Source organism: Oncorhynchus mykiss, chromosome 23 (genome assembly GCF_013265735.2).
Source record: "Oncorhynchus mykiss isolate Arlee chromosome 23, USDA_OmykA_1.1, whole genome shotgun sequence".
Taxonomy (NCBI): Eukaryota; Metazoa; Chordata; class Actinopteri; order Salmoniformes; family Salmonidae; genus Oncorhynchus; species Oncorhynchus mykiss.
The window spans coordinates 17,645,951-17,706,898 of NC_048587.1; the positions used below are offsets into that span (position 1 = coordinate 17,645,951).

Sequence of the window (60,948 nt, forward strand, 5' to 3'; positions counted from 1 at the left end):
TATGACTGACTATACAATCCAGGGTTACTCCAAGCAGTTTAGTCACCTCAACTTGCTCAATTTCCACATTATTCATTACGAGATGTAGTTGAGGTTTAGTGAATGATTTGTCCCAAATACAATGCTTTTAGTTTTGGAAATATTTAGGATTAACTCCTTGCTACCCATTCCGAAACTAACTGCAGCTCTTTGTTAAGTGTTGCAGTCATTTCAGTTGCGGTAGTAGCTGATGTGTATAGTGTTGAGTCATCTGCATACAGAAACACTGGCGTCTATCAAAACATGTCTTTATTAAAGATTGAAAAAGGTAAGGGGCCTAAACAGCTAATATTTATAAAAATGTAACCACTTTTACTGTAAAATATTTTTATGCAACCATCCATTTCATATATGGGAGACCTTATATGGAAAAACATGGTCGTGCTTTGTTATACCTCGGGTAGGAGAATCTACAAAACTAAAGCCCTTCGAGGATTGTCCATTAGCCTATATCCCGAAGCTAACAGATTGATATTTTGTAGGCAACATTCGGAATAAATGTTTTTTTTTTAAAATGCGTTCATGAACATGAAAGTTCTGATTTCAACATTAAAATAATGAATTGTCTCCAGACCTCGCATTTCATGAGGTTTTCTTCAAAGCGAAAAAAAAATGACAGGTGCTTAAGATCAAACGATTTGGCCGAATCAGAGCCAGCAAATCTGAGGCCATATTACTTTACCAAATGAGATAGCGATGCATTGACAACATACTGGCATGACACCAAGCTCAGGGTCATCAATATAATTAAACGGTGCATTTATCGATCCGGTCAAATCATAAAAACAGTAGGCTATATAGGAATGCAAACAGGCACCTCTCGATACTGGGTTACACACGACATAACCTGCGATAATGTTCCATTCAATGATTTACAGCTGCTGCAAATGATTTATCCAGTTAAAACAAAAATGTAAAATATGTTCTCTGATATCACAGTTAACAATTTAGCTAGCTAAGAAATACCACCGTCGATTTGGTGCTATTATTTACGGTCACGCGATAGCGAATGTCAATAACCATTGTCGAGTTCGATTCTGTGTGGCCCACTTCAAAAGGTTGTATCGACTTCTGTTCACAGATAATGTCTACAAAACGTTAGCTTGTTTACATTATTAGAAACAGACAGTTAAACTTCAACCTTACCTGTTTAGATAGTGTCCGACTGTTACGCCAAATAATCAACAACAACAAAAAAATCAGCGTCAAAAGAGGGTTGAGTCAGATCCGTAATAAACTTTATCCGCTCTTCTCAGGACGGACTCTGCAGTTTGGTCGCAAGGAAGGAAGCTCGTGCACGGGCACAATTCGATTATTCGATCACGTTGCGTAGTCTGGACTCACGAAATGACAGTGAAATAGGTGGCTAGCCATTAAGCAACTACACACTCGCCAACTAACGGTGTATTCTCTCTCAACCCGACATTCAGCAACGATTGTTCCCGGATAAAGTTGATCTCCTACCCTCTTCTTTCGCCATCTTTACCCGCGGGGTACACTGGGTAATCCTTAGGAATCCCCACGTACTGAGCGTCCTGACGTTCAAAATAGGCTATTAAGGGAAAGGACTGACAGGTGGATTTTTTTTACAACTTAATTGCACTAGCTGCAGCACTTTATAGCCTAGTGCATGGGGTTCCCAACCTAGGGGGCGCCAACGTTTCGTGGGGGGGACCTTCCTTGATAAAATAAAAAATAAAAAATGATTACAGTACCAGTCAAAAGTTTGGACACACCTACTCATTCAAGGGTTTTTCTTTATTTGTACTATTTTCTACGTTGTAGAATAATAGTGAAGACATCAACACTATGTAATAACACATATGGAATCATGTAGTAACCACCCAGCTAGCACAGTGGATCTGGGCCGATTCCGGCTGAGAGTCGGGGCACTCCGCTGAGAGTCAGACTCGTCCAACGTCATGTGGCCCGAGTCTGGGCCGCCTTCAGCAGAATTACTTATGGCTATGATGCGGGGATTGAGCTCGGGTCGATTCCGGTGTGAGGTATCTGGCCCAAATGTATTAGTTGGGGCTCGGCCCAATTCTGTTGAGAGTTATCTGGCCCATATGTATTACTTGGGGCTCGGGCCGATTGGGGCTACTCTGGCAGATGATTACACGGGCTGCTTTATATAATTAACATTTAATTATTTATTTTCTCATTGTTTCTGTGATCAAAAAATACAATTAACATTGAAATGACAATCTTTAAGAGTCCTGTGTAGTATTTTTGTGGATGTTTTGTATACATTTATTTACATTTGCATCGGGCTGCTTCTGGGGGGATTCTGGTAAGATGTAAGCAAAATCGTCTGAGTTTCGGTAGACGGAAACGGCCCGATATACTTGGGCTGATTCTGGGCAGTCATTCATTCTGATTCCCGGCCAAGTCCGACACCCGAGTCCGGGCCGATTCAATCAGTTCCTGCCCCCTGGAAGAGGGCCGCTTCTGGGCCGATGCCTCGTTGCTAGCTGGGCAAAAAAAGTGTTATTCATTGTAGAATAATAGTGAAGACATCAACACTATGAAATAACATTTGTTATGAATGTGCTAGCTGGGTGGTTACTACATGATTACATGTGTTATTTCATAGTGTTGATGTCTTCACTATTATTCTACAATGTAGAAAATTCCAAAAATAAAGAAAAATCCTTGAATGAGTAGGTGTGTCCAAACTTTTGACTGGTACTTATATATATATATATATATATATATATATATATATATATATATATATATATATATATTACCGATCTAAAACAACGCATTCATCCGCAATGCTTTAGGTTAGTCAAGCCAGATCAAGAAGCAACTCTGATTCACATGGGGATATATACTGTATGATATATAAGACATTCAAAAGCTGTGCTACAACCTTCTAAAGTCAAGGAGGGAAAGAATTTGATCTATTCATTTTTTGTCAAATAAAATATGTATAATTAAATCAAGAGTTCATATAAATTATTATGATTAAACATTTTTGGTAGCGGAATAAGATTTGTGGATATAATTAATTTTCCTTATCCATTATAATTATTATTATTATTAAATAGCCTACCTAAAATATGTCAAGAGTTTTGTTTAAACTACGTAAAATTGCAGGAAATTAGCTTCAAAACAAACAAAAACATCCTAAGTCCCTCAAATGAAACATAATCAAGCTGGTGGTGCATTCGAGGCTCCTCAATACATTTTCCCTGGCGTGGTGTTATGGTACTAGACACAATATTAGTAAAGGTGCTATCTTTGATATCAATTGAAGTGCATTCATTAAAATGGTAGGCTAAAATGTTTAAATGATAAATGTTTACAGCAAAGTGCCCAATAGTCTACTTCATGTTGTAAAATAAATGAGGGCGGCCCAACATCTGCCAGAAGATACTGACCCTACCATCATGGTCGTTTACACTGAGCTACACTTGAGGTCGGAATGCAATAATGGTTACATTAAGACACTGTGGAGCCGGCAACAGAAATGGAAAACGTACCTCAATGCAGATGTGGGATAACAAACCTGTACTCCAAATTTGACCTTTAGCCACACACTGATACATGTATCGAGAAGATTGAAATACTGCAAGTTTTCCCAGACCACTGCCCTGTCCTCATGTTAACTAGCAGTAGCCACCGCAGCCATTTTGGAATGGCAGTGTCAGCCAATTAGCTTCTTTGTTGTTCAACACAATGTGCCATTCTATAATGGCTGCTGTGGCTACTGCTAGCTAGCATGAGGAGGAAAAGGGCAGTTTTCGGGAAAAGCTAGCATTATTTCAATCTTTTTGATGGAGCAGTGTGGATAAAGGTACATTTTCTGACCCATGTCTTGCACAGGCTCCATGGTGTCTTAACGTAACCATGATTGCATTCCGACCCCAGTGCAGCTCAGTGTAAACAAGCATAACGGTAGGATCGGTATCTTCTGGCAAGCCCAACATAGGCTATTTTTGCTATAGGGATGCTCAGTCAATGAAAACAAACCTGTTCAGATCTGCTAGTGTTCATTCATCGAAAACAATTGATCCAGAGTGGAAGACAAAACAATAATGAATCCTTTTGTTAAAAAGACAGGGTACACAGAGCAAACCCCAAATATTTAAAGTAATACAGCAGGAATGACATCTTTGTTTTTTGTACAAAGTGAGCCAGAAAGCCAGAACAAAGCGTTGGGAGAAAAGAGTACATCAGGTCCTCTGGGCTGTGTTACGGAGAGAGGCTGAGCAGCAGGTGGCAGTCTTAGATCCTAGTTGACACATCTGTGGTTCCATGAGCAAAGCCGGGCACTCCTCAGAGCAAAAAAAATCTGTTCAGTTAACTTAATCAATGATTGCTCACTCCAGGCCCCCCACCTTTTTACACTGACTCAATTGTTACACAGGAATTGGAAATGGCATAGGCTATATTTGGACAAATACAAATCGTTTTTGAGTTATGAATCACATTATGATTATATAGGATTAAAGTAGGTAAATTATATAAGGCCCCACACTTATGCTTTTTCTCAGAAGTAATTGTTGAGAAATGTTTCAAACAATGTTGTCAACCACACCTTCTCATACCCTCCAGTAAGAAAATGTATTAATCTGCATTCATCTCTCAACAGAACAAAACAATGCTCCTGCAGTTATATATCTCTCTATATTCTAATGCGCTAGCTGTGGTTGAAGTTGTTCACCAGCAGGAGGTTGCATACTAATGCTCTACCTGCCTGTCAGAAGAGCAGACAGCTGACCTGAGAACAGAAGGTAGTGAACACATTTCACGCCAGAGGGGTCAGAGTTCACTGGCACAGCACTCCAGCAAGCCTCACATCATGACGGGGAGCTGGCTGGGGAGAGAGTTATTTGCATTTTAGGTGGAGGAGCTGCAAAAAAATCTAATGAATTAAAAGCACAGAGTCAGCATGAATAATTTCCCCCCTACACATGCAAAAACCATCAAACCAGAGCGTAGTAGCCAGTGCGTCTCCTTGTCAAACTTAATCCTCTCAAATCTGCACAGGTGGGGGAGGGGTGCCCTATCTATCCTAGGCCTGAGCAGCAGAGAGAAGCGGATTAGACATTTCAATGACTGTAGTTGCTCTATTGTTTAAGTAGGAATAGTTAAAAGAATTGCATGAAAAGGTCAATCCTTTCACAAAATATAATATGTAATTTGATGGTAGAACATGCCCAAAAACCTTTCACAAAGCTCTGTAAAATAAGTACTGAAAACAAAACTCTGCACACATTTAGCACACTGTTGGTGACACTGCAGCCTGTAATTTTGGTCATTCCATCGTTTGAGTTACAAACATCATAGGAAACCATTGTGTTGGTATAATGCAACCATCATCCAGGCTTTATGTTTTTACTCAAATAACTTTTTGAATACATTGACGGTAAAAGCATATTGTGTGTTAATACACTAAGCCAGGGTTTCGCAAATTCGGTCCCCCCCTGGGTGCACGTTTTGTTTTTTGCCCTAGCACAACACAAGCTGATTCAAATAACCAACTAACTCATCATCAAGCTTTGATGATTTGAATCAGCTGTGTAGTGCATACTTCTAACACCAAAACGTGCACCCAGGGAGGGCCACAGGACCGAGTTTAGGAAACCCTGCAATAAGCTGCTAAAATGGTGGTTCAGTTCTTACATCCACTTTCAATATATTTATCTTTATGTTTAAAAGAGAAAACGAATTCTAATCAAACTTATAATAACCCAACTTAAACTAGGAGCCATTCTGCAATAGGCAATGCTGGTTATTTGTGTTAACTGGATAGGAAGGGTTCTATTAGTATGCCACACATAAAAGTACAAACATTTGTATTCCAATACTCTCATGATGAAAAATGCACAATGTTTTTTTGAAGAGGCAACTTGAACCTCGAGAGCGAGCTATCATTTCCCCTGTTCACACCAGCAGGTTCAGCCCTAGGCTATGTTTGTTTTCCTTGGTTGGAGAGTGTTCTGGGCTGCTGGAAAACCCATTCGTGCCACAGCGGGAAAATCTGCTCCTCTTCCGCTGGTGCGTAGTGTAGCGTGGCAGAGCTTCATGTCACTAATGTGGGCAGAGTGATAGGGCCTGCCAGATCTTCTCCCCCGTTGGCTTCTGATGGAGCGTCATATTGCTCACAAAACCAACATGCCTGTTTCGCTTAAGTGATGGCAAGGCCACTCACTAAACAACTACTTACAATCCTCACTATTTGAAGTGTTATTCACCAACGTAAACTAAGAGGGATTGTTGAATTGCAGTTTCAGAGCTCTCAGACATTACATTTTACTGAAGAGTGATTGAAAGTTGTCCCGAGTATCTCAGTTTGTAGATTACGGTGCTTGCAATGCCAGGGTAGTGGGTTTGATTCCCATGGGGGACAAGTATGAAAATGTATGCAGTAACTACTGTAAATGACTCAAATGTAAATGAAAGTAACTCCTGGACATCTCTAATAGGATTAAATGAGACAACAGTTGTATGCAGCCTTCAAATAAATGAGAGGAAAATCACTATATTGTCTTTATATCTAGCATTACCAGACAGAACCACAAGGGGAGGATAGGTGACAGAGATTCCTCTCCTAAAGATCAATATGCTCATCTGACACAACAATCTAGGCAGTCTACTGATTAAGGCAGTATTTATAATATTGGACACATTGGATGGATGGTAGACATTTAGTGGGAAGAGTTTGGTTCTACAAAAGATGATACCAATTCCAAAATCTACAGTATCTAGGACATTTTTATTGGAGAAATCAGTATTTGGATCTAGTGACATTTAAATATTCAGTGGTGTAAAGTACTTAAGTAATAATACTTTAAAGTACTACTTAAATCGTTTTCGGGGGTATCTGTACTTGACTTGACTATTTATATTTTTTTTCACTTTTACTCCACTACATTGCTGAAGAAAATAATGCAGTTTTTACTCCATACATTTTCCCTGACACCCAAAAGTATTTATTACATTTCGAATGCTTAGCAGGACAGGAAAATTGTCCAATTCACACATTTATCAAGAGAACATCCCTGTTCATCCCTGATCTGGCTCACTAAACACAAATGCTTGTTTTGTAAATGATGTCTGAGTGTTGGAGTGTACCTACCCCTCGCTATAAATTTAAAAAACAATAAAATAGTGCCTTATGGTTTGCTTAATATAAGGAATGTGAAATTATTCATACTTTTACTTTTGACACTTAAGTATATTATAGCAATTACATTTACTTTTGATACCTAAGTATATTTAAAACCAAATACTTTTAAACTTTTACTCAAGTAGTATTTTACTGGGTGACTTTCACTTTTACTTGAGTCATTTTCTATGAAGGTATCTTTACTTTTAATCAGGTATGACAATTGGATATTTTTTCCACCACTGTAAATACGGCAATTAATATGAAAACAACAGCTGACATTTTCACTTGCCGAAAACTGAGGAGTCTTTAAGCATAATGGAGACAAGGAAGTGCTTCGTGTTGCACTTCAGATGTGAACGGTTAATGAAAACGCAGTAAGAGGAAATGTTTAATTGATGAGACCTGTCTCATTATGTTCCTTCATGCCTCTCTTTCAAGTCAGATTTTCTGTCAGACACAACCACTAATTAGAGGTTATCAGCTGAACTCCTAAATAACACTTCTCTGCTTTAATTGCTCAGCCATTGAAAAACATGGTTGTAAATCTCAACGTGAAAATAACAAGCATAGACATGCAGACATACAGACATGCAAACCGCCACTGGCCCCTCTGATTTAAAGGATTTAAAAAAGACCCGCTTTCCACCTTAGCGCTGGAAACAGGGAATGTCAGATGAAAAAAAACAAGTCTAATTATTTCAATGTTTTAAGGGATGGTATATTAGACAGCTTGTGTTTTGTACACTGATAAGCTATTGGATTCTGTACCAGTCCCGAATACACCATTGGAGGCCATTTAAAAGAGAGCATGACTTGGCATTGTATTAAAAAAATGTAGACCTTTGTCATTATGGCTATAACTGTTATGTGTAGCAGAGCTGGGAGATTGCCTGAATTGATGCGATAACAACAAATAGAACGAGAATGATACATTTCTAACATTAATGTGCACCATAGTTTAAAAAATGATCTCCCGAATAGCACAGCGGTCTAAGGCACTGTATCTCAGTACTAGAGATGTCACTACAGACCCTGGTTCGATCCCAGGCTGTATCAGTACCAGCCATGACATGAGTTCTATAGGGCAGCGCACAACTGGCCCAGTGTCGTCCGGGTTAGGGGAGGGTTTGGCCGTGGTAGGCCGTCATTGTAAAATAATAATTTGTTCTTAACTGACTTGCCAAGTTAAATGAACAAATATAAACTACAGGTTTGATGGTTGTAGCCATCAATTGTCTCATTAACAATCACCCAAATTAGCAAATGCATTTCCTTTCAAACTTCACATTTCTCTAGTATAGGCTACTTATCATAATGAACAATATCAGGAAAATGCCTGCGATAAGTGATCGGTATTGCTAATTTTCAGTTTATCATCCCAGCTCTAATGTGAAGCCTACACGAGGCCCTTATTCCCACTACAAGATATGACAGAGTCTGAGGCGGGGCGAAAGAGAGTTCTACTTTTTCATTCACATTAAATAATGGTCTTACCTTTCGTTGTGGCTGGCGTCACATTATTCTTGGTCCACAGCTCAAATTGACAGTAAATATCATAGTAGCTACTAGCCACTAAGCACAAACTATTCAATAATGACAGAAACATTTCTTCTAAACCATATTACACAATTGAATAATGCAACCAAACCATATTACACTCTTCAATAATGCAACAATTCACAAGCATGTGCAGACAATTATATGGCTTAATGTCTCATCTATAGGATGCACTCATTACATTTTAGCTTCAAGACAAAAGCACAGTTGCTAAAAGCACGTTATCCTATAAAAAAATCTGCGATTAACCCTCTCATGCAAATATAAAAGTACAAAAGGCCTACCTTCCAACAAACCAGTCTACATTTGTATCAATATCATGCCAATCATTACATGTGGTAAAAGCAAATTGGGACTGAACCAACTGTTTTATATGGAAGCTCATAACCGCCACCAATTTTGTTAAATAAAATGCCTTGTGATTTGTCAACATGCACAATTATTCTGTGCTTAAGTCTGATCAACTGTAGCCTACTGTAGCAAACCACAGCTGCAGGTAGCCTAGAGAAGCCTATGCACTCTGATCCCATCTGGGCTTCGCCAGTGGAAACGTAACATCATGTTTTTGTAGCCTAAGCAATGTATTTATAACCTAAAACAGGCCCATTTATTTGTGTTCTGAGAAAATGTGAATCTGATCAAATTTGGTTTATATTGAAACTTTGGGTGACTAGGCTACCATGGCCATTTTAATCCAAAGTTATTGACTGGAATTAATCAATCAACACATTAGCAATAACATAATGTATGAGTATCTTTTTAATTACAAATGCAAAGGCCTACATGATGCAACCCTGCATACAGTGAACTCAGCCTTGTTAGTGCGTAGTCAATATAACTATTTGTTCAGCACTTTAGAAATGGACAGCGATAGAATTCAGAACATGGGCCGATGTTACAGTATTCTCCATGTACACCAAGTCAGAACCGTAGAATAAATAGAAGGGGCACATAAGCAGACAATGAAAGCTCTTACAATATTCAATGATGACATTTCTCTTAAACAGGCTATAGGCTAAATATGCACCACCAAGTCAGAACAGTAGGCTAAATTATGAGGGGAAAAGAGACCTAATTATTAGGGCGAGGCACATGGTCTACTAACGGTTTACTACACAACATACACTGATTATTACTTTCTGAACTTTAGTATACATATCTCCATGGCATATTACATAATTTAGGCAACAGCATACATTACATTTTTGGACTCACCTTGCTGTGCTGTGCTCACTTGAACAGGAAAGTGCCGCGGTGATCCTTCATGGGCAAATTTTGTCATCAAAGTCTGGCATTCTCTTAATTTATGGTACTTTCAAGACAACTAAGAATCATGACGTTAGTGATCTTCGTTAGTGATCACGTTAGTCACGTTAGTGATCTTTTTTCCCAAGTTCCCAGGTGTCTTGAACTCACTGAAGTCCGAGATTTCCCAGTTCTGAGTTTCCGGGTGTTTTGTTGGCGGCCGAAGTCATGTGGGATAGACAGCATGGCCAATGTTGAATGTTTGGAAAAGAGATTCTTAAACCCAGACTGGGACCACACATCCACTCCATTGAATAGCAAGCTAGTGATTTCTTTGCAATGCTTGAAGTAAGCCACTGATTCCTTCCGAACCCCTCATTGTTGAATTTGTGATTTCCAACTTGCTGTGTAATGTTGAAGTTCAATTGAAGATGAGCACTGAAACGTTCTATCTATAATTTATTTTCATATGACAAAGAGTGAAAAGGATTTATCAGTAGATTGTCAACTTGATGCATGATGATGACTGCTAGCCTGCTAGCTAAGATTTTGAAAGTATGATGAAAGTTCAAAGTTGCATCAGTCCAATCAAAGCTACTGTAGATATAATGTGAACAACCACAGAAAGCACTGAGCTAGGCTGAAACACCTGCATTTTGGAACTTGTTTTGTGACTGGTACTGTATATTTTTTATATACAGTATCAGTCAAAAGTTTGGACACACCTATTCAACGGTTTTTCTTTATTTTTACTATTTTCTACATTGTACAATAATAGTGAAGACATCAACACTATGAAATAACCAAAAAAGTATTAAACAAATCAAAATATATTTTATATTTGAGAATCTTCAAAGTTGCCACCCTTTGCCTTGATGAAAGCTTTGCACACTCTTGGCATTCACGCAACCAGCTTCATGAGGTGTGCCTTGTTAAAAGTGGAATTTATTTCCTTCCTAATGCATTTGAGCCAATCAGTTGCTTTGTGACAAGGTAGGGGTGGTAAACAGAAGATAGCCCTATTTGGTAAAATACCAAGTCCATGTTATGGCAAGAACAGCTCAAATAAGCAAAGAGAAATGACAGTCCATCATTACTTTAAGACATGAAGGTCAGTCAATCCAGAAAATGTCAAGAACTTGGAACGTTTCTTCAAGTGCAGTGACAAATACCATCAAGCGCTATGACGAAACTGGCTCTCACGAGGATGCCACAGGAAAGGAAGACCCAGAGTTACATCTGCTGCAGAAGATAAGCTAATTGGAGTTACCAGCCTCAGATTGCAGGTCAAATAAATGCTTCACAGAGTTCAAGTAACAGACACATCTCAACAGAAACTGTTCAGAGGAGACTGCATGAATCAAGCCTTCATTGTCGAATTTCTGCAAAAAAAAACACTACTAAAGGACACTAATAAGAAGAAGAGACTTACTTGGGCTAGGAAACACGATAAACAGACATTAGACCTGTGGAAATCTGTCCTTTGGTCTGATGAGTTCAAACTTGAGATTTATGGTTCCAGCCAAGTCTTTGTGAGACGCAGAGTAGGTGAGGGGATGATCTCCACATGTGTAGTTTTCACCGTGAAGCATGGAGGAGGTGTGATGGTGTGGGGGTGCTTTGCTGTGACACTGTCAGTGATTTATTTAGAATTCAAGGCACACTTAACCAGCATGGCTACCACAGCATTCTGCAGTGATACGCCATCCCATCTGGTTTGAGCTTAGTGTGACTATAATTCGTTTTTTCAACAGGACAATGATCCAAAACACACCTCCAGGCTGTGTAAGGGCTATTTGATCAAGGAGAGTGATGGAGTGCTGTATCAGATGACCTGGCCTCTGCAATCACCCTACCTCAACCCAATTGAGATGGTTTGGGATGAGTTGGAGCGCAGAGTGATGGAAAAGTAGCCAACAAGTGCTCAGCATATGTGGGAACCCCTTCAAGACTGTTGTAAAAGCATTCCCCATGAAGCTGGTTGACAGAAGGCAAAGGGTGTGTCACGCCTGCTCCCGCTCTTCCCCACTGGCGCTTGAGGGTGCCAGGCTGCCCTGCATTACGTACTCCAGCCAACATAATTTACGCACACCTGCCTTCCCTCATCACAAGCTTCAGTGATATTGGACTCACCTGGACTCACTCAATCACCTGTTTATTACCTCCCCAATTTTGTCAGTTTCCCAGCTCTGTTCCCCGCTGCTGCATTGTTTGTCATATGTCCGTGTTACCCATGTGCTGAAGCTGTTCCTGTCTTGAAGATATGCCTCTAGTGGTGTGGGGGCTGTGCATTGGCAAAGTGGGTGGGGTTATATCCTTCCTGTTTGGCCCTGTCCGGGGATATCATCGGATGGAGCCACAGTGTCTCCTGACCCCTCCTGTCTCAGCCTCCAGTGTTTATGCTGCAGTAGTTTACAGTGTCAGGGGGGCTAGGATCAGTTTGTTATATCTGGAGTACTTCTCCTGTCTTATCCGGTGTCCTGTGTGAATTTAAGTATGCTCTCTCTAATTCTCTCTTTCTCTCTTTCTTTCTCTCTCTTGGAGGACCTGGGCCCTAGGACCATGCCTCAAGACAACCTGGCATGATGACTCCTTGCTGTTCCCAGTCCACCTGGCCGTGCTGCTGCTCCAGTTTCAACTGTTCTGCCTGCGGCTATGGAATCCTGACCTGTTCACCGGACGTGCTACCTGTCCCAGACCTGCTGTTTTCAAATCTCTAGAGACAGCAGGAGTGGTAGGGATACTCTTAATGATCGGCTATGAAAAGCCAACTGACATTTACTCCTGAGGTGCTGACTTGCTGCACCCTCGACAACTATTATTATTATTTAACCATGCTGGTCATTTATGAACATTTGAACATCTTGGCCATGCTCTGTTATAATCTCCACCCGGCACAGCCAGAAGAGGACTGGCCACCCCTCATAGCCTGGTTCCTCTCTAGGTTTCTTCCTAGGTTTTGGCCTTTCTAGGGAGTTTTTCCTAGCCACCGTGCTTCTACACCTGCATTGCTTGCTGTTTGGGGTTTTAGGCTGGGTTTCTGTACAGCACTTTGATCTGATGTACGAAGGGCTGTATAAATACATTTGATTTGATTTGTTCTATGTCTGTTTCCGAATAAATGTCTGACTCCCTGTACCTGATTCTCCTTTTCGGCATCGGCCCTTACAGAATGCAGCAGCTATCACACGAAGCATCGGGAGTACTGGCGTTCCGGTTGGTGGTGACGTTGGACCTGGGTCGCCACCGATGGAACCGGGGGTGCCTAGCCAGCTCGTCGGTCTTCCACACCCTAGCTGGCTCGAGAGTTTTCCTTGCCCTGGTTGGCTCGGAAGGCGCCCATCCCACGTCGGGCCTCAGCCGGATCGTCAGATCTTGTTCGCCCAGCCGACCCATGAGTTTTCTTGTTTTGTTGGAGACGTCAGGCTTGGATTCCGCCGCCGATGGAACCGGGGGTGCCTAGCCAGCTTCCACGTCCTAGCTGGCTCGAGAGGTTTCCTTGCCTCGTGTTGGCTCGGCAGGTTCCCATCCCACATCATGCTCCGCCGGATCATCGGGCTTTCATGCCGCAGCGGGATCGACAGGCATTCATGCCTCAGCCAGCTCGCCAGGCTCCCACGCCTCTGCCGGTTCGTGGGGAGTTTACCCCCAGCTGGCTTGCCCAGCGCCCATGTCTCGGCCGGCTTGCCCAGGTGGGACACCGGATGGCGCCCCTATAGGGGGGGGGGGGTGGGTACTGTCACGCATGTTCCCGCTCTTCCCCCCTGGCGCTCGAGGGCACCAGGCTGCCCTGCATTACGCACTCCTGCCACCATCAGTTATGCACACCTGCCTTCCCTCGTCATTCGCTTCAGTGATATTGGACTCCCCTGGACTCACTCAATCACCTGTTTATTACCTTCCCTATATTTGTCAGTTCCCCAGCTCTGTTCCCCGCTTCTGCATTGTTTGTCATATGGCCAGGTTACCCATGTGCTGACGCTGTTCCTGTCTTGTTCTATGTCTGTTTCCGAATAAATGTATGAATCCCCGTACCTGCTTCTCCTGTCCAGCGTTGGCCCTTACAGGGTATATTAAATATGCCCTGAATGACTGGTCGCCACTGTGAGGAGTGTTGGCTCAATGAGACAATTCTGTTTACACTGCCCTGCTTCACGGGTGGCAACTGTCAGGCAAGCGTCGTGAGCTACCACCCGAGTTAGCAGTTGAGATGTAGCATGTACGCAAGTTTACATTTGAGTAATATGTGTAGCCGATGGTATTTTTACGAAAAGTGTGGTAAATGGAGAGGGCTAAGAAAAAAAGGAGCTATCTAGAATCTAAAACAGTTCTTCAGATGTCACCATAGGAGAACCCTTTGAAGAACCATTTTTGGTTCCAGGTAGAACCCTTTTAGCTTTCATGCAGAACCCTTTCCACAGAGGGTTCTACATGGAAGCCAAAAGGTTTCTACCTGCAACCAATAAGGGTTCTCATATTGGGACAGCCAAATAACCACTTTTCTAAGAGCGTATGCAAGCCTAGGATGACTAGGTAAATCAAGGAAAGTTCAATTAAATCTGGAAACAACTGACTAGTACCCAGTTCTTCTTCTTCTCTATCCAGGTTAACAGACTGTCTAATCTTACTCTTAACCACTAAAGTTTAATACACTAAATTGTTACTGTGATCATGGCCTTGATGGTCTTGACCTTGATAATACCTTGAAACGTGGAGGAACCTCAACTCAAAACCCATGCCTCCTCAACTCAAAACCCATCTATTGGGCTGGACAGCTCTGGCATGAAGGGAAATGTATCCCCCAGTTCTCTCAGAAACTGTTCACATTTATGTAGGGGTGCATATGTCCACCATTGACACATCGCATACTCACTTTGATACCATTTCTTGATGACCATCATTAGATTTGCATGAAGTTTCTGTTTAGTGATCTTGACGATTCTTCATCTCAACACCATTCTCTTGAGTGTGCCAAAGTGCCATACCCTAAAAAGCCAAAAAGAGGTCACCCCTAAACCCCACAGACAGTGCAATCACATCTTTGATTGCCCTGAGGACACAATCCCCCTTAATAACTCATTATCCTTGCCTCAATTACCCACACTGCGATGGTGGGGGGGAGTAATTAGTAATCATTGCACAACTGTTTGCTTGTTATCAGAACCCACTGCTAATCAGCAATCTGCTCCTAATTTGCCCTTTATTGTCCCGTCTGATTAAGGTTCTGCTGCTGTGAGGCAGCTGGTTTGTGAGGACCCCTGAATTGGGTGTGATGCTCTATTTTTATAAATGACAATGACAAGGACCTTACAGTCCCCTACCACCCCACCCCTGACCTGGTGGGCTGTAGATTATGTCCACGATCCTGGTGTGGGAAGAAAGACAATGCCCAGCCCCAGCCTCACCCCAGCTGCTTTAGAAACAATGTGAAGCCCATCTCCACTCTCTGGAGCAATGGGAGCTATGGCAAGTATGTGCATTAGTTTAGTGAATCCCTCCTGACTTTAACAGCTGCTCTTGTCATTATGGTTTCTACGACACCGTTATTTTAGATTGTCGGCAGTGCTGTTTTCTGTCTAATGCTCATGTTATTGATGGAATAGCACTCTAGGGAGTAGACTACACGGAGTATTGGTGTAGTACAGGCCAGGGTGCTGCATGTGTCACAGTGTGTGTAGTGGTGGAAGATGACAGCGCGGGTAGAAGTGTAATCTCAGGGAAGTTCAGACTTCAAAGGCAGTGTCCCACGTCTGACTTGAAATAGCGACACATTTCATCACCTCCTGCTACCACTGACTGAGCGGGTGCCTCCCCTGCTGCGGAGTGCAGCCGACCCATGAGACAGCGTCAGGAGCCAGAGAACTCTATGTCGGGAAAACACAACTCAAGTCCTACGGCTACGCGACAAATATAAAGGTCTCAAAAGTGTTTACGATGGAATCACATTTTTCACTGAGAGAATATTATTCAATACACACCCCATTCTCCAGCTCTGTTTCATGTGTTTTTAACCTCATGACTTCCGAGATATTTGGTGGTACATATATGCTTTGGGGTTGTGTTTTTCACACGTCAGGTGTTTATAGGAGTGGAGACGGAAATTGGTTTTCTCACTAGAGGATGAAGTGATGGCTAATGCTCAGTGTGTGACGAACACTGACTGAGTCACACCTGCTTCATCGTTCATTGGAGGCAACAATAGACCCTATCATCTAAACTATGATATCATCAGATCAATCAAGAACTGTCTTTGTGTTGGACATGTTTATGTTAAAAGGGATATTTTGTAGTTGTGTGGTGAAGCAGCTATGAGGAATAACTTGGCTGAATGTATTTATTAGGATTCAACATCCTCAATTCATAGTATTATCGTGGTGAGAGATGATCAAGCTGTCTACTGTATATGGTTTTGAGGGACCTGGAGAGTTCACTCGGTTGATGTTCTGTGTATCAACAGTGTCACCCTGCCCTTGTTCCAAACCTTTACCATCTGCATGACTGATACCCAGTCTTACAGGCGATCTTTGCCCCCTCCTTCAGAAGTCGCGTATCAGGTGTCCAGTTATTAAAGGAACTCCTCGTCTGATGGTGACGCAGGCTTCTTGCTGTGGTGTCAATGGGGAGAAAACACGCATGAGAAGCACAGCAGCACCTCTCACCACCCTGTCCACCTTGAAATCTGGCACCTCTTTTAAATAGCTGGAGGGGTATTTATAAAGAGAAACATCAGAGGCCTGACATGTGAACTGGCTGACAAGTGCATCTCCATGAAAAATGGCCTTGGTTTACTGTCTGAGGTAATGGTGGCTGGGCAGGAGGGTGATAGTGGCTCATCCTATACTGTACATGGCTGGAGGAAGGTAATATAATCAAGCAATACTGTATGTCACTTTAAACATACTCGTTTGGTGCTATGCGAAATCAATACCTCAGTCACTACAATACCGTAGACCATCAATTCATAAGCTGATCATAAATTAATATTAGGCTGATGCTATCTGTTCCAGGCCAGGGAACATATGAAAGTTAAACTCATGTCTAAGAGGTGAGTTACAGTACCCGTTATATAGAAGCAACACACTACGACCCTTACTAAAATGGTCTTTGGTATGGTTTTAGAAGGTACATGCCTTGTACTATCATGTCAAACTATGGTGTTCTATGTCACACACTCTCTTTTAGACAGTTCCTGGATCCTCTTCCCAGTCACATTTAAAGCCCTCAGCTCTCTCTTGTTTGAAGTGGCCAGCACTCGGCAGTGTATGAAACCAGACACTTGATGTATATCCTGTCGCTCTCCTGCTCCTTCGCCTATATGAGGTCTAACACATTCTCCAGTCCAATCAGTTTAGTAGGCTATTGTTCCCTGCTATAATGGTAACAGTGAGTTAAGGACAGGGATAGGGGTAACGACTGACTATTGTCATGCCCCAGTCATGGGATTGTACTCTTTATTAGATTATTGACCACCTGTTGTCACAACCTTCCCCTCATAACCTTCCTAACCTAACCAACACAGTGATAATCCCTGATCTACGCTATCAATTAATACGATTTGGAGGGCAAAGACTGAGTAATGAATGGATCAGTCAGTAGGCCTCAGGAGAAACCTGTTTTCACTTCTAAGCAGTGCATTGAATAGTTGTATGGAAAGCTGTCGATAAGCAACACTTCGTAATTGGTTTTCAGCTCGATATACAGTGCCTCGTATAACATTGTAACATAGTCGTCCTTTAGGGTCGGGTCTGATTAGGGGGGGATCACAGCTCCACTATGGATGATAACACAGGAGGGTCATGAGGAGAGAATTAGCCTTTTCCTGAACGATTCTCCTGCGTTTCCTGTGGTGTTGGGGTTTCCCCGGTTGGCCCATCATGACCCCACTAATTCGTGGCAACAGAAGGCTCTCAATGGATGGTCACGTCAGTGTTCAGGGAGGTGTATAGGTTTTTCCATTGGTGCAACTATGGTGGAGAGTCCAAACCAGGTCTCCACCATGCACATCCCCCCTGAATATGCCGATTTGGCTCTCGCCTTCTGTAAGAAGAAGGCGACTCAACTACCACCCCATCGACGGGGGGATTGTGCGATAAATCTCCTGGTAGACGCAGCACTTCCCAGGAGTCACGTGTACCCCCTGTCACAGGAGGAGACGGCAGCTATGGAAACATATGTCACCGAATCTCTGGGACAGGGATACATTCGGCCTTCCACTTCACCTGCCTCCTCAAGTTTTTTTTTGTGAAGAAGAAGGATGGAGGTTTACGCCCGTGCATTGACTATAGAGGTTTAAATCAGATCACGGTGAAGTATAGTTACCCTCTGCCTCTCATAGCCAGTGTGACCGAGTCATTGCATGGGGCGCGCTTCTTCACTAAATTGGATCTCAGGAGTGCTTACAACCTGGTGCGTTCCGGGAGGGGGATGAGTGGAAGACGACATTTAGCACCACCTCTGGGCACTATGAGTACCTCGTCATTTTCAGGGACCTGCACGGGCAGGGTGTAGTGGTGTATATAGATGACATTCTAATATACTGCGCTACACGCACCGAGCATGTGTCTCTGGTGCGCAAGGTGCTTGGTCGACTGTTGGAGCATGACCTGCACATTAAGGCTGAGAAATGTCTGTTCTTCCAGCAGTCCGTCTCCTTCCTAGGGTACCGCCTGTCCGAGTCAGGAGTGGAGATGGAGAATGACCACATTTCAGCCGTGCGTAATTGGCCGACTCCAACCATGGTAAAGGAGGTGCAGCGGTTCTTAGGGTTTGTCGACAACTACAGGTAGCGGCTCCCATTACCTCTTTACTGAAGGGGGGACCGGTGCGACTGCAGTGGTCAGCTGGGGCGGACAGGGCTTTTGGTCACCTGAAGTTTCTGTTTACCTCGACTCTTGTGTTGGCTCATCCTGATCCCTCCTTAGCATTCATAGTAGAGGTGTATGCGTCCGAGGCTGGGATGGGAGCTGTGCTGTCTCAGCGCTTGGGTACGCCACAAAAACTCTGCCCCTGTGCGGGGGACCGAGAGCTGCCTCCACGCTCTGAAGGCGTGGAGGCATTGGCTTGCGGGGGATAAACACCCTTTTCTCATTTGGACTGACCACTGCAATCTGGAGTACATCTGGGTGGCGAGGAGAATGAATCCTCGCCAGGCAAGGTGGGCAATGTTTTTTACCCGTTTTGTGTTCACTCTATCCTACAGACCAGGTTCCCAGAACGCTAAGGCAGACGCACTGTCGCGGATGTATGACACAGAGGAACGGTCCACGGATCCCACTCCCATACTTCCAGCTTCTTGCCTAGTGGCACCAGTGGTATGGGAGGTTGACGCGGACATCGAGCGGGCGTTACGTGCGGAGCCCACTCCCACCCAGTGTCCAGTTGGACGTGAGTCAGTTCTGTCTGATGTTCGTGATCGATTGATCTGTTGGGTTCATACGTCACCTTCTTCTGGTCATCCTGGCATCGGTCGGACAGTGCGCTGTCTTAGCGGGAAGTACTGGTGGCCCACTTTAGCGAATGACGTGAGGGTGTATGTTTCCTCCTGCTTGGTGTGCACCCAGTGCAAGGCACCTAGACAACTGCCCAGAGGGAAATTACAACCACTACCTGTTCCACAACGGCCGTGGTCACGCCTATCAGTGGATTTCGTGACGGATCTCCCTCCGTCACAAGGAAACACCACGATTCTGGTTGTTCTGTTCTGGTGGATCGGTTTTCTAAGTCCTGCCGTCTCATTCCTTTGCCCGGTCTCCCTACGGCCCTACAGACTGCAGAGGCCCTGTTTACACACGTCTTCCGGCACTACGGGGTGCCTGAGGATATGGTGTCTGATCGGGGTTCCCAGTTCACATCAAGGGTCTGGTGGGCGTTCATGGAACGTCTGGGGGTCTCGGTCAGCCTGACCTCAGGGTTTCACCCCGAAAGTAATGGGCAGGTGGAGAGAGTTAACCAGGATGTGGGTAGGTTTCTGCGGTCTTATTGCCAGGACCGGCTGGGGGAGTAGTCGGCTTTCATCCTCTGGCAGAGATGGCCCAAAACTCCCACCGCCACTCCTCCACTAACCTGTCTCCGTTTCAGTGTGTACTAGGTTATCAGCCGGTTCTGGCACCGTGGCATCAGAGCCAGATCGAGGCACCTGCGGTGGATGAATGGTTTCGGCGCTCGGAGGAAACTTGGGACGCTGCCCATGTACGCATGCAACGGGCCATCAGGCGACAGAAGGCGAGCGCCGACCGCCACCGCAGTGAGGCCCCGGTGTATGCACCGGGACCTGCCCTGCCGGAAGCTGGGTCCGCGGTTTGTGGGGCTATTTAAAGTCCTGAGGAGACTGAACGAGGTGAGTTACAGGTTACAGCTTCCCCCTGATTATCGTATTAACCCCTCGTTCCATGTGTCTCTCCTCAGGCCTGTGGTGGCTGGTCCGCTCCAGCAGTCTGAGGTGTGGGAGGTTCCTCCGCCCTCTCTGGACATCGAGGGGGCCCCGGCGTATACTGTGCGAGCCATCATGGACTCAAGGCGTCGGGCGAGGGGCTTTCAGTACCTCATAAAGTTGGAGGGGTACGGTCCGGGGGAGAGATGCTGGGTGCCGGTGGAGGACATACTGGACCCTTCCTTACTGCAGGAATTTCCCCGTCTCCACCCCGATCGCCCTGCGCCTCGTCCTCTGGGTCGTCCCTGAGGCCGGTGTCGGCACGCTGCTGGAGCCGCGCGTCAGGGGGGGGTACTGCCACGACTTCTGCCGAAGTTGGTGTCTCTCCTTGTTCGGGCGGCATTCGGCGGTCGACGTCACCGGCTTTCTAGCTGCTACCGATCCACGTTTATTTTTCCATTTGTTATGTCTTGATTGTACACACCTGGTTCCCATTACGTTATTATTATTTCCCTATTTAACCCTCTGGTTCTCATTATGTTTTTTGCGTGATTTTGCGTGATTGTTCCTTTGTGTTAGTCTTTTGTGTTAGGGCTTGTTCTCCCTGCGTGGATTTATTGGCTGTTTATTTTTCAGAGTAAAGTACGTTATTTTACTCAGTTCTGTGTCCTGCGCCTGACTCCGTCCTCACCTCTGCACAACTGACATTTGACAGCTCAACAATGCACTCACTGCATCATGCTCAAGGCCAGTCTATTATCAATTCATTTCCTTCGTAGAAACAATTAGCCTCTCTGTAAGGAGGACAATTAATGAATGGAAATGGGTCCCTAACCTGCAGTGTTCTCTCTTAGCCTCTCCGGTCTCTGTGATGCCTGAATGGTCTGGAAGGAGCTGTGTGCATCTTTGGTGAAACAATTCTCAGTAATTGCACACCATTGCAATTATGTTAATACTCGCTAGTGGTCATAGAACACAGTTGAAAAAACTGTTGCCCTGCATGAGTGATCAGCCTGTTGGGAGCATCACAGACATTTCCCCTTAATAAGCAAGTTCGAGAAATGGTCTGAAATACCTATTCTGTGTATCATTTAACAATGCCTTAATATTAATAATAGTAGCTAAGATCTTTTAAAAATGTATCCAAGAAATGAAATGACTTTGGACTCACAATAATGTTATGGACGCACAATAACGTTAACCCTCTGCTCAATTTGCAAACCAGTATACAGTGCCTTGCGAAAGTATTCGGCCCCCTTGAACTTTGCGACCTAAAGATATAAAACTGTATTTTTTTGTGAAGAATCAACAACAAGTGGGACACAATCATGAAGTGGAACGACATTTATTGGATATTTCAAACTTTTTTAACAAATCAAAAACTGAAAAATTGGGAGTGCAAAATTATTCAGCCCCCTTAAGTTAATACTTTGTAGCGCCACCTTTTGCTGCGATTACAGCTGTAAGTCGCTTGGGGTATGTCTCTATCAGTTTTGCACATCGAGAGACTGACATTTTTTCCCATTCCTCCTTGCAAAACAGCTCGAGCTCAGTGAGGTTGGATGGAGAGCATTTGTGAACAGCAGTTTTCAGTTCTTTCCACAGATTCTCGATTGGATTCAGGTCTGGACTTTGACTTGGCCATTCTAACACCTGGATATGTTTATTTTTGAACCATTCTATTGTAGATTTTGCTTTATGTTTTGGTTCATTGTCTTGTTGGAAGACAAATCTCCGTCCCAGTCTCAGGTCTTTTGCAGACTCCATCAGGTTTTCTTCCAGAATGGTCCTGTATTTGGCTCCATCCATCTTCCCATCAATTTTAACCATCTTGCCTGTCCCTGCTGAAGAAAAGCAGGCCCAAACCATGATGCTGCCACCACCATGTTTGACAGTGGGGATGGTGTGTTCAGCTGTGTTGCTTTTATGCCAAACATAACGTTTTGCATTGTTGCCAAAAAGTTCAATTTTGGTTTCATCTGACCAGAGCACCTTCTTCCACATGTTTGGTGTGTCTCCCAGGTGGCTTGTGGCAAACTTTAACCGACACTTTTTATGGATATCTTTAAGAAATGGCTTTCTTCTTGCCACTCTTCCATAAAGGCCAGATTTGTGCAATATACGACTGATTGTTGTCCTATGGACAGAGTCTCCCACCTCAGCTGTAGATCTCTGCAGTTCATCCAGAGTGATCATGGGCCTCTTGGTTGCATCTCTGATCAGTCTTCTCCTTGTATGAGCTGAAAGTTTAGAGGGACGGCCAGGTCTTGGTAGATTTGCAGTGGTCTGATACTTCTTCCATTTCAATATTATCGCTTGCACAGTGCTCCTTAGGATGTTTAAAGCTTGGGAAATCTTTTTGTATCCAAATCCGGCTTTAAACTTCTTCACAACAGTATCTCGGACCTGCCTGGTGTGTTCCTTGTTCTTCATGATGCTCTCTGCGCTTTTAACGGACCTCTGAGACTATCACAGTGCATGTGCATTTATACGGAGACTTGATTACACACAGGTGGATTGTATTTATCATCATTAGTCATTTAGGTCAACATTGGATCATTCAGAGATCCTCACTGAACTTCTGGAGAGAGTTTGCTGCACTGAAAGTAAAGGGGCTGAATAATTTTGCACGCCCAATTTTTCAGTTTTTGATTTGTTAATAAAGTTTGAAATATCCAATAAATGTCGTTCCACTTCATGATTGTGTCCCACTTGTTGTTGATTCTTCACAAAAAAATACAGTTTTATATCTTTATGTTTGAAGCCTGAAATGTGTCAAAAGGTCGCAAAGTTCAAGGGGGCCGAATACTTTCGCAAGGCACTGTATATAGTCTCCATTTAAATACAGTTGATATTGGCATGATGCAATCCTGTCCCTGTTGTCTCAGCACCCATCTAATTTAATTTGAATTATGCGTAATAGCGGACTGAGACACACATTGCATGTAGAAAGACCTCTGCCCCGCTGGGGAGCAAGGAGGTCCTGTTGCTCCTCCTGTTTGCACCAGCAGTAACACAGCATGGCGTTTAATTTATTCTTAAAAAAAAAATGTTTTGCCCATTTTCTCCCCAATTTCGTGGTATCCAATTGTTAGTAGTTACTATCTTGTCTCATCGCTACAACTCCCGTACGGGCTCGGGAGAGACGAAGGTCGAAAGCCACGCGTCCTCTGAAACACAACCCAACCAAGCCGCACTGCTTCTTTAACACAGCGCGCAACCAACCCGGAAGCCAGCCGCACCAATGTGTCGGAGGAAACACCGTGCACCTGGCGACCTGGTTAGCGCGCACTGCGCACGGCCTGCCACAGGAGTCGCTGGTGCGCGATGAGACAAGGCTATCCCTACCGGCCAAACCCTCCCTAACCCGGACGACGCTAAGCCAATTGTGCTTCACCCCACGGACCTCCCGGTCGCGGCCGGCTGCGACAGAGCCTGGGCGCGAACCCAGAGTCTCTGGCTCAGCACCGTACAAACCGGCTTATTGGTTTTATCCATGAAGCACTTTTCTTATCACCTCTTGGGCAGGTATTAATAATGCAGCTTGGCGTGTGCTCATTGTGGCGTTGGGGGTGGATTGGGTGTCGACTCCAGACCCCTTATAGTAGATGCCAACAGGGTGCAGTCTGTTCTTCTGTGTGTGTATACATTACTCCCGCTGTGCACTGCCCTAGTGGCTATCTGTCCAGCGTACACAAGTCATCTATATTTGATCATGGCTGAAGACTGCATTGAAAGCTGATGTTATTCACTCTTTAGTCGTTATACAGCCCTAGGGGAGAAACAGCAGTATCGGAGAACAGTGAAAGTGTTTTCCAAACAAAAGGCTGGCAATCTGTGTTTTACATGCCGTAGTTTATCGTGGTTTGAGGTACTTGTGAGACAGTTCTTAGCCAAGTGTGCGTAGTACTGTTTATGACAGGTAAAGAACATTGAAAATCAAAAGACGGGAGAAGTCAAGATCGACCATTATGATTTCAAACACAGCATCAGAATGAGTGGTTCTTGAGTGATAAGACTGGTTTGTTCTAATGATTCAGTTTCATTAATTGGATATAGTGCTGTTCAGTCTTGTTGTCTCAAGGGAGGGTTGTGGGCTCAACTGTTGCAGTCTTAAGAGGCCATCATACAAGGCACTGTTTGTCCTGGGAGAGGAATGGTGCATGTCAAGGTGACAAGGTCAAACACACGATGATCAGACCGTTTGTCTCCTTGTTTGGGGAGCGGTGTCTCCAGTTACCACGCCGACTGCTCTCGGGCCCGTCACTCAGGGCCCCAAATGATCCTCCTTCATTTTCACACACATACTGTATACAACTATGCATGTTCATACACACACACACTGAACACAAGCAAACCTTCACCCTCATCTTCGATACCAGGATCTACTCAACAGCCCAGCAACATGACTGTGTTTACCTCAGACGGTTCCTTAAAATACCATCCAAATAGCTTGCTTAGGCCATATTTTGCACACGTACAGCTTATTGTTCAAATGGCATTCCCACGGCCTCGACCTCACAACACAACCTTGCTTTTAAAGAGATAGTTTGGGATGTTGGCGATGAAGCAGTTTATCTACGCCCCAAGAGTCAGATGAACTTGTGGATATCAAACGATCCTTTTAAACTCAACGTACCACACAGAGAGGCATGCACGCAAAGCATCCTGACACCCAGACCAAAGACACGCAGGCTCTTCAAAAGCCCTCCAACTGGTAATGGTGAAAACTGTAAAGACATAATGCATGAGGCACTTGGGACAAGCGCTTAAGAGGACTTTAGTGCTCATTGGATATCTGAGTTGAATCCATGCAGTCAGGAGATTCTGGGTTTCTACAGCCATGGCATGTAAACATGCCATGTTAAAAAAAAAAAAACGGAATGTTTGTCGGCCATCCAGAGATTGAGGGCGGTTAGATGCCTGCTGGCCCTGCAATATTGTTCCCAAGCCCCAGCTGCTCCCAGGTCAAGGCTGCTGCTGGTGTGGAATGTTTGTGGTTTGCTCCTCCCGCCATTCAGCCCCATTCTCATCCCAAGATAAACAGACAAGCGTTTTGGGGCAGGTGGCTTTAGACAGGGGGGGTGGGCATATCCGTCCCCTCATATTCGGGAGTCATTCAATAGCTCCGCTATCAAGGTCTCTCCATGCTGACAGATAGCCCCTCGCGCCCCGCATTGTGTGCAGATTACAAGTGGTTAAGGGAGAAAGCATCTCACAGCTGCACCGCCTGGTTCAATGTGTTACCTTTCAACCCCCCTTAAATGGGCGGCTATTTCAAAGTCACCACTGGGCATGAGCAAATTTAGCGTTCCTCAGCCAACGTAACAATGAGCCCTGGGATTAGGTTACAACAAACAGGCCACATCCCCTGGGACACCATCCCGCCTCTGCCTCGGGCAGGGGACGGGCAACACATTTGCCAGAATGCAGCAAGGGGACACTGGCACGTCCGGCCCACCTCAAAGTGACAGGAGCGGAGCATCCCAGCAATGGAACGTTAATTCTCGCTCCCTGCTTGTAGCACACAGGGGGACGGAGGGTGTTAATGACCAGAGTGATATCTCCTTTCAAAACAAATATCTGGAAAGAGCAAAGAAGAACGAAAACTGTCCACTCGGACTTGTTGCATCAAAGTTGTTGGCCACTGTGTCTCAAGTGTCTTTCAGACAGTCAGGTGACTACTTCAGGCTGTGCATCTCTCTGAAGAGGACCTTACCTGAGCTCTGTGGGGCAACCGAATGTGAGTTCAGCTGCTCTCTCTCCGTCTTTTCGGTTTCAGCTAACAGAGTGGTGTGGTTGCACCTATCCAGGAGGGTTTACAGAGGGATCGGGACAAAGCAGATAGTCAGATGTCTGGCAGATGAAGAGGGCTTCGGGGCCTCTGTTTTTTTTTGGGGGGGGGGGGGGGGGGGGGTGACCCGTGTAATAAAAATTGATTCCTGACATCAAGGCCAGTAAGACAAGCTTGAGTCTCTCTGTTGAGGTGATACTGAGCAACTTTTCCGTTCCTTGAAGGAACACTGGCTTTGGAAAATGTTCGAGGGTTAAACTAAGGTTTCTGTGTGGTTTGACGCTGACAGAAAAACACTTGCCGGGTGTTTAATGGACAATATAATATCCACACAACCAGCTTAGCTATCTGATATTCCATACAGCCGCCAGAGCAGTCTGACACAGAATCAATCAGAGAACGTGGATGGCAAGAGTTTGAGGACTCTGTGCACTGGAAAGGAAGAGTGGGTGAGTGAGTGAGTGAGTGAGTGAGTGAGTGAGTGAGTGAGTGAGCTACAGGAGAGCGAATGGTGGAGTCAGTGAGTGAGCACTTATCGTCCGTCCCCGGGGACAGAAACTTTCCACCAGCGCAATCCAACAACTTCTGTTCAAAGACCCCGAGAGCTGGTGGCTGCTGTCTGTTTTCTCTCTCTCCTTCTCCTCTCACTTTCTTCCACTTGGAGGGGCAATAAATAGCCACAGGTGTGTGGAACTGCCATCTAATCTGAACTTCATTTAACACGGCCACAAACAAGATATCCGGCAAAGGCGAAAGCTGTGACCCTCCCTCACTCTCTCTCTCTCAGCTCAATGAGGAAGTGAAAAGAGTGTGTGGCCTGGAGAGTCAGGTCTGCACCCAGAGGAGAGGGTGAGGCGTGGAGCAGCCAGAGAGGGTGTGAAGTGGGGTGGACGTGTGTCTCCTTGTTGTCCAGCTAGAGGGGGAGCAGTGGCTTCTCCAGCCTGTCTGCAGCTCACCACACATTAAAATAACCCAACACCCACCAGAGGGAGGCTGCTGCCCAGTGGGTGTGAGAGGACTGGACACACTTCAAGAGAGGAGCCCACCACCAGACTGATAGATTGGAGTGTAAGAGCACACTACGGGAGAGCTTTTCTCTACTTTTACAGAGTGAAGGACTGAGAGGAGTGTATTTGCATAACAAGGTAAGAACTGAAATAATTTCACATAGACTACAAAGACACATTTAATGTAGATCATTGTGTTTTGCTTGCAAAAGTGTCTGTGGGCAAAAGGTTGAGAGCAACCGGCTAAGTATATTAAAGGGAGAGTTCACCCAAATTACAAAATGGCGTGTTGGTTTTCTGTACACAGTCTATGGACAAGGTATGACAACAATCCAAGTTTTGATTACCTGGCCACTGTGTTAAATGCTAACCTTTTAGCATTTGTGACAACAATCCAATGCATGTCAATGGTACTAACAGTTGAAGTCGGAAGTTTACATACACTTACGTTAGAGTCATTAAAACTATTTTTTCAACCACTCCACAAATGTTTTGTTAAAAAACTATAGTTTTGGTAAGTCAGTTAGGACATCTACTTTGTGCATGACACAAGTCATTTTTCCTACAATTGTTTACAGACAGATTATTTAACTTATAATTCACTATCCAGTGGGTCAGAAGTTCCAGTGGGTCAGAAGTTTACATACACTAAGTTTACTGTGCCTTTAAACAGCTTGGACAATTCCAGAAAATGATGTCATGGCTTTAGAAGCTTCTGATAGGCTAATTGACATCATTTGAGTCAATTGGAGGTGTACCTGTGGATGTATTTCAAGGCCTACCTTCAAACTCAGTACCTATTTGCTTGACATCTTGCGAAAATCAAAAGAAATCAGCCAAGACCTCAGAAAAAAATTGTAGGCCTACCATGTTCATCAAAACAAATAATAGTACGCAAGTATAAACACCATGGGACCACGCATACTGCTCAGGAAGGAGACACGTTCTGTCTCCTAGAGATGAACGCACTTTGGTGCGAAAAGTGCAAATCAATCCAAGAACAACAGCAAAGGACCTTGTGAAGATGCTGGAGGACACCGGTACAAAAGTATCTATATCCACAGTAAAATGAGTCCTATATCGACATAACCTGAAAGGCCGCTCAGCATGGAAGAAACCACTGTTCCAAAACAGCCATAAAAAAGCCAGACTATGGTTTGCAACTGCACATGGGGACAAAGATAGTACTTTTTGGAGAAATGTCCTCTGGTCTGATGAAACAAAAATTGACATGTTTGGCCATAATGACCATCCTTAGGTTTGGAGGAAAAAGGGGGATGCTTGCAAGCCGAAGAACACCATCCCAACCGTGAAGCACGGGGGTGGCAGCATCATGTTGTGGGGATGCTTTGCTGCAGGAGGGACTGGTGCACTTCACAAAATAGATGGCATCATGAGGCAGGAGAATTATGTGGATATATTGAAGCAACATCTCAAGACATCAGTTAAAGCTTGGTTGAAAATGGGTCTTCCAAAAGGACAATGACACTTCGAAGGTTGTGACAAAGGACAACAAAGTCAAGGTATTGGAGTGGCCATCACAAAGCCCTGACCTCAATCCTATAGAAAATTTGTGGGCAGAACTGAAAAAGCGCGTGCGAGCAAGGAGGCCTACAAACCTGACTTAGTTACACCAGCTCTGTTAGGAGGAATGGGCCAAAATTCACCCAACTTATTGTGAGAAGCTTGTGGAAGGCTACCCGAAACATTTGACCCAAGTTAAACAATTTAAAGGCAATGTTACCAAATACTAATTGAGTGTATGTAAACTTCTGACCCACTGGGAATGTGATGAAATAAATAAAAGCTTAAATAAATAATTCTCTCTATTGTTATTCTGACATTTCACATTCTTAAAATAAAGTGGTGATCCTAACTGACCTAAGACAGGGATTTTTTACTAGGATTAAATGTCAGGAATGATGAAAAACTGTATTTGGCTAAGGAGTATGTAAACTTCCGACTTCAACTGTATATTAACATGTTTGGCTTCATTGTCCAAATCATCCTAAAATATCTAGAAATGGATTGTGTAACTCAATTAAGTTACTTGAAGATGATTTGGACATGAAGCGCAAAAATGCTAATGTTTCAGGTATTTTACCCTGTTGAGACATGCTTTTGGTTCCTGGGGTCGAGTTATATTTTAAGCTCACTGACTTGCTCTGCTCACTTGGGATTCATTGTCCAGATCGAAAGCCACAGGCAAACAAATGTGGTGTCCATAACAAGGGGACCTCAGTGGCCAGTAAATCAGTTAATAAATACTCCCTAATAAAAATGCAACAAGAGTCTATAATCTGCTTTCACTGGCCCTCATAATGCATTCCCTGGAACCAGACTAGGAGTCGGGGCGACACGGCTTAGTGTAGGCAGGTGTGTGTGTAGCCTACACATGCGCGTGTCTGTTTGGGTGTTTGTGAGTTGCGCTGGTGAGAGAAAGAGTTTGTATTGATGAGAAAGTACTTCATAGTTGTCCGTAGCAGTGGTTCCCTTTTCTGTTCCAGGGACAACCAAATCACATCAAAAGCTCTTTTGAGGACCACCATTCGCGGAGTCTTCTTTTAACATAAAATACTGTATCTTGGTGATCAAATTTAGTACATTTTTCCAGTGAATGTAACAAATTAAAGGCATATTTTTATTTTTATTATAAACAATTTGCATTGTGAAAAATATATAAAACTCCTTATAATACCTACTACCAACTGTTATTATTGTTGGACGATTTTAGTTGATTTATTTTATCAACAAAGAAATGCAGAACACCTGCCAAACCCCCACTGGTTGGTAACCACTGATCAACAGCATACAGGCTCAGTCATTGACTGCATGTCAGACTCCAAGTCTGTAGGACAATACTATTGCAGCTTTATGAAAATGAAGCAGGTGAAAGGTAAGGACAATTCCTGTTCTCACGGATCTTGTTTCAGCCCACTTGCTTTTGATTTAATGCCCTTTAATTAACAGCAACGTAGACATGCAGGGCACATCCACAGAAATCCTGTATCAGGGACACTCATTTGCCAAGGCTCTATCATGTTATTTGCTGGCGGGAACAGTGCAGGGCTGGATATCCTCCATCGTCCTTCACCGTCACACAATCCCATCTCTCTGCTCTACAGATGCTTCCTAGTGATTTGTAGGAGCTGACAGAACCCAAGGCAGGGAGTATGTAACACACTTAGGGGTTGTTATTGGCAATATCAGGCCCAAAGGATTCTCGGGCTCAGTCATTGACTGCATGTCAGACTCCAAGTCTGTAGGACATTACTATTGCAGCTTTATGAAAATGAAGCAGGTGAAAGCGAAATGACTCATCGTGCACCACATGCCCTGTGATGAGGCAATATGCTGAAGAACCTTGTGGAGAATTGCCAGAAAGGCCTCTCTTTCGCACTGCCTCCCAAATGTTAGCAGCATCGGTCCTCTGTTGCCATAGCAGCCATTGACCCCTGTGAAGATCAACCAGTGATCTGGTGGGGTTCCAAGTAACTGGATTATTCACTTCCAGGGCTCATAGCATGTGAGAGGCCTTTCAAGGCACTCCTGTTCTGATAAAAGGAGGATGAGCCACACTGCCCAAACAATAAAGACAGATATTCAGTTCACGCAAGAAGCCTTTCCCTCCCTCAGACGCTGTATTCTCCCTCCAAATCCAAAATAAAGGAAAAAAAGGTGGCAGTGCAGTGACTCATACTATAAAGCTGAGTAGAGTTACCTTTCACAACAGAACCGTGCGTAACAGGGCAGGTCTATGGAGTTAGAAAGGACAAAGGAGAGGCAAACTCTTCATGTTCTGCCTTGTAGAGGAAATTGGCACTTGGGCCAATGGTAGTGCTCCAAGAGCATGTCACAAAGTACAGTATATACAGTTGAAGTCGGAAGTTTACATACACTTAGGTTGGAGTCATTAAAACTTGTTTTTCAACCACTCCACAAATGTCTTGTTAACAAACTATAGTTTTGGCAAGTCGGTTAGGACATCTACTTTGTGCATGATACAAGTCATTTTTCCAACAGTTGTTTACAGACAGATTATTTAACTTATAATTCACTGTATCGCAGTTCCAGTGGGTCAGAAGTTTACATACACTAAGTTGATTGTGCCTTTAAACAGCTTGCAAAATTCCAGAAAATGATGTCATGGCTTTAGAAGCTTCTGAAAGGCTAATTGACACAATTTGAGTCAATTGGAGGTATACCTGTGGATGTATTTCAAGGCCTACCTTCAAACTCAGTGCCTCTTTGCTTGACGTCATTGGAAAATGAAAAGAAATCAGCCAAGACCTCAGAAAAATATTGTATACCTCCACAAGTCTGGTTCATCCTTGGGAGAAATTTCCAAACGCCTGAAAGTACCACGTTCATCTGTACAAACAATAGTACGCAAGTATAAACACCATGGGACCATGCAGCCGTCATACCGCTCACGAAGGAGACACGCTCTGTCTCCTAGAAATGAACGTACATTGGTGCGAAAAGTGCAAATCAATCCAAGAGCAACAGCAAAGGACCTTGTGAAGATGCTGGAGGAAGCTGGTACAAAAGTATCTACATCCACAGTAAAATGAGTCCTATAATCGACATAACCTGAAAGGCCGCTCAGCAAAGAAGAAGCCACTGCTCCAAAACCGCCATAAAAACAGCCATACCACAGTTTGCAACTGCACATGGGGTCAAGATCGTACTTTTTGTAGAAATGTCCTCTGGTCTGATGAAACAAAAATAGAAACATTTGGCCATAATGACCATCCTTATGTTTTGAAGGAACACCATCCCATCCATGAAGCACAGGGATGGCAGCATCATGTTATAGGGGTGCTTTGCTGCAGGAGCGACTGGTGCACTTCACAAAATAGATGGCATCATGAGGTCGGAAAATAAAGTGGATATATTGAAGCAACATCTCACGACATCATGTTAAAGCTTGGTCGCAAATGGGTCTTCCAAATGGACAATGACCCCAAACATACTTCCAAAGTTGTGGCAAAATGGCTTAAGGACAACAAAGCCAAGATATTGGAGTGGCCATCACAAAGCCCTGACCTCAATCCTATAGAACATTTGTGGACAGAACTGAAAAAGCGTGTGTGAGCAAGGAGGCCTACAAACCTGACTTAGTTACACCAGCTCTGTCAGGAGGAATGGGCCAAAATTCACCCAACTTAATGTGGGAAGCTTGTGGAAGGCTACCCGAAACATTTGACCCAAGTTAGACAATTTAAAGGCAATGCTACCAAATACTAATTGAGTGTATGTAAACTTATGACCCACTGGGAATGTGATGAAAGAAATAAAAGCTGAAATAAATAATTCTCTCACATTTCCCATTTTTTAAATAAAGTGGTGATCCTAACGGACCGAAGACAGGGATATTTTACTAGGATTAAATGTCATGAATTGTAAAAAACTGAGATGAAATGTATTTGGCTAAGGTGTATGTAAACTTCCGACTTCAACTGTAACTCCATTAAACATTGATTTGTATTCAGTATTTTTGTTGACATTACTGTTGCTTTTGTAGTGCCTAGAGGATTTAGAGGCCTGACCAATTTCTTTCCATATTCCTGAGCTTGACAATGTGTAACCAGAGCACACCTTGATTGGAATAGCTCTGGGTAGATAGTAAAACTTTAAAAGCCAGAGTAAACCAGAAAGATCATTCATCATGTCTAAAGAACATATGGGAAAATGTATTCAATAAAGTCAAGTATTCTGGCGAAGTCGAGTTACACAACAGGACAATAGCATGTGAAGGTCTATTCCAGTTTTCCCACTGGTGTTCTATCAGCCTAGTCTGAGTGAGAACAATTGTAATTCCAAGACAACTATGGGAAAAGCACACAGACAGTAGACGCTCAACTCTTAACATTTGAACCCTTGATGACGTGAAGGTTCGTACATCTTTCAGTGCTACATTTTGTCCCAGAAATTTGGGCAAAACAATGTGATTTCAGTCCGAATTAAAGCAGGTAACAGCACAATATATTGGACACACATAATGCGTGTGTTTTCCTATCTCAGCTGAGTAGGAATGACAACAAAGTGGCCATATTTTCATTTGGAGGCATTACACTGAGAAAAACAAAACAAATGACAACAAACTTTTGTAATCTCTCTTTTTGTTGTGTGTAATGCATGCAAGTGTTCATTTAGCAATTTTCTAAATTGCAGTCATTGACATCAAATGTGGCTATTCAGAATTGAGGGGGTTTGGCAGGCTTATTAGAGAATAAAAGACTAACAGAAGCCATATACTCTCTGAAGAGAGCTACAGAGTGAATGCAATTACTTTTGTTTTTCATGTGGAGCAGATGCATCATAATCATGCTGTCTGAAAAGAGAGTCACTCAAATGTAGATATCAAATTGCCTGGTCGGATGGGTACAACAATAGGCATGCCATTATCCCAATATAAACACAATGTAGGCAGGCAGCAGAAAGCAGAACAGTTGAGTGCGCTTCTCCATTCATCTGAATTTGGAGTGATATTATTTGTACACGGAGACGGAGCCAGGACGGCACTAACCCACTGAGCACAGATGTCAGTTCAACGTCTAGTTTTGATTTACATTTGGTTGAGTTTTCAACTCACGTGAATGCAACAAAACATTTCATGTTGTCATTGGATTTATGTAAAAAAATTGGGTGAAAAAAAGACAACAATTTCCTTAAGTTGTTGATTTTTTACAAATCCAATGAATTTTCATCATTGCATAGATTTTTTGGGTTGAAATGACGTGGAAACAACGTTGTTTCAACAACTTTTTGCCCAGTGGGAAGGCTGTTTGGGTTGAGTGGAGTGGATGAAATCCATTGATGTGTCACAGGAGCTGTTGTGGGCTCCAGGAGTCAAATTCCATTTACAGCAGATGTGCAAGCTACACACCCAGGGTGACTGGCAAAGCTTTATAATGTGGTTTATTTCATTTATAATCAGGCTTTCAAGGCTTCTTACAAGTGAAATGGTACTACAGCCACTTGTAAAAACATGCGCCTGTAACCATTGTCTCTTAAAAACAATGATTTGCCGTCGTTAGCTGGACTAAACCAGACAGTAAAGTTAACACGAAAGGTGCAACAGAATTCTGATTGACATGGGAGATAAAATACATATTTGGGGTAAATGTTCTTTCACGATATGCAGTAAAACACAAGGACAAAGACACACTGTCAACAGGCAGTCACACATTTACAGTAAACACAAGCAGACGTACACTACGTGCACACACGCACACACACACACACACACACAGGCAGACGTACACGACGTGCACACACACACACACACACACACACACACACACACACACACACACAAAGGTAGACATACAATACTGGCACACACACACACACATCAGCAGAAGGCAGTCATCCAGGCATGTAGGTGCCTGTTTTCTAAGGCACACAGTCGTGATATTGTGGAGATAATCCTCTAAAAAATGATCCTTTTCTTACTATCACCTGCAGTGGAACGTGTGGGCACAGCAACCATCCAACCTCAGGAGCCTGATCTGTCGCTACAGCAACAGGCATCCACTGACTAGCTCCACATTTCTAGGAGGTACAGAATACCAAGAAGCACACACAAGGGAGCTTGCTCGACACTCATCTCAAATGTGTTTCTCTAGTCTAGGAGGTTGAGATTCTGAGAAACAGCGACAGAAATCGATCACTCAATCTATGCTTGTGAGTCCATTGTCGAGTAGAAAGAAAGGTGATTATTAGACGTGATGGCTGTCTAATGGATGTAGACATTAATGGTGCCTGTCTCTTTAAGAGTTGGTCCTTGGCAGGTCTGTGCTGATAAGTGGGGAGGTGGATCCCTGCCTGTCTTTATTCTGCCTCTTCTTTCTCTGACAGGCTTTTTGATCAACAAACTCCTCCGTGCTGCCTGCTCCTGAACGTTCAGCCTGCTCCTGAAAGTGCTGCCTGCTCCTGAACGTGTGTCTGTGTAGCTCTAACATGTGTTTTTTACTGTTTGTGAGAGCACGTGTACCTACTCGCTCTATCCGAGGACTCTTATTCAGTGGTGAGGTGACCACCTTCAGCACAGGTGTGTAACATTCGTACAGTGTGTGTGTGTGTGTGTGTGTCTATACAATTCTAGGTAATTTTAACCTTCTTTAGGCAATATATTGTATCGTTTAGCAAATAAACCAGAATCAGAATTGCTGATTAGGGTTGTGGCATACAGTACATGAAAATGTGTGTGGGCACCTTGGTGAGTTATCTAATCTTGGTTAGATGGTGATTTTATGTTTATGCTAAATTGTGGCCGGCAATTTGCATATTTAAATTACATCTAGTTATCTTCTTGTTGTACTTAAAACTGAATTAAAAACATGTTTGCCACAAACCTACATGGAAAACGCACATTTCAAGTACAGTAATGTAATAAGTAAGATCGCAATGACTGAATGAAACAAAACCAAAAGTGCATCCTTATTTTGATTCGACGCCAATTTTGATTGAATTCGACACAAAGTGGTGGAGAAGTCAATGACTGTTAGCCTTTGAACATCGACCTCGATGGTCTTGTTATGATTCAATTTACCATGTACGCAATATGGTCAACAATTATCAGTGTTGGATTTACAGTCAGTATTCTGAACACTGTGAGGGAGGTTCTTTCTGGATGTTTTATCCTAGACACTCCATTGGTGGTTCAGTGACATAAGGACGTACTCCCAAATAGCACTTCCAATAAAATATTAATTGTGAAGAAAAAATAGGATGGTGACAAGAATATCACAGGAGATCCTGAACTCACACCTCGGTGATTTCACAGACGCACCGTAAAGACAATCAGTCATTTACAGTCACCACAGCGATAGAGCAACATTTACCTAAGAATACTATATAGTGAGAACAGGAGCGGGTGAGGTGAAGTACGGGTAAAGTGTTTTGGATTCCTGTGATCGGAAAAATAGAATTTAATTCAGCAGTTGATCACAAAACATTTATGTTGTAGCCAAAGGAGAAAAAGGGACAGAAGGTAGGTCTTAATCAAGATAGCTGCACTCAAGTATCTACTTCAAGCAGGTAACAGAGTAATCTTGTGGAAGGTCTATTGAAGTCGGACCTGTATCTGATTGATGAAGAGCCAGGCTGAGACGTGCTGCCTGCTGTTAGAATGTGTCCCCTGCTCTAGCTGTGAGCCCACAGGAAATACCCTCACATCTCTCTGCCAGACTCTATCAATATACTGAGAGAGATGGGCCCTATCCAAATCCCTGTGGGGAAACACATAGGGGACATGTAAAATGCATCTTCAGAAAGGAGAGCAAGTGAGAAATGGAAGGATGGAAGGATCTAATTGTCATAGATGTAGATGTTGTGTCAGAAAGGCCAGTACATGTTACATTTGACGTACACTACCGGTCAAAAGTTTTAGGACACCTACTCATTCAAGGGTTTTTCTTTATTTTTTACTATTTTCCACATTGTAGAATAATAGTGAAGACATCAAAACTATGAAATAACACATACAGAATCATGTAGTAACCAAAGAAGTGTTAAACAAATCAAAATATATTTTATATTAGCCACCCTTTTCCTTGATGACTGCTTTGCACACTATTGGTATTCTCTCAACCAGTTTTATGAGGTAGTCACCTGGAATGCATTTCAATTAACAGGTGTGCCTTCTTAAAAGTTAATTTGTGGAATTTATTTTCTTCTTAATGTGTTTGAGCCAATCAGTTGTGTTGTGACAAGGTAGGGGTGGTATACAGAAGATAGCCCTATTTGCTAAAGACCAAGTCAATACTATGGCAAGAACAGCTCAAATAAGCAAAGAGAAATCTGTCATTTCATCAATCTGTCATTTCCATCATTATAAGACTTGAAGGTCGGTCAATACGGAACATTTCTAGAACTTTGAAAAAACCATCAAGTGCTATGATGAAACTGGCTCTCATGAGGAAGGAAGACCCAGAGTTACCTCTGCTGCAGAGGATAAGTTCATTAGAGTTACACTGCCTGTGATTTATTTAGAATTCAAGGCACACTTAACCAGCATGGCTACCACAGCATTCTGCAGCGATACGCCATCCCATCTGGTTTGGGCTTAGTGGGACTATAATTTGTTTTTCAACAGGACAATGACCCAACACACCTCCAGGCTGGGTAAGGGCTATTTTACCAAGAAGGAGAGTGATGGAGTGCTGCATCAGATGACCTGGCCTCCACAATACCCCAACCTCAACCAAATTGAAATGGTTTGGGATGAGTCTGACCACATAGTGAAGGAAAAGCAGCCAACAAGTGCTCAGCATATGTGGGAACTTCTTCAAGACTGTTGGAAAAGCATTCCAGGTGAAGCTGATTGAGAGAATGCCAAGAGTGTGCAAAGCTGTCATCAATGCAAAAGGTGGCAACTTTGAAGAATCTCAAATATAAAATATATTTTGATTTGTTTAACACTTTTTTGGTTACTACATGATTCCATATGTGTTATTTCATCGTTTTGATGTCTTCACTATTATTTTACAATATATAAAATAGTCAAAATACAGAAAAATACTTGAAAGAGTAGGTGTTCTAAAACTTTTGATCGTTAGTTTAGTCGGTGAGATTTTTGTGAGTGTGGGAAACAAATCCATACGATTCAGTTGTTGGGTTTATATTTACATTTATCACATTCTTGTCAAGACTTGAGCCAGAAGAGACAGCGTACTTGATCATTTACATGGAATCCAACGCATCAAAGACAATGGACTGTGGCTATTTAATGTGGCATGGGGAAATAGCCCTCCTATTATGGAATTAAAACTCCTCTTGGGTTTCCAGTTCAAAGCAGGGCCCGGCCTTCCGAGTGGCGCAGCCGTCTAAGGCACTGCACCGCAGCGCTTGAGGCATCACTACAGACCCGGGTTCAGTCCCGGGCTGTGTTGCAGCCGGCCGCGACCGGGAGACCCATGAGGTGGTGCACAATTGTCCCAGCATCATCCGGGTTAGGGGAGGGTTTGGCCCGCCGGGATGTCCTTGTCCCATTGCGCTCTAGCAGCTCCTGTGTTGGGCCGGGTGAACAGTGCGGCTGGCTTCCGGGTTAAGCGAGCAGTGCGTCAAGAAGCAGTGTGGCTTGGCAGGGTCATGTTTCAGAGGAAGTATGGCTCTCAACCTTCGCCTCTCCCGAGTCCGTACAGGAGTTGCAGTGGTGGGCAAGACTGTAACTACCAATTGGATATCACAAAATTGGGGAGAAAAATGGGTAAAAAATTTAACAAAAAATAATAGGGCCCATGTTGGCTCTCATTAGCAGCTCACAAAGTTCCATTGGGCTATAGCGGGAACAGGGAAAGGGCCAGTTGTTGCCCAGCAGCCACATTCACAATGGCAATTCAATGGAATCCCATAATGACAATTGGGAGATTACTGAGAAGTATATGAAAACTACAGCCAATTGTAAGGCTGAAAGGTATAGCTCCCGACCCCTTGCTCTTAGTTTGCTCCATTCCAGGGACAGCTGGAAAGGTCAACTTGCCATTGCATAGAAAAGTGAGAACAGCACCTTCATCTGGATAAGACATTTAGATGGACCTGGATAGGGTCGAGTCGGCTGACTGCCAAGTGGATATCAAAAATGTAAGTTCAAGTGCTGTGTGGCGGCAATGCAAATGTGATATACCGGAGTCACTGCATACTCTAGCCATTTAAATGGTTTAGCAGACTGCTGTAAGCAAAGAGAACACGGTCACATGTCAGATAGGTAACTAATAGCAACGATACAACACGGTTGGAGGAGCAGGTTTATGCAGTAACCTTGGATGCAGTATCACTGCAATAATCTCAAGAAGACATAATGGTAAGTGGGTAGATTCGTATGTTGGGTGGTCAGAGAGAGAGAGAGAGAGAGAGAGGTGGCACTGGAGTGATGTGGCCTTGTTGTAAATGTCCAGTATTAAAGATTCACACAATGTTGTAAATTATTGAGTGAGTGTCAGTTGCCTGTCGAGGTGATCGGGTTTCTTTCAGTTTGATCTTTGGAGGAGTTGGAGGAGTGTTTCAGCACTCCTGACTAACTCTTGACTAACAGCATGCTTCATTTTGATACGGAGTAAGCAAAGCCCCTCTTCTGAGTTGATAGCTGTTTCTCTCCAGGACCAACACTTGTCCTTGAATGCCATCATGTCTGAGCTGATTTATAACTGGGACACCTGGTTAAGTGTCCTTTATCGAAACGATGACAGCAGAATAAGAGTTATGAGCCAAGATGTAATGAACCTGCAGGCCTCCGCGGCGGAATGTCTCACTCCTGTTTTGTAACCTTCGGAGACCCCTTTGTGGCCACAAAGCATGTTCACCTTATGGTAGAGTTGGGAAGATAAACCGACACCGACCATACTGATCACTTTTTGCAGGCATTTTGCTGATATCGTTCATTACGATAAGTAGCCTATACTAGAGAAGTGTCAACTACACTACAGAAATGTGAACTTTGAAAGGAAACAAGTTTGCTAATATGGGTGATTGTTGATGGGACAATTGATGTCTACGACCATCAAACTAGAAGTAGTGGTTTAAAGGATAAACACTGTGGTGCTCATTAATGTTGTAAACGTATCGTTCTATTTGTCGTTATCGCATCAATTCGGACAATTTATTGCGATATGTATTTTTGCCCATATCGCCCAGCTCTACCTTTATGGTAGAGATTTATGTCATGCCAAAGATAGATGTCCCTTCATTCGAGTCCTGTGTATCGGCACAAGGTTAACCTCCTAAAGCCTAAGGAGGAATCTTCTGTGCTCCATTTCAGATCCCCTTTGCACCATGCCTCTGAGAGACTCAGTCACGCTGCTGCTCTGGAGTTGCTGCGTACTACTGCTTGTCCACCAATGCGAGGGTCAAGGTAAGGCATTTGCTGCATGTCAATCGGTGCTCTACATCCTATAGTACATACAGTGGGTTCCGAAAAGGATTGACACCCTTGATGAAGATGAGCAAAAATGACTATGAAATAAATCATTGAAATACTGAGCTATATTGTATGTAATGTTCCTTCTAAGCTGCGCGTGTGCGCGGGGGCGCAGCTCACCGGGGACTGCCATGCAGAAGAAATATCAGTCCACGCAGAGAAGCACGAGATTGAACTCCCCTCAACTCCCCTAAATGTAGCGACGTGTGCACATTTGTACACATGTTCATATCCTTTGCTAGTTAGTGAGTTATTAGCCCAGTTGTAGATCATTTGTTGTCCTCAATGGGGGAGTGATTGTTTCCTACAAGAGCACAAAACGTGTACATTTCTAGACAGCTTTGAAAAGTGAGTCAGGTAAATTATTTGATTTTTGTCTTAAAGGGCAGTGTTGCATTTTGAGACAGACTTGAATAAGCTACGTAGCCAATACATAGAGGGTAGCATAAGTTGACTGATTCTCTGTAATAAGTGTATTTGGAATAATGATACATTTACTTTTTGTGAAGTGGTTTCTAGCATCAAACTACACAACCGTCACCTCCTTGTCTGAAGGACAAGTGGATAAACAGGTTAATATCAAGCCCTGCATGTTTTTTTCAAACGTCTCATGGGCCTACATTGAACATTGGCTGTGTGACATTGGCTGCTACTGTAGGCTGAATGAAAGAACAGCTGTTTCCATGTTAAAATGTTATGTGATGCATTGTTTCCATTGTTTTTGATGGTAGGTCACTCTGGTAGGCCTAGATTCAAATAGTCACAGTAGCCTACCTGACCACTGTTACACTAACTTAAAGCAGATACAACCTCAGTGTTCACAGTAAAGGCGCCCAGAAGTTGCACAGAATATTAGCTCAGTGACAACATTATTTTTGAGAGAACATTGATTGTATGCTAAATCGATTGTCATTTGGCCAAAAAATTACAAAAACATATATCTCAAAAAGATAGGGGTCAAAATGAATCCTGTTTTCAATACCTCACCATGCGAGGGTAACGGCACTGAGCCTTTTTGTAAAATGCTTTATGAGTTTGAGAACACACTAAGAGGGATCTTAGACCATTCCTCCATACAGAATCCTTCCAGATCCTTGATATCCTTCGTCTGGACTGTCCTCTTCAATTCAAACCACGGTTTTCAACGGGTTTGAAGCCTGGGATGACCATTGCAAAATGTTGATTTTGTGGCCAATTAACAATTTCTTTAGTATACAATATAGCTCAGTATTTGAATTAATTATTTTATCCAGTAATTTTTTTGCTCATCTTTATCAAGGATGTGAATAATTTCGGACCCCACGGATTATGTACTCCTAGACAGAGAGCCCTGGCAACTGTGCATGTGAGTGCATCTGATACTGTATGCTGGGTAACTATCAGGTTTAAGCCAAAGGATCAATACGATTTCTGCTGATAAAAGTAAACAAAACTCTGTTAAAAACATACATCAGAAGTAGTTTGATATAGAATTATTAAATACATTATTTACATTTTAAAAAACAAGCACACTTCATAATTTAGAAAAATAAAAACGTTGTGTGCAACAGCGAATGTGAACACTCAATAAAACATTATTTAAAGCATGAAGTACAGAGATTCTTAACTGAATTTCAATTTAAACTTTGAACATTGCTGTCTGTGCATGAAGAATCATGTTCTTGAATCAGTCATAATCTTCCCTCAGTACGGAGCGCAGTATCACAAACAGAGATGCTTTTTCTCTCCTCCCTTCGCTGTGAAATTCCTGTCTGGTTAAAGAATGTGATTCATTTTTGCGTCGCCCCCTGGGGTGAGAAGGGAAGCCGTGATGTGGTAGGAGGCATTGTGACAAAAGGTGTGACACGTGTGTCAGAAGACAGGAATGTCCTCTGTGTTACAGTAGTAGTCAATAGCCATTGGTTTTGCTTTAAGGATAAAGGGTCATAGAGCCTATCCTGGCCTGTCTACCTCTTCAAGCCTCGCCAAGAGCCTCGGGGCCATGGGATAAGGCAGTTGATGCTCCCTGCTCGGCCGTCCTACCTAAATATTTTTCTAGCGGCACAAGCAGCTGGAGTGGATACAGAGATTGAATGATCCTTAATTTCTCAAGGATCTGGTTACAATTCTCTTAGCTCCTTCAGACGCTGGTGCCCCCTCGCACGTCTCTCCTCACCCCCTTCCTCCTTAATCTGGACTTAGGGCACACGTGCGCGTGGGCGGGTGGCCGGCACGCGGCCCGTCTTGGGATCAAAATGGAGGAAACCAAAACCTGTGCTGCGTGTATAACTGGCACCAAAGCGCTTGCTGAGGCATGAGCAGGGGAGGTTGGGGGGGGGGGATAAAGTTTCATGGCCAGGAGTAAATTTAGATCCCTCTGGTTTTAACATGAAGAGACTCCGTGAGGCCCGGTGTGTAAAGTACCCCTCCAGAAGAGCACTGGGCAGCTTGCAGGCCCTGAGGGCCAGACTGGGGAAGAAAACAGCACCTGTCCCCCCATGATTAGATGGTAAATCAGAAGCTCTTAAAGAACACTGCTCCAAACAAAGGACAGTGTGTTTAACAGTTGGTGGTCCAGTCATTATTTCCCATGATTATCTGGTGATACATAAGCTAGTGACAAGGCCCTGGTCCAAAGCCTGGATACATACGATATCACCACCCAGCATTCTATGAATGACAAGTTGACAACTTAATAAGTTACTACAATACTATAGTATACTGCATACACACAGTTGTCATTGTTAATATTCTGGCAATGTTTATACTGTTTAAAAAAAAGTGTTATCTTGCTCAATAATCAATCAGCCAGGGTACTTCTTACTGATTAGTTTAGGACTATTTTCCCTGATTCCAAGTCTCCCGGGATGTTTTCTGTTGCTGATTCTGAGCCCTGGGTCTAGTTGGGGCATGTGTGTCTTCATGGTTCCAGTCTTAGCAGAGCTGGAGGGAACCTACTACAAACAAACAAAGCCCACCACAGGGACAGGGAATGGGGCTGACCAGACAGGCATCCCTGGCAGACAGTGGATGGGACTAGTCTTCTCTGACTTGCTGCAGGGCCAGCAGCAGGAATGATAGGCAGGCGGGAGGGCTGCTGTACTTTCCTGGACCTCTGAGAGCAGGCTGACTTGTCTCATCAGTCTGTCCACACTCTGCAGTGATCAGACGGCTGTTTGTCCGTCTACCCTGGCATGCTCATTCCCTCCCTACGGACATGTGCATGATATGTGCAGTATGGCTACCCAAGCCTTTGGCGCACGCCCATCCTGCATACTCCTTCTCCTCTCTGTCCCTCTCACTCTTCTCCCTCATCCTGATGCTCACTGTGGTCCAACTCAAACTGCAGGCTAGTTCCACTTCCATCCCCTTAAATTCTCAATATGTCTTTCTTCATACCAGATATAACACACTTCACACAGCGCTTCAAGAGCCTTTGAAGTTTACTCTAATAAACCATGCAGAAAAAAGTTGGAAAGAAAAGGGCCTCCATGCAACTTTACCACCAGGGATGAGAAATTACAGAAATATTCTCTCATCTAAACCTGAGGCACTGGCAGCATGGGGTAAATAGCACCTGAAGGATTGTTGATGGTGTGTACTGTGGACATCCTCCATGCCTTTTAATGACGCGGTACAGAACAAGCAAGTGGCTGGATCAGGGCTCAATTAAATTGTTCTTGCTTTGCGTACACAGTAACATTTTAACATATTTATTTCCGGTGGTCATACAGTGCCTTGCGAAAGTATTCGGCCCCCTTGAACTTTGCGACCTTTTGCCACATTTCAGGCTTCAAACTTAAAGATATAAAACTGTATTTTTTTGTGAAGAATCAACAACAAGTGGGACACAATCATGAAGTGGAACGACATTTATTGGATATTTCAAACTTTTTTAACAAATCAAAAACTGAAAAATTGGGCGTGCAAAATTATTCAGCCCCCTTAAGTTAATACTTTGTAGCGCCACCTTTGGCTACGATTACAGCTGTAAGTCGCTTGGGGTATGTCTCTATCAGTTTTGCACATCGAGAGACTGAAATTTTTTCCCATTCCTTCTTGCAAAACAGCTCGAGCTCAGTGAGGTTGGATGGAGAGCATTTGTGAACAGCAGTTTTCAGTTCTTTCCACAGATTCTCGATTGGATTCAGGTCTGGACTTTGACTTGGCCATTCTAACACCTGGATATGTTTATTTTTGAACCATTCCATTGTAGATTCTGCTTTTTGTTTTGGATCATTGTCTTGTTGGAAGAAAAATCTCTGTCCCAGTCTCAGGTCTTTTGCAGACTCCATCAGGTTTTCTTCCAGAATGGTCCTGTATTTGGCTCCATCCATCTTCCCATCAATTTTAACCATCTTCCCTGTCCCTGCTGAAGAAAAGCAGGCCCAAACCATGATGCTGCCACCACCATGTTTGACAGTGGGGATGGTGTGTTCAGCTGTGTTGCTTTTACGCCAAACATAACGTTTTGCATTGTTGCCAAAAAGTTCAATTTTGGTTTCATCTGACCAGAGCACCTTCTTCCACATGTTTGGTGTGTCTCCCAGGTGTCTTGTGGCAAACTTTAAACAACACTTTTTATGGATATCTTTAAGAAATGGCTTTCTTCTTGCCACTCTTCCATAAAGGCCAGATTTGTGCAATATACGACTGATTGTTGTCCTATGGACAGAGTCTCCCACCTCAGCTGTAGATCTCTGCAGTTCATCCAGAGTGATCATGGGCCTCTTGGCTGCATCTCTGATCAGTCTTCTCCTTGTATGAGCTGAAAGTTTAGAGGGACGGCCAGGTCTTGGTAGATTTGCAGTGGTCTGATACTCCTTCCATTTCAATATTATCGCTTGCACAGTGCTCCTTGGGATGTTTAAAGCTTGGGAAATCTTTTTGTATCCAAATCCGGCTTTAAACTTCTTCACAACAGTATCTCGGACCTGCCTGGTGTGTTCCTTGTTCTTCATGATGCTCTCTGCGCTTTTAACGGACCTCTGAGACTATCACAGTGCAGGTGCATTTATACAGAGACTTGATTACACACAGGTGGATTGTATTTATCCTCATTAGTCATTTAGGTCAACATTGGATCATTCAGAGATCCTCACTGAACTTTTGGAGAGAGTTTGCTGCACTGAAAGTAAAGGGGCTGAATAATTTTGCACGCCCAATTTTTCAGTTTTTGATTTGTTAAAAAAGTTTGAAATATCCAATAAATGTCGTTCCACTTCATGATTGTGTCCCACTTGTTGTTGATTCTTCACAAAAAAATACAGTTTTATATCTTTATGTTTGAAGCCTGAAATGTGGCAAAAGGTCGCAAAGTTCAAGGGGGCCGAATACTTTCGCAAGGCACTGTATAAAATTGCAAAACGTTCCTAGATAGACACGGATATATAATGGCGGGTTTAATTAAATTCAGCCTTAAGTCATATAAGATGCGACAAGTATGTTGTTATATTCAACTAAACATGCTTTTAAAAAGAGCTCAGTTTCATTTTTGCATGTCAAAAACAGATATTAGGTCTCTGAAAATAACAGCTTACTGCAATATTCCCATTGTCTGTGGGATTTAAAAAAAAAAATGTATAGCTTCCCCGTTTAGAATACATGAGCTAACGCATTTCTTTGTTCAAGGTCCGCTTTGTTGCCACGGACACAGGGTTTACTGCAGCCAACTGTCGTGTTGTTCATGGAAAATGCCTGCAATTCCACATCAATATAGTGACTTTCTGCAGCATTGCATGCATTCACAACTGAAGGATATCTCAATTGTCTTGTGGTACATATAACTGCCAAAGCTACACTATTCTAAATGTTGAGATGTGAAGATGCAACAATGATAAGAAACATAGTCAGTTGAGCTGAGAAACTAAACAGACTAGGCTAACAGACTAGGCTATACGAGAAAATGTACTATTGTATATCAAATAAAGAATTTGTATAAATTACTGCTCAGGTCACAAAGAGAAAAGCTGTTTTACTGTAAAAACTCTGCTCTACAAATCTCTCTGTATAGTGACAGGGTTCGGGTACAGTACTACAGGGTGGGAGGTGAGAAAAGGAGTGATTGTGAATTCCAGTGGTGTTTGGGCAGAGTTTGTGCGGGCGGAGACATGACTGTACAGCATTCCTCTCCTCCCACCGCACGCGCTCCCCTCGTGCGGCTCACCGCTACCACACGCACCCCACACACCCTACCTGGCAAGCCCCCATTATTTACTATAGCCAAGTACAGACAGTACATAGGTATGCCTAAGGCCGGCCAAATCAACTAGTAACAACAGCTGATGACAATAAGAGATTAATCACATATCCCTTTAGTAGTAAATGCTTGCCAGTTCATGGGGATATTTAATAACTCAGCGATGCAGCTTAAGTTACCTTTCTGAAACCAATAGCATATAATTTCATAGTCAGATACAATCATATAAAACCCCAAGTGAAATCAAAGTGTGTGACTCATCATGTGGGCATTCGTCTATCCTCATCCCCACTCCCAAGGTGTCACGTTTCATTAGTCAAATGTACAGGATACACATGGTATACAATGTCCAACGAAGTCCTTATTGTAGGTTCCTTCTCGACAATGCAGCGACAATAAGACATAATAAAAGATAAGAATACGAACATGAAGTAAACGGCTCAGTAGAATAGAAGAAACATTTTAGCGGAAGTATAATACAGGAAGGCACAATTTACAGTGCAATATTGACATGTATCAGGGATGGGGGGGATTGGGGGGAGTGTTTAAATTGAACAGTATTAGAAAGAGTAAAGAGTAAATGAGTGCGTGTGTGAGTGCATGAACAGCTCATAGCTGGGATGATGCTGCAGGACTTCCTCAGGACTTCCTCAGGCACTGTTTCAAGTATATGTCCCGGATGGGTGGGTAAACGGCCCCAGTGATGTACTGGGCTGTCTTCACTACTCGCTGGAGGTCCTTGCGGTCGTGGACGAAGCAATTCCTGTACCAGGCCATGATGCAACTGGTGAGGAGACTCTGGATAGTGCAGTGGTAATACTTGGAGAGGACCCAGGGTAGCATTCCGAATTTCTTCAGCAGTCTGAGGAAGCAGAGGCGCTGTTGCGCCCTCTTGACTAGAGTGGTGGTGTTGATGGTCCATGTCAAGTCATCAGTGACGTGGACACCAAGGAACTTAAAACTGCTGACACTCTCTACTGCAGTCCCGTGGATGTGGATCGGGCGTGTTCCCTCCTCTGCTTCCTGAAGGCTGATGTTGAGGAAGAGGTTGATGTCCTGGCACCATAATGCTAGTTCACTTACCTCATCCAGCTCGTCGTTGTAGGTTATCAGGCCTACAACCGTGGTGTCGTCAGCAAACGTTATGATGAAGTTGGCGTCGTGCAAAGCCACACAGCCGTGGGTCAACAGGGAGTACAGCAAAGGACTGAGGACACACCCCTGGAGAGTCAATGAGAAGAAGGTATTGTCAAGATGGCGCCGACGTAGAGAAGGGCGAGATCTTACGAGTTCCAACCCATCGTTGCTATTTAGTGACTTTTTTCATGTTAATCTTTGTTTTTTTTGTGCAGAAAGTTCATACTATTATCAAATATGACGCCAAGCACTTCTGGACATCAGATCGACAGTTACTAACCTCGATTTTGACTTCAAATCCGACTTGAGAAATGGGTCCTTGGCGCCCTCCAGCCAGTGTCTACACTCCTCTAATGCCAACTTCGACACCAGGAGCTCCCGATCGCTAGTTCCCCTCTGCAGGAGACAGTTTCTTTGAGGAATATGCACATGGATACAATTTTTGTGGATTACCTTGTCGTTTGGACAGGACGGCCCCCAGGCCCACTTCTGAAGCATCCACCTCCACCACGAATGGCAGCATAGGACCTGGGTGTTTGAGCAACGGGTGAAGGTGAAACGTTCCTTCAGTAGGTGGAAGGCTTCGTTGGCTGCAGAACTCCACCCCAACTTATGGGGACCACCCTTGAGGAGCGAGGCAAGATGATAGAGCTATAGGCGATAGAGCTAAAGTTATTGATGAAACGGCGGTAGAAGTTGGCAAACCCTAAAAACTGTTGTAACCCCTTTATGGTGGTTGGGACTGGCCATGCTCTGACAGCATCTACCTTTAACACAGAAAGGAGACAGCTTCCTGATGGAATTGACACTTCTTTGCTTCAACATATAGTTGGTTAGAATACCAGCGAGGTCGAGAGCCGGAGTGAGGGAGCGGGAGTAGACGTGACAGTATGGAACATTTCTGGGATCTTTTATTTCAGCTCATGTAAAGTGTTGGTATCATCTTTCATGTTGAGTTTATATTTTTGTTCAGTGTAAATATATGTATAAACCTGGTGACTTGAGCCCTGAATGCTGATTGGCTGACAGCCATGGCATATCAGACCGTATCCCACGGGTATGACAAAACATTTATTTTTACCGCTATAATTACGTTAGTAACCATTTTATAATAGCAATAAGACACCACGGAAGTTTGTGGTATATCAAATCAAATTTTATTAGTCACATGCGCCGAACACAACTTACTTACAAGCTCCTAACCAACAATGCAGTTTAAAAAAAAATGCCTTAAGAATAAGAAATAAAAGTAACAAATAATTAAAGAGCAGCAATAACAATAGCGAGACTATATACAGGGGGGTACCGGTACAGAGTCAATGTGCAGACGGTTAGTTGAAGTAATATGTACATGTAGGTAGAGTTATTAAAGTGACTATGCATTGATGATAACAACAGAGAGTAGCAGCGGTGTAAAAGAGGGGGAGAGGGGGGGGGGGCAATGCAAATAGTCTGGGTAGCCATTTGATTAGGTGTTCAGGAGTCTTATAGCTTGGGGGTAGAAGCTGTTTAGAAGACTCTTGGACCTAGACTTGGCACTCCGGTACCGCTTGCCGCTTGCGGTAGCAGAGAGAACAGTCAATGACTAGGGTGGCTGGAGTCTTTGACAATTTTTTGGGCCTTCCTCTGACACCGCCTGGTATAGAGGTCCCGGATGGCAGGAAACTTGTCCCCAGTGATGTACTGGGCCCTTCGTTCTACCCTCTGTAGTGCCTTGCGGTCGAAGGCCGAGCAATTCCCATACCAGGCAGTGATGCAACCAGTCAGGATGCTCTCGATGGTGCAGCTTCAGAACTTGAGGATCTGAGAACCCATGCCAAATCTTTTCAGTCTCCTGAGGGGGAATAGGTTTTGTTGTGCCCTCTTCACGACTGTCTTGGTGTGCTTGGACCATGTTAGTTTGTTGGTGATGTGGACACCAAGGAACTTGAAGCTCTCAACCTGCTCCACTACAGCCCCGTCGATGAGAATGGGGGAGTACTCAGTCCTCTTTTTTCTGTAGTCCACAATCATCTTTGTCTTGATCACGTTCAGGGAGAGGTTGTTGTCCTGGCACCACACAGCAAGGTCTCTGACCTCCTCCCTATAGGCTGTCTCGTCGTTGTCGGTGATCAGACCTACCACTGTTGTGTCATTGGCAAACTTCATGAAGGTGTTGGTGTCATGCCTGGCCGTGCAGTCATGAGTGAACAGGGAGTACAGGAGGGGACCCTGTGTTGAGGATCAGTGTGGCGGATGTGTTGTTACCTACCTCACCACCTGGGGGCAGCCCGTCAGAAAGTCCAGGATCCAGTTGCAGAGGGAGGTGTTTAGTCCCAGGGTCCTTAGCTTATTGATGAGCTTTGAGGCACTATGTTGAACGCTGAGCTGTAGTCAATGAATAGCATTCTCACATAGGTGTTCCTTTTGTCCAGGTGGGAAAGGGCATTGTGGAGTGTAATAGAGATAGTATCATCTGTGGATCTGTTGGGGCGGTATGCAATACGGCCAATATACCACAGCTAAGGGCTGTATCCAGGCACGCGTTGCGTCGTGTCGTGCGTTAAGAACAACCCTTAGCCGTGATATATTGGCCATATAACACACCCACGTGTGTCTTCCTGCTTAGGGACATGGACCAGGGATGCTGGTCCATGTTGGCTGGATGTCCTTTTGGTGGTGGACCAGAAACTGTTCATTGTGAAAAACCCAGCAGCGTTGCAGTTCTTGACACACTCAAACTGGTGCACCTGGCTCCTACTACCCTACCTCATTCAAAGGCAAATCTTTTGTCTTGCCCATTCACCCTCTGAATGGCACACATACACAATCCATGTCTCATTTGTCCCAAGTTTGAAAAAATACTTAATTAACCTGTCTCCTCCACTTCATCTACACTGATTGAAGTGGATTTGAGAATTGACATCAATAAGGGATCATAGACTGACCAGGTGAAAGCTATGTCATGGAAATAGCAGGTATTCCTAATGTTTTGTACACCAGTGTGTGTGTGTATATATATATATACACACACACAACTGTTCAAAACTTTGGGGTCACTTATAAATGTCCTTGTTCTTGAAAAAAAAAAAAAAGTCCATTAAAATAAGATAAAATTGATCAGAAATACAGTGTAGACATTGTTAATGTTGTAAATGACTATTGTAGCTGGAAACGGCTGATTTTTTATGGAATATCTACATAGGCGTACAGAGGCCCATTATCAGCAACCATCACTCCTGTGTTCCAATGGCACGTTGTGTTAGCTTATCCAAGTTTATCATTTTAAAAGGCTAATTGATCATTAGAAAACCCTTTTGCAATTATGTTAGCACAGCTGAAAAATTGTTCTGATTAAAGAAGCAATAAAACTGGCCTTCTTTAGACTAATTGAGTATCTGGAGCATCAGCATTTGTGGGTTCGATTACAGGCTCAAAATGGCTAGAAACAAAGAACTTTCTTCTGAAAATCTTTAGTCTATTCTTGTTCTGAGAAATGAAGGCTATTCCATGTGAGAAATTGAAGATCTTGTACAATGCTGTGTTCTACTCAATAGCCTAGTGCAGTGGTTCTTAACCCGGGTTCGATCGAACCCCAGGGGTTCGGTGAGTCAGTCTCAGGGGTTCGGCGGAGGTCAAGACACACATTCGACTAATATGATTCGTGATGACACGCCCCGCTTGGCCATCATTGGCTGCAGGTGATCACGCTACATCGCTTGGCCTATCTGTGCTGCAGGGAATTCGGTGCGCTCAGTAGTCGACTTGTGACTGTCTTGTGATTTCTTTCGTAATATTTTAATTCCTTCATACTTACTATGTCGAGCAAAAAAAGAAAGTGGTCGGACGAATATGTACAATATGGATTCACATGTATAACGGAACGTGATGGGAGTCAGCGTCCTAACTGCATGATTTGCAAAGCCAAGTTGAGCAATTCTAGTCTAGCACCGGCAAAACTAAGAGAACACTTCCTTAAGCTGCATGGAGATGGAAAATACAAGAACACAACGCTCGCTGAATTCGATGAAAAGTTCACTCTGCCTGTTCTCGGCTTTGTACCCATCAACAAACCGATCCTCACAGCATCGTGCGAAGTTGCTTACCTGATCGCAAAGCAGGGCAAACCACTCACCATTGGTGAAACACTCATAAAACCAGCTGTGTTGAAGATGGCGAATATCATGCTGGGAAAAGAGGCTGAAGTTATCCCAAATTCCTCTTTCAAATGACACCATCAGCGACAGAATAGAGGACATGAGCAAAGTAGTTGCAGATCTGATTTCAAGCCCGGCAAAATTCAGCCTTCAACTCGACGAGACCACAGACGTTTCCAATCTAAGCCAGCTTGCTGTATTTGTGCGCTATGTGAAAGACGACGTGATAAAGGAAGATTTTTTATTTTGTAAGCCTCTTACAACAACAACTAAGGCAGCCGATGTGAAGAAACTTGTGGATGACTTCTTCAAAGACAACAATCTTTCGTGGGATATGGTTTCTGCAGTTTGTTCGGACGGAGCTCCAGTCATGCTGGGAAGAAAGTCTGGTTTTGGTGCGCTAGTGAAAGCCGATGCATCATTGTTACGGATTGTATTCTGCACAGGCATGCGTTGGCAACAAAAACTTTGCCTCAAACTGGCAGAAGTATTAAAAATTGTAGTGGAATGCGTGAACTGTGCACGAACTAGTGCTCTGAGGCACCGCATCTTCAGTGAGCTGTGTAAAGAAATGGGCTCTGAATTCGAGGTACTTCTGTACCATTCTAACGTTCGGTGGTTATCCCGGGGACAGGTGCTGAATCGTGTTTTTGCCGTGCGTGTGGAATTAGCCCTGTTTTTGCAAGAGCACCAACATTGTCATGCAGATTGCTTAAAAAAAATCTGAGTTCATTCTCATTTTAGCGTACATGGCTGATATCTTCGCAGCTCTCAATCATCTCAATCAAAAGATGCCGGGCGGTGGATTCAACATCATCGAAGCAGAGGAAAACCTGAAGGCTTTTAAAAAAAAGCTACCGTTATGGAAACGATGAACAGAGAACGATAACTTCGCAAACTTTCCCCTGCTGGACGACTGTGTAAGTAAGATCGAAGATGTATCTGGAATCGGAGACATTTCTGTACCCGCGGAACTGAAGCAAGCAATTGCCACGCACTTAGATGAGCTTGCAAAGTCTCTCGACGGATACTTCCCTACAAGAGAGTCATATCCAGCATGGGCGAGACAGCCGTTCACGTTTAGTGTTGAGACAACAGATGTCAATGATGAATACCTCGGTGAAATCATTGAAATTCAGCAGAGCCAGGTTCAACAGCAACTCTTCAGAACAACAACGCTTTCAACGTTTTGGTGTCAACAAATGGTAACGTACCCTGTTATTGCTAAGAAAGCTCTGGAGATTTTCATACTGTTTGTTACAACATATCTTCGAGCAATCCTTTTCGAGGCTGCTGGACATAAAAACGAAGAAAAGGAACAGACTTTGTTGCAAAAATGACATGAGTGGCACTTGCCAAGGTAAAGCCCCGCATTTCTGAACTGGTCTCTGAGAGGCAACAGCAGAAGTCACACTGATTTGCAGTAAATATTCATTATTATGTTTTTGTGTGAAAATCATGTTTTGATGATTTTGTTCTTTGAACACCGTGATGTTGATAAACGGTTCATGTTGTCCACCAGTAAAATATATATATACCTATGTTTTGAATTTGAAAAAAATTATATTTAATTTTTCCAATTAAGTAGGGTTCGGTGAATGCGCATATGAAACTGGTGGGGTTCAGTACCTCCAACAAGGTTAAGAACCACTGGCCTAGTGGTTAGAGCGTTGGACTGGTAAATGAAAGGTTGCAAAATCGAATCCCCGAGCTGACAAGGTAGAAATCTGTTGTTCCCTGGCTGTCATTGAAAATAAGAATGAATTTGTTCTTAACTGACTTGCCTAGTTAAATAAAGGTTAAAAAATACAGAAGATAGGACTATTTGGTAAAAGACCAAGTCCATATCATGGCAAAAACAGCTCAAAAAAGCAAAGAGAAACGACAGTCCATCATTACTGTAAGACATGAAGGTCAGTCAATCCGGAACATTTCAAGAACTTTTAAAGTTTCCTCAAGGGCAGTTGCAAAAACCATCAAGCACTATGATGAAACTGGCTCTCATGAGGACCGCCACAGGAAAGGAAGACCCAGAGTTACCTCTGCTGCAGAGGATAAGTTCATTAGAGGTACCAGTCTCATAAATTGTAGCCCAAATAAATGCTTTACAGAGTTTAAGTAACAGACACATCTCAACATCAACTGTTCAGAGGAGACTGCGTGAATCAGGCCTTCGTGGTCGAATTGCTGCAAAGAAAGCACTACTAAAGGACACCAATAAGAAGAGACTTGTTTGAGACATGAAACAAGAGCCCTTTGGTCTGGAGTCCAAATTGGAGAGTTTTGGTTCCAACCGCCGTGTCTTTGTAAGACGCAGAGTAGGTGAACGGATGATCTCTGCATGTGTGGTTCCCAACATGAAGCATGGAGGAGGAGGTGTGATGGTGCTTTTCTGGTGACACTGTCAGTGATTTATTTAGAATTCAAGGCACACTTAACCAGCATGGCTATCAGAGCATTCTGCAGCGATACGCCACCCCATCTGGTTTGCACTTAGTGGGACTATCATTTTTTTCCAACAGGACAATGACCCAACACACCTCCAGGCTGTGTAAGGGCTATTTGACCAAGAAGGAGAGTGATGGAGTGCTGCATCAGATGACCTGGCCTCCACAATCACCCGACCTCAACCAATTGAGATGGTTTGGGATGAGTTGGACCGCAGAGTGACGGAAAAGCAACCAAAAAGTGCTCAGCACATGTGAGAACTCCTTCAAGAGTGTTGGAAAATAATTCCAGGTGAAGTTGGTTGAGAGAATGCCAAGAGTGTGCAAAGCGGTCATCAATGCAAAGGGTGGCAACTTTGAAGAATCTCACATATAAAATATATTTACATTTTTGGTTACTACATGATTCCATATGCGTTATTTCATAGTGTTGATGTCTTCACTATTATTCTACAATGTAGAAAATAGTAAAAATAAAGAAAAACCCTTGAATGAGTAGGTGTGTCCAAACTTTTGACTGGTACTGTACATACACACACACAACAAAAATGTTTTTAAAAATGCTTAGGCGGAACGGCTAAGCATTTCAACGGCAGAAAAATCCATGATGTTGTAAGGAAACACCACACACGTGGACAACCGTCTGCCTAGGGTTGGAGGTCATAGTGCCATTAACATCCCATCGAGCCCCGAAATCCCTCAAATACACAAACGGCTGTCATACAGACATGCTTATATTCTGACTTGACAATTACTGAACCACCAGTATACTTCTCAGCAATTGTGGTAGAATTGTGAGGAATAAACTCCCTGAATTAAAACATTCTGTCCACTTGCCTACATCACAAATACTGTTTCAAATACAGCACTGTCACGATCCCAAATGAAGCTTTATAGTGCATAACATTTTGTTGTTTCCAACTTGCTGCTGGAGGAATAAAGCTGTGGGGTATATGCTTACAAAAAGTTGAAATATTACAGATGAGGAACATTCATCTGTTCAATGAATAGGCATATGTACTTAATGACAACTATTATGTCTGAATGTCAGGGAATTACTGGTGAATCTTGGATGACTCTGAAGCAAGTGTTTGCTTTCTCTTACAGTTCTAAATTGCACGTGTAATGTGACCAACAGTCGGTGTGAGGAGAATGCGGTGTGCAGGTGAGGTGAAACACGACGCTGAACAACATCGGAACAGTGATATGCATCTTACTAAAGCATGTTTCTAAAAATATACATTTGAATATGTTGACAGGGTAAAATATGGTGCACTGGTAGTGATGACTCCATCGTATTTCAGATATGAATATGTTAACTATGTCAAGCATACAGTATGACAATATGACAATACCCTGCTGTGGACAGCTTGGCTGTCGAGACGTTGTTATTCAATTATTGCATCCGAGTTCCTAGAGTGTACGGTTCTCTTTTTCTTGCTCAAGCATATATGACAAACCTATAAAGCCATCATTCAGGCCCACAATTTTCTGGTATCAAGCCTATGTCCGTATCACTCTCTAGAGAAGGTCACACTCAAAATATATGAGTATTTCTACGAAATAACAGATAAAGTACCGTACAGAGCAAGGCATTGCAGAAGTTGTTTTGTTAAGTATGGGCGCCCTCCTGTGTCCGTCGTGGAGCGGCTCCGCATGATTTGATAATGCCACTGTATATAAGAGTATATCTCCCTTATCATGAGGCTGTGTCGGCTACGGAGTTGAGAGCTGATCTAATTGGCTGTGCTGTATTCCAGCTGTGACCCGGGTTGGGAGGGGCAGCAGTGCGACGTCTGTGTTAGAATGCCAGGCTGTGTCCATGGATCATGTCACCAACCCTGGCAATGCACATGCGAGCCTGGATGGACGGGACGCTTCTGCGACAAAGGTGACAGAAAGCATTTGTATGTATCCGACAATCATAATCTTATTTGTTGAGTGAGTGGTAGCGCAGTACTTATTCACCACTTCTCTCCTCTGCTTCAGATATCCATGTGTGCACAAATGAGGCCCCTTGCCAGAACGGTGCCACTTGTTACACGAACATTTCAGGGGAATACTCCTGCCTCTGCCCCAATGGATTTTACGGGAGGAACTGTGAGCACAAGACAGGACCCTGTCATAAGATCGGCAAGTGAGTTAATTTACCAACACACCAGAAAACAATCTATGGAACAATTTTCTCTCAGGCCTACTGCTTCTGTCTTAATCAAAGCAAATCACCGTGAACAACAAGTTCAATCCCAACCAGTGGCTCAAAATACTTTTATAGGAATTAGTGGACATTTCAGACTATCACACAGGAAACTAGCTGCACTGTGTGTGTGAATTTCGATGATCAGTATTTCTCTCGGAGCCTGTTCGATGAGTGTGTGTTAGTGTGTGTGTTTTGACTGTGGCATCCCAGCCGGTCCCCTGATGGCAGTCAAACACATGCAGACTGGCATTGGCTGTGTAGCAGCCTGTTCAATTTGTATCCACTGGAGAGCAATCATGTGAGTTTATGGGCTCATTGTCGGCCAAGCGAGTGGCCTCTAGTACTAACAAACACATTGTAGCAAGTTATCTACACTACAGCCTCCATGGAGTCCCCAAATCACTGGCTAAGCGGTTACCAGGGAAACCATGCAGGCCAAAGGGACAGACTCTGGGGTAGATTTATCTTAAGGTGCCAAATCAATGCCTGATTGAATGTAAACAGTAATCATCACAGAGTAAGCGCCACACATTTACTTACAAATCAGTTGGAGGTCAGGTCCATATGAAAAGGCTTGCATTGAGGAATCAATTCAGCATTGAAAATCTATTCAGTTATTCAGAACATTCCCTCTGGGTGTTTGGTGCTTCTGTCTTTATTTTCCAGGTCTCCATGTAAGAATAGAGGGCAGTGTGAGGACAGTAGCGGCTATGCACCAGAACTCTCCTGCCGCTGCCTGGCAGGCTTCAGTGGGCCGCGCTGCGAGACCAACATGGACGACTGCCTGATGCGTCCCTGTGCCAACGGTGCCACCTGCCTGGATGGCATCAACCGCTTCTCCTGTCTCTGTCCCGAGGGCTTCACGGGCCGGTTCTGCACCATCAACCTCGATGACTGTGCCAGTCAGCCCTGCCTCAACGGAGGGCGCTGCCTGGACCGCGCCAGCACCTTCCACTGCCTCTGCAAAGCTGGGTTCACTGGCAGGACCTGCGAGGTTCCCCTACGGAGCCCAGAGAGCCAATCACCCATCAGGAGCTCCCATGGCTGGGCTGGGGGAGGAGAGGGCTGGGGCAGGGTGACTCAGGCCAGGCCAGACCAGATCACAACAGGGGGGAACCATTCTCAGGGCATCAGTAACAGTAATAGTGGAGACAGGCTGCTGAAGATCTCTGTGAAGGAGGTGGTGACCCAGTGGGGGTCGTCTGGCCTGTCAGAGGTGCAGCTCATCACCTTGCTGGTGCTGGGGGGTATGACGCTGGGCGTGGTGGCTCTCACAGCTAGCCTGGTGCTGAGGGGGCATTGGCAGGACCGCTGTGCCAGCTGCCGGTGCGGTCCCATCCTCCGCCTGCACCCGGTGCGACACATAGACTGCCAGCCGACCCCGCAGAGCCACCTAGTCACAGTGGAGCAGGAGTGTAAGATCAGCTTCCTGCACACGCCCCCCGAACTGGAGAAGAAGAAACTGAACACTGAGGTGATTTAGGCTAGATTTACCATCTCCATAGCCCTGAACACAGGACAGGAGCAGAGAACAGACTGCTTTCAGCAGAGGGAAAGCCATGCTCTAAATCCCAGTCCTGCCTCCATGACTGACTGTCTTCAGTACTGACAGTCAAAATACCGACAACATACCAATCTAGGTATCGATACCTAGAAAGCCGCAGGACCAAGAAGAGACCAGTGGGTATGTTCAAGGAGAAATGGTAGGAGAATGTGTTTGACACTCCTAACAAAAAGAGCATAGTCCTAATATGACGGATTATTGCTTGACCACAGGGGTAAGAGGTGCATAACGATAAAATATACTCAAGTTTTTTGGTGACTTTTGTCACGGACAATTAATGTGTAATTTCTCCATTCTCAAAATCTGCTGTTGCGGTTACTTGGCATGAACTGCATGTAAGATAGGCGTACTGACAGACAGCTTTGGAATGTTAGCCGAGACAATGCCCTTGCCATGTCAACCAAATTGGTGTACCGGTATTTGTCAATGCTGTTGTAGTCACAATATTAGGCCAAAATGTTAGACTTGAATGCAGATGTGCAATCCGCCCATTTACAGTGGGGAGAACAAGTATTTGATAACATGCAAAATCGGCAGTGTTTCCTACTTACAAAGCATGTAGAGGTTTGTAATTTTTATCATAGGTACACTTCAACTGTGAGAGAAGGAATCTAAAACAAAAATCCAGAAAATCACATTGTATGATTTTTAAGTAAACAATTAGCATTTTATTGCATGACATAAGTATTTGATACATCAGAAAAGCAGAACTTAATATTTGGTACAGAAACCTTTGTTTGCAATTACAGAGATCATACGTTTCCTGTAGTTCTTGACCAGGTTTGCACACACTGCAGCAGGGATTTTGGCCCACTCCTCCATACAGACCTTCAGGTTTCGGGGCTGTCGCTGGGCAATACGGACTTTCAGCTGCCTCCAAAGATGTTCTATTGGGTTCAGGTCTGGAGAATGGCTAGGCCACTCCAGGACCTTGAGATGCTTCTTACGGAGCCACTTCTTAGTTGCCCTGGCTGTGTGTTTCGGGTCATTGTCATGCTGGAAGACCCAGCCGCGACCCATCTTCAATGCTCTTACTGAGGGAAGGAGGTTGTTGGCCAAGATCTCGCGATACATGGCCCCATCCATCCTCCCCTAAATACAGTGCAGTTGTCCTGTCCCCTTTGCAGAAAAGCATCCCCAAAGAATGATGTTTCCACCTCCATGCTTCACGGTTGGGATGGTGTTCTTGGGGTTGTACTCATCCTTCTTCTTCCTCCAAACACGGCGAGTGGAGATTAGACCAAAAAGCTCTATTTTTGTCTCATCAGACCTCATGACCTTCTCCCATTCCTCCTTTAGATCATCCCGATGGTCCTTGGCAAACTTCAGACGGGCCTGGACATGCGCTGGCTTGAGCTGGGGGACCTTGCGTGCGCTGCAGGATTTTAATCCATGACGGCGTAGTGTTTTACTAATGGTTTTCTTTGAGACTGTGGTCCCAGCTCTCTTCAGGTCATTGACCAGGTCCTGCCGTGTAGTTCTGGGCTGATCCCTCACCTTCCTCATGATCATTGATGCCCCACGAGGTGAGATCTTGCATGGAGCCCCAGACTGAGGGTGATTGACCGTCATCTTGAACTAATTCCATTTTCTAATAATTGCGCCAGTCGTTGCCTTCTCACCAAGCTGCTTGCCTATTGTCCTGTAGCCCATCCCAGCCTTGTGCAGGTCTACAATTTTATCCCTGATGTCCTTACACTGCTGTCTGGTCTTGGCCATTGTGGAGAGGTTGGAGTCTGTTTGATTGAGTGTGTGGACAGGTGTCTTTTATACAGGTAATGAGTTCAAACAGGTGCAGTTAATACAGGTAATGAGTGGAGAACAGGAGGTCTTCTTAATGAAAAACTAACAGGTCTGTGAGAGTCGGAATTCTTACTGGTTGGTATGTGATCAAATACTTATGTCATGCAATAAAATGCAAATGAATTACTTAAAAATCATACAATGTGATTTTCTGGATTTTTATTTTAGATTCCATCTCTCACATTTGAAGTGTACCTATGATAGAAATTACAGACCTCTACATGCTTTGTAAGTAGGGAAACCTGCAAAATCGGCAGTGTATCAAATACTTGTTCTCCCCACTGTATTTCCAAATGGGCTCAGACATCACAGCCTCTGAACAAATTCCCTGCTTACAGCTCTGCAGTGTGCAGAATTCAGACAGAAACAAATATTACCTGAGTTCATGTCATGTTTCAACACTGTACTTTTATATGATTGGCTAAGGAAATGCAACATATACTTTGTTAAATTATAATTGTATTATTTTGTAAAAAAGTAATGTCTATTATGTCAACATTGAAAACTAATTGAGATCTGCTATTGCTGTATGATGGTTAGAGATGTAGGATCTTAATTTGAGCCAGTTTGCTACAAAATAATCCTGCAGCAACAAGAAATGTGAATTATTATGTGGATTATAATTCATGGACATTTTTGTCAGGGAAAATCAAGTCTGAAATGACTAAAATGTCAATTAATCTTCAGAAGCCTATTTAAACTTCCAATACACACACATTACATTGCGTTGCAGCAAAGTTCCCCCAAAACAGGGTAATCAAATTCCCTTACATTTCCTAAATTAAAATCCTAAATCTGTAATAGCGAATAAGAATATGGATTTGCGCAACTGTATTTTGAAGTTGTAAATGTAATTTATTGTCTGCAATTTATATGTGGAATGTGTATGTGTTCTTTTTTTGCAATGAGTCTTATTTTTTTTATACTGAATTGTGTGCAATAAAGTTGTGAACTATTTCCTGTACACAGTGCTGGTATAACTGCCCAAATGCTTCCACTTCAGTTTAGATATGATACAGACAACAGTTACAGAAGATCTAAGAACACGTACCATACCTGCCTTTATCCCTAAATTACATGACCACAGCGTGACAGCTCAATTCAATCAAGCAATTGAAAACCACAAATGTATTGTCCATTTACCTTTGACACAAACCAGGTTTCTATCCAACCCTTTTATGCGAGTAAAGTACATGTAGGATTAAAAAAAAAACATGTCACGACAGGCCTGATGGGAACAGCTAATTTTGTCGGTAAACTTTCCAAATGTCGACAAACTAAATACGCTAGACAGGGTGGGATGCTGTGTGGTCCTCCCACTACGACTCAGGAAAGCATGCAGTTTATTAGGTTACAGATTAAACAAGTTAAGATGAACTTCACAGGGTGGTGAAACTGCACGGTGGTGAGCTCGATGCTCC

The 60,948-nt window shown here is 43.7% G+C and overlaps 2 protein-coding genes across 5 annotated transcripts in view; one reads left to right on the forward strand and one right to left on the reverse strand.

The window, feature by feature from the left end:
* LOC110502357 (tight junction-associated protein 1-like) overlaps positions 1-1,638 on the reverse strand; it is a 136,229-nt gene extending 134,591 nt beyond the window's left edge. For 2 of the 3 annotated variants that reach the window (XM_021580316.2, XM_036959650.1), the window contains exon 1: positions 1,186-1,636. The gene's annotated coding sequence lies outside the window, so the exon portion shown is untranslated. Of the gene's footprint in view, positions 1-1,185 lie in introns of all 3 variants that reach the window. The other variant, XM_036959651.1, reaches the window with a different exon arrangement.
* Positions 1,639-26,270: 24,632 nt separating this feature from the next.
* Positions 26,271-58,320, forward strand: LOC110502359 (protein delta homolog 2-like). Of its 2 annotated transcripts, none has more exons than XM_036960498.1 (6): positions 26,271-27,275; positions 39,904-39,996; positions 55,068-55,125; positions 55,721-55,851; positions 55,950-56,097; positions 56,827-58,320. In XM_036960498.1, exons 2-6 carry the CDS (start codon positions 39,918-39,920, stop codon positions 57,641-57,643), a joined length of 1,233 nt encoding a protein of 410 aa, XP_036816393.1. In that variant the 5' UTR covers positions 26,271-27,275; positions 39,904-39,917; the 3' UTR covers positions 57,644-58,320. The 2 variants fall into 2 exon arrangements, with proteins under 2 accessions (XP_036816393.1, XP_021435995.1); XM_021580320.2 differs by lacking the exon at positions 26,271-27,275 and adding an exon at positions 35,009-35,196.
* Positions 58,321-60,948: the final 2,628 nt, after the last annotated feature.

Coding starts and splice junctions, on each gene's coding strand:
- LOC110502359 (XM_021580320.2), top strand. CDS start 35,106: ATGTGTTTTTTACTGTTTGTGAGAGCACGTGTACCTACTCGCTCTATC. Junction 35,197..39,903: donor GGTGACCACCTTCAGCACAG/GTGTGTAACATT, acceptor GCTCCATTTCAG/ATCCCCTTTGCACCATGCCT. Junction 56,098..56,826: donor CCCTGTCATAAGATCGGCAA/GTGAGTTAATTT, acceptor TTTATTTTCCAG/GTCTCCATGTAAGAATAGAG.